The 72,089-nt window shown below is 42.0% G+C and overlaps 4 protein-coding genes across 5 annotated transcripts; 2 read left to right on the top strand and 2 right to left on the bottom strand.

The window, feature by feature from the left end:
- Positions 1-12,607: 12,607 nt before the first annotated feature.
- On the bottom strand, positions 12,608-16,894 carry LOC308336427 (putative N-acetyltransferase 16; the record flags this gene model as incomplete). The annotated part of the gene is made up of 4 exons (XM_080793790.1): positions 12,608-13,174; positions 13,568-13,670; positions 15,103-15,212; positions 16,703-16,894. 4 exons carry the CDS (start codon positions 16,892-16,894, stop codon positions 12,608-12,610), a joined length of 972 nt encoding a protein of 323 aa, XP_080649916.1.
- A 7,377-nt stretch (positions 16,895-24,271) lies between these two features.
- LOC308336151 (gamma-crystallin N-B) lies at positions 24,272-28,454 on the top strand (the record flags this gene model as incomplete). The annotated part of the gene is made up of 5 exons (XM_080793416.1): positions 24,272-24,292; positions 26,582-26,673; positions 27,123-27,279; positions 27,807-27,952; positions 28,319-28,454. The coding sequence occupies 5 exons, from the start codon at positions 24,272-24,274 to the stop codon at positions 28,452-28,454; spliced, it is 552 nt and encodes a 183-aa protein (XP_080649542.1).
- A 4,808-nt stretch (positions 28,455-33,262) lies between these two features.
- On the bottom strand, positions 33,263-49,070 carry nub1 (negative regulator of ubiquitin-like proteins 1). 2 transcript variants are annotated; one of them, XM_080793674.1, is made up of 15 exons: positions 48,993-49,070; positions 47,660-47,778; positions 47,360-47,527; positions 46,054-46,118; positions 45,272-45,336; positions 44,618-44,782; positions 44,095-44,183; positions 43,700-43,806; positions 42,913-43,099; positions 41,873-41,980; positions 41,314-41,466; positions 40,630-40,776; positions 39,674-39,763; positions 34,767-34,959; positions 33,263-34,211 (listed from the first exon to the last, which is right to left on the bottom strand). In XM_080793674.1, exons 2-15 carry the CDS (start codon positions 47,771-47,773, stop codon positions 34,087-34,089), a joined length of 1,776 nt encoding a protein of 591 aa, XP_080649800.1. In that variant the 5' UTR covers positions 47,774-47,778; positions 48,993-49,070; the 3' UTR covers positions 33,263-34,086. The 2 variants fall into 2 exon arrangements, with proteins under 2 accessions (XP_080649800.1, XP_080649799.1); XM_080793673.1 differs by having other exon boundaries at positions 47,660-47,775; positions 48,993-49,062.
- A 6,725-nt stretch (positions 49,071-55,795) lies between these two features.
- On the top strand, positions 55,796-70,966 carry spag6 (sperm associated antigen 6; the record flags this gene model as incomplete). The annotated part of the gene is made up of 11 exons (XM_080793791.1): positions 55,796-55,820; positions 55,946-56,041; positions 56,473-56,639; positions 57,252-57,435; positions 58,371-58,576; positions 59,515-59,688; positions 59,822-59,974; positions 60,490-60,681; positions 61,100-61,216; positions 69,470-69,615; positions 70,900-70,966. The coding sequence occupies 11 exons, from the start codon at positions 55,796-55,798 to the stop codon at positions 70,964-70,966; spliced, it is 1,527 nt and encodes a 508-aa protein (XP_080649917.1).
- Between the last annotated feature and the right edge of the window lie 1,123 nt (positions 70,967-72,089).

Here is a 72,089-nt window from a genome sequence, read left to right on the forward strand (position 1 = left end):
CTCATCATTTTGGACCATGGGCTATAGCCTATATCGTACGGCATACTATAGCGCGCCGTTTTTCATCATTTTTGATGATTTGACAAAAATGAAAAAATGACAAAAACGATGGGTTATAGCCCATGTTTTTTGAAATTTTGAAAAAAAAAGTTAGCCTCGTTTCTCATCATTTTGAACCGTGGGCTATAGCCCATATCGTACGGCATACTATAGCGCGCAGTTTTTCATCATTTTTGAAGATTTGAAAAAAATGACGAAATGACAAAAACGATGGGTTTAACATAACTAATTAGCAATCTTGTTGTTTTTTCCCCAGGCAAACCAGCTATGGAAACAGATTGCAAGCTGCTGTGCAGACTGTACATTGGATGGAGATGAATCACGATGGCATTTTCATTGATAGAAAATTACTCTGTTCTTAATGATATTAAAAACGATGACCAGTGACCACAGCCCCTTCTTTCTATACTGTAAATAGTTTTTCCTTTTTCTAACTCTATATCTGTACCCATGCTATACAAACCAATAATCAATGAATCAGGTACAACTGTTGAGCAGGTGTCAGAATGAGCTATATCTAGCTGAATTACATTCTGCATGGTGGGCTACCAACATGAGACAAAACTACAATATATTTATTTCATCATAACCACAGCAATGTTATATCTCTACAGCTTAAATCAAATGGAAAGTAGTTTCCAAAGTGGGTTATGGGCTAAATGATAGTTTGTACACTCAGAGTTAATTAACATTCATATAACAATATAAATTGGGGGTCCTAGAGACAGAAATGCCATCAAAGTTTGGGGACCACTGGCCTGCAGTGAGCTTGCAGATCAGCTATTTTCTGAGAACAGGTTGTATATCAATATCTACAAGGGACGTTCAATATTTAGGGACGTTCCAATTCCTAGGGGGATGATTTATCTCCCTACCCCTTGACACTCATTATGTAGGGACAAGGGGCAAGGGCTGAGGGGTAGGGTTAAAAAACGAATTGGGATTGGGCCTAAATGTTCAAATCCCACTCTTCCTAAAGTTTAATGCTAGTTATTGAGCTTCATTTACTGCTATTCTAGCAGTGGCTCACAGCCTCAGCCTCAGCCTGACTACCTCAAAACTCTAATTGTCGTAGTGGTTAAGATGTTGGCTTTCCACGTGGGAGACCAGGGTTCGATTCCCGGCTGTTACACTGTCATACAAAAGAAGACCTCAACAGCGCTAAGAAACATCTGATTAATATAATGCTGTGTTATTTAAACTTTACTAACTGAAGGCTAACGAACAAAAGATCACTTCAAAATTACCAGGAAACTTTGCCTGAGAGTGTCTGACTGATGGTGCAGTGGTCTAATCATCAGGCTTTCAGTACAGACATTCCATGTTGGCCGGTTCAAGTCCCATGTCATGACATCAAGGTGCTGGAGGACCATCGGGAGTTCCTCCTACAACTCAATGCTGCAGTAATTTGAACTTTTCAAGGCTTGAATAAAAAATAAAAACTCAAAAGCACCAGGAGACATCTGCTGAATGCCCCAAGGTGCCTTGGCTCAATGGTGTAGAGCGCTTGACCCGTTGCCTCTGCTTCAGACGGTTGGCCGGTTCAAGTCCCATGTCATGACATCAAGGTGCTGGGAAGGACCATCGGGAGACGGTGCTCTCTCCCCCTGTTTCCTGAAAAGTAACGGTTGGGGGTTATGTCTGAAAGAACCCTGTCCACCTAAAATTTTACAGATAAGAATTAGGTCAAACGTTTAAAAATAAAATAGCAATGCATTTTGGCCCATCATCTGACAGAATAGTCTGTGTTTTTGCATACTGGGGCCCGATTATAATCGTGGACAATGGCAATGTCATTTTCTTGAATTTTGACAATGAAAAACTACCGCAATTTCCGCAATTTCGCAATTTCCGCAATTACCATTTCCGCAATTTCCGCAATTTAGCAATTTCCATTTCCACAATTCCGCAATTTCCGCAATTAACATTTCCGCAATTCCGCAATTTCCGCAATTACCATTTCCGCAATTTCCGCAATTTCGCAATTTCCATTTCCGCAATTTCCGCAATTATCATTTCCGCAATTTCCGCAATTTAGCAATTTCCATTTCCACAATTCCGCAATTTCCGCAATTAACATTTCCGCAATTTCCGCAATCTCCGCAATTTCCGCAATGAACTATAGTTCATGGTTTTCGCAACGATTTAAAAAACAAATGTGAAAATGATTAAAAAAACGACATACTATAGTTCAAAAGGTTAGCTGGACAGAGTTCTTTCAGACATAACCCCCAACCGTTACTTTTCAGGAAACAGGGGGAGAGAGCACCGTCTCCCGATGGTCCTTCCCAGCACCTTGATGTCATGACATGGGACTTGAACCGGCTAACTGTCTGAAGCAGAGGCAACGGGTCAAGCGCTCTACACCATTGAGCCAAGGCACCTTGGGGCATTCAGCAGATGTCTCCTGGTGCTTTTGAGTTTTTATTTTTTATTCAAGCCTTGAAAAGTTCAAATTACTGCAGCATTGAGTTGTAGGAGGAACTCCCGATGGTCCTCCAGCACCTTGATGTCATGACATGGGACTTGAACCGGCCAACATGGAATGTCTGTACTGAAAGCCTGATGATTAGACCACTGCACCATCAGTCAGACACTCTCAGGCAAAGTTTCCTGGTAATTTTGAAGTGATCTTTTGTTCGTTAGCCTTCAGTTAGTAAAGTTTAAATAACACAGCATTATATTAATCAGATGTTTCTTAGCGCTGTTGAGGTCTTCTTTTGTATGACAGTGTAACAGCCGGGAATCGAACCCTGGTCTCCCACGTGGAAAGCCAACATCTTAACCACTACGACAATTAGAGTTTTGAGGTAGTCAGGCTGAGGCTGAGGCTGTGAGCCACTGCTAGAATAGCAGTAAATGAAGCTCAACTAGCATTAAACTTTAGGAAGAGTGGGATTTGAACATTTAGGCCCAATCCCAATTCGTTTTTTAACCCTACCCCTCAGCCCTTGCCCCTTGTCCCTACATAATGAGTGTCAAGGGGTAGGGAGATAAATCATCCCCCTAGGAATTGGAACGTCCCTAAATATTGAACGTCCCTTGTAGATATTGATATACAACCTGTTCTCAGAAAATAGCTGATCTGCAAGCTCACTGCAGGCCAGTGGTCCCCAAACTTTGATGGCATTTCTGTCTCTAGGACCCCCAATTTATATTGTTATATGAATGTTAATTAACTCTGAGTGTACAAACTATCATTTAGCCCATAACCCACTTTGGAAACTACTTTCCATTTGATTTAAGCTGTAGAGATGCAACGTAAATATAACATTGCTGTGGTTATGATGAAATAAATATATTGTAGTTTTGTCTCATGTTGGTAGCCCACCATGCAGAATGTAATTCAGCTAGATATAGCTCATTCTGACACCTGCTCAACAGTTGTACCTGATTCATTGATTATTGGTTTGTATAGCATGGGTACAGATATAGGGTTAGAAAAAGGAAAAACTATTTACAGTATAGAAAGAAGGGGCTGTGGTCACTGGTCATCGTTTTTAATATCATTAAGAACAGAGTAATTTTCTATCAATGAAAATGCCATCGTGATTCATCTCCATCCAATGTACAGTCTGCACAGCAGCTTGCAATCTGTTTCCATAGCTGGTTTGCCTGGGGAAAAAACAACAAGATTGCTAATTAGTTATGTTAAACCCATCGTTTTTGTCATTTCGTCATTTTTTTCAAATCTTCAAAAATGATGAAAAACTGCGCGCTATAGTATGCCGTACGATATGGGCTATAGCCCACGGTCCAAAATGATGAGAAACGAGGCTAACTTTTTTTTTCAAAATTTCAAAAAACATGGGCTATAACCCATCGTTTTTGTCATTTTTTCATTTTTGTCAAATCATCAAAAATGATGAAAAACGGCGCGCTATAGTATGCCGTACGATATAGGCTATAGCCCATGGTCCAAAATGATGAGAAACGAGGATAACTTTTTTTTTCAAAATTTCAAAAAACATGGGCTATAACCCATCGTTTTTGTCATTTTGTCATTTTTTTCAAATCCTCAAAAATGATGAAAAACTGCGCGCTATAGTATGCCGTACGATATGGGCTATAGCCCACAGTCCAAAATGATGAGAAACGAGGCTAACTTTTTTTTTTCAAAATTTCAAAAAACATGGGCTATAACCCATCGTTTTTGTCATTTTTTCATTTTTGTCAAATCATCAAAAATGATGAAAAACGGCGCGCTATAGTATGCCGTACGATATAGGCTATAGCCCATGGTCCAAAATGATGAGAAACGAGGATAACTTTTTTTTTCAAAATTTCAAAAAACATGGGCTATAACCCATCGTTTTTGTCATTTCGTCATTTTTTTCAAATCTTCAAAAATGATGAAAAACTGCGCGCTATAGTATGCCGTACGATATGGGCTATAGCCCACGGTCCAAAATGATGAGAAACGAGGCTAACTTTTTTTTTCAACATTTCAAAAAACATGGGCTATAACCCATCGTTTTTGTCATTTCGTCATTTTTGTCAAATCATCAAAAATGATGAAAAACGGCGCGCTATAGTATGCCGTACGATATAGGCTATAGCCCACGGTCCAAAATGATGAGAAACGAGGATAACTTTTTTTTTCAAAATTTCAAAAAACATGGGCTATAACCCATCGTTTTTGTCATTTCGTCATTTTTTTCAAATCTTCAAAAATGATGAAAAACTGCGCGCTATAGTATGCCGTACGATCAGTGTTGTGACTAACGCCCTTACATGCGTTACGTTACATAACGTAACTACTATTTGCAGTAACTTGTAACCTAACGCTTTACATTTCCCCATTCCATAACGGCGCTATAGTTATTGTGCGAGCGCTACCCGCGTTATGGCGTTATGTCAACTTATGTGATCAGAGAAAAAAGTCTGGCCATGCAGCTCCGTGAGTCTATCATCATACAGGCGTCTCTGTGCTGCTGAAGTGAAGGGGGGAAATAAAGTTGTGAATCGATATAATTCAACTAAACTGCGGGAGACACACAGAAGTACAAGCCCAACGTGCTGTGCATTGCGACGGGTAGATACCTTGTAGATCTGCTACTTCCAGCGCAGGAAGGGCGCATGCTTATGATGACGCTCTTTACTATGCATTCAGCCAGTCAACACAAAAGTTGACAGAACACACACGCACTGCAGCAGACGGAATGCACAGGCATTTCCGACAAAACTTTGCACACATCTGTGCTTTGCCTTTCATCCACGCTTCCATAGCCTTTTAAATCTTATTTCCCATCCACGGGCACAAGCAACGTGATATCAGCAGCTTCCACCCGATCTGTGGTGGTGTTCTGTTGACGAGGGAAGCCATTAGCTAGCATGGGAGCTAACGTTAGTTTCACTATATACAACCCCGTTCCCCAACCCCTCACACTCGCTGCTGCGAGCACACGGGCAGACACAAAGACGAATGGGAATATCATTTGGAGCTTTAACAATGAATGATAATATTATCACTATAATTATTACTACTTGTTTTATTGCCTATGCTTATGTAGAAAAAAAGCTCACTGCTCAGGTCAAATATGCCTATTGATATGCGATTAAAATGTGATTAATTGAGATGAATTCATCACAAAGCCTCCAATTAATTAGATGTTTTTTAATGAAGTCCCAAGTCTCCCAACCCTATTCTTTATAGATCTAGCTTAAAAAAAAAAGTTCCTATATTCGGTTTCGGCCGTTTTTTATATTATTATTTTCTAAAGTAAAGTAAAGTAAAGTAAAGTAAAGTAGTTACTTTCATAATTTCATGTAAAGTAAAGTAACAAATTACTTTTTTAGATAAGTAACGATAACTATAACGCCTTACTTTTTAAAAGTAACTTCCCCAACACTGCGTACGATATGGGCTATAGACCACGGTCTAAAATGATGAGAAACGAGGCTAACTTTTTTTTTCAACATTTCAAAAAACATGGGCTATAACCCATCGTTTTTGTCATTTCGTCATTTTTTTCAAATCCTCAAAAATGATGAAAAACTGCGCGCTATAGTATGCCGTACGATATGGGCTATAGCCCACGGTCCAAAATGATGAGAAACGAGGCTAACTTTTTTTTTCAAATAACATGGGCTATAACCCATCGTTTTTGTCATTTTTTCATTTTTGTCAAATCATCAAAAATGATGAAAAACGGCGCGCTATAGTATGCCGTACGATATAGGCTATAGCCCATGGTCCAAAATGATGAGAAACGAGGCTAACTTTTTTTTTCAAAATTTCAAAAAACATGGGCTATAACCCATCGTTTTTTTAATTTTTTAATTTTTGTCAAATCATCAAAAATGATGAAAAACAGCGCGCTATAGTATGCCGTACGATATAGGCTATAGCCCATGGTCCAAAATAAAGAGAAACGAGGCTAACTTTTTTTCCCAAAATTTCAAAAAACATGGGCTATAACCCATCGTTTTTTTCATTTTTGTCAAATCATCAAAAATGATGAAAAACGGCACGCTATAGTATGCCGTACGATATAGGCTATAGCCCATGGTCCAAAATGATGAGAAACGAGGCTAACTTTTTTTTCCAAAATTTCAAAAAACATGGGCTATAACCCATCGTTTTTTTCATTTTTTCATTTTTGTCAAATCATCAAAAATGATGAAAAACGGCGCGCTATAGTATGCCGTACGATATAGGCTATAGCCCATGGTCCAAAATGATGAGAAACGAGGCTAACTTTTTTTTTCAAAATTTCAAAAAACATGGGATATAACCCATCGTTTTTTTTATTTTTTCATTTTTGTCAAATCATCAAAAATGATGAAAAACGGCGCGCTATAGTATGCCGTACGATATAGGCTATAGCCCATGGTCCAAAATGATGAGAAACGAGGCTAACTTTTTTTTTCAAAATTTCAAAAAACATGGGCTATAACCCATCGTTTTTTTCATTTTTTCATTTTTGTCAAATCATCAAAAATGATGAAAAACGGCGCGCTATAGTATGCCGTACGATATAGGCTATAGCCCATGGTCCAAAATGATGAGAAACGAGGCTAACTTTTTTTTTCAAAATTTCAAAAAACATGGGCTATAACCCATCGTTTTTTTCATTTTTTCATTTTTGTCAAATCATCAAAAATGATGAAAAACGGCGCGCTATAGTATGCCGTACGATATAGGCTATAGCCCATGGTCCAAAATGATGAGAAACGAGGCTAACTTTTTTTCCCAAAATTTCAAAAAACATGGGCTATAACCCATCGTTTTTTTCATTTTTGTCAAATCATCAAAAATGATGAAAAACGGCACGCTATAGTATGCCGTACGATATAGGCTATAGCCCATGGTCCAAAATGATGAGAAACGAGGCTAACTTTTTTTTCCAAAATTTCAAAAAACATGGGCTATAACCCATCGTTTTTTTCATTTTTTCATTTTTGTCAAATCATCAAAAATGATGAAAAACGGCGCGCTATAGTATGCCGTACGATATAGGCTATAGCCCATGGTCCAAAATGATGAGAAACGAGGCTAACTTTTTTTTTCAAAATTTCAAAAAACATGGGCTATAACCCATCGTTTTTTTCATTTTTTCATTTTTGTCAAATCATCAAAAATGATGAAAAACGGCGCGCTATAGTATGCCGTACGATATAGGCTATAGCCCATGGTCCAAAATGATGAGAAACGAGGCTAACTTTTTTTTTCAAAATTTCAAAAAACATGGGCTATAACCCATCGTTTTTTTCATTTTTTCATTTTTGTCAAATCATCAAAAATGATGAAAAACGGCGCGCTATAGTATGCCGTACGATATAGGCTATAGCCCATGGTCCAAAATGATGAGAAACGAGGCTAACTTTTTTTAACCAAAATTTCAAAAAACATGGGCTATAACCCATCGTTTTTTTCATTTTTTCATTTTTGTCAAATCATCAAAAATGATGAAAAACGGCGCGCTATAGTATGCCGTACGATATAGGCTATAGCCCATGGTCCAAAATGATGAGAAACGAGGCTAACTTTTTTTTTCAAAATTTCAAAAAACATGGGCTATAACCCATCGTTTTTTTTCATTTTTTCATTTTTGTCAAATCATCAAAAATGATGAAAAACGGCGCGCTATAGTATGCCGTGCGATATAGGCTATAGCCCATGGTCCAAAATGATGAGAAACGAGGCTAACTTTTTTTTTCAAAATTTCAAAAAACATGGGCTATAACCCATCGTTTTTTTAATTTTTTAATTTTTGTCAAATCATCAAAAATGATGAAAAACGGCGCGCTATAGTATGCCGTACGATATGGGCTATAGCCCATGGTCCAAAATGATGAGAAACGAGGCTAACTTTTTTACCCAAAATTTCAAAAAACATGGGCTATAACTCATCGTTTTTTTCATTTTTGTCAAATCATCAAAAATGATGAAAAACGGCACGCTATAGTATGCCGTACGATATAGGCTATAGCCCATGGTCCAAAATGATGAGAAACGAGGCTAACTTTTTTTTCCAAAATTTCAAAAAACATGGGCTATAACCCATCGTTTTTTTTATTTTTTCATTTTTGTCAAATCATCAAAAATGATGAAAAACGGCGCGCTATAGTATGCCGTACGATATAGGCTATAGCCCATGGTCCAAAATGATGAGAAACGAGGCTAACTTTTTTTTTCAAAATTTCAAAAAACATGGGCTATAACCCATCGTTTTTTTCATTTTTTTCAAATCCTCAAAAATGATGAAAAACGGCGTGCCATAGTATGCCGTACGATATGGGCTATAGCCCACGGTCCAAAATGATGAGAAACGAGGCTAACTTTTTTTTTCAAAATTTCAAAAAACATGGGCTATAACCCACTGTTTTTTTAATTTTTAATTTTTTTCAAATCCTCAAAAATGATGAAAAACGGCGTGCCATAGTATGCCGTACGATATGGGCTATAGCCCACGGTCCAAAATGATGAGAAACGAGGCTAACTTTTTTTTCCAAAATTTCAAAAAACATGGGCTATAACCCACTGTTTTTTTCATTTTTAATTTTTTTCAAATCCTCAAAAATGATGAAAAACGGCGTGCCATAGTATGCCGTACGATATGGGCTATAGCCCACGGTCCAAAATGATGAGAAACGAGGCTAACTTTTTTTTTCAAAATTTCAAAAAACATGGGCTATAACCCACTGTTTTTTTCATTTGTCATTTTTTTCAAATCCTCAAAAATGATGAAAAACGGCGTGCCATAGTATGCCGTACGATATGGGCTATAGCCCACGGTCCAAAATGATGAGAAACGAGGCTAACTTTTTTTTTCAAAATTTCAAAAAACATGGGCTATAACCCACCGTTTTTTTCATTTTTCATTTTTTTCAAATCCTCAAAAATGATGAAAAACGGCGTGCCATAGTATGCCGTACGATATGGGCTATAGCCCACGGTCCAAAATGATGAGAAACGAGGCTAATTTTTTTTTTCAAAATTTCAATAAACATGGGCTATAACCCACTGTTTTTTTCATTTTTCATTTTTTTTAAATCCTCAAAAATGATGAAAAACGGCATGCCATAGTATGCCGTACGATATGGGCTATAGCCCACGGTCCAAAATTATGAGAAACGAGGCTAACCTTTTTTTTCAAAATTTAAAAAAACATGGGCTATAACCCACCGTTTTTTTAATTTTTTCATTTTTGTCAAATCATCAAAAATGATGAAAAACGGCGCGCTATAGTATGCCGTACGATATAGGCTATAGCCCATGGTCCAAAATGATGAGAAACGAGGCTAACTTTTTTTTTCAAAATTTCAAAAAACATGGGCTATAACCCATCGTTTTTTTCATTTTTTCATTTTTGTCAAATCATCAAAAATGATGAAAAACGGCGCGCTATAGTATGCCGTACGATATGGGCTATAGCCCATGGTCCAAAATGATGAGAAACGAGGCTAACTTTTTTTTTCAAAATTTCAAAAAACATGGGCTATAACCCATCGTTTTTTTCATTTTTTCATTTTTGTCAAATCATCAAAAATGATGAAAAACGGCGCGCTATAGTATGCCGTACGATATAGGCTATAGCCCATGGTCCAAAATGATGAGAAACGAGGCTAACTTTCTTTTTCAAAATTTCAAAAAACATGGGCTATAACCCATCGTTTTTTTCATTTTTTTCAAATCCTCAAAAATGATGAAAAACGGCGTGCCATAGTATGCCGTACAATATGGGCTATAGCCCACGGTCCAAAATGATGAGAAACGAGGCTAACTTTTTTTTTCAAAATTTCAAAAAACATGGGCTATAACCCACTGTTTTTTTAATTTTTAATTTTTTTCAAATCCTCAAAAATGATGAAAAACGGCGTGCCATAGTATGCCGTACGATATGGGCTATAGCCCACGGTACAAAATGATGAGAAACGAGGCTAACTTTTTTTTTCAAAATTTCAAAAAACATGGGCTATAACCCACCGTTTTTTTCATTTTTCATTTTTTTCAAATCCTCAAAAATGATGAAAAACGGCGTGCCATAGTATGCCGTACGATATGGGCTATAGCCCACGGTCCAAAATGATGAGAAACGAGGCTAACTTTTTTTTTCAAAATTTCAAAAAACATGGGCTATAACCCACTGTTTTTTTCATTTTTATTTTTTTTCAAATCCTCAAAAATGATGAAAAACGGCGTGCCATAGTATGCCGTACGATATGGGCTATAGCCCACGGTCCAAAATGATGAGAAACGAGGCTAACTTTTTTTTTCAAAATTTCAAAAAACATGGGCTATAACCCACTGTTTTTTTCATTTTTCATTTTTTTCAAATCCTCAAAAATGATGAAAAACGCCGTGCCATAGTATGCCGTACGATATGGGCTATAGCCCACGGTCCAAAATGATGAGAAACGAGGCTAACTTTTTTTTCCAAAATTTCAAAAAACATGGGCTATTACCCACCGTTTTTTTCATTTTTCATTTTTTTCAAATCCTCAAAAATGATGAAAAACGGCGTGCCATAGTATGCCGTACGATATGGGCTATAGCCCACGGTCCAAAATGATGAGAAACGAGGCTAACTTTTTTTTTCAAAATTTCAAACATCCCACTGTTTTTTTCATTTTTCATTTTTTTCAAATCCTCAAAAATGATGAAAAACGGCGTGCCATAGTATGCCGTACGATATGGGCTATAGCCCACGGTCCAAAATGATGAGAAACGAGGCTAACTTTTTTTTTCAAAATTTCAAAAAACATGGGCTATAACCCACCGTTTTTTTCATTTTCATTTTTTTCAAATCCTCAAAAATGATGAAAAACGGCGTGCCATAGTATGCCGTACGATATGGGCTATAGCCCACGGTCCAAAATGATGAGAAACGAGGCTAACTTTTTTTTTCAAAATTTCAAAAAACATGGGCTATAACCCACCGTTTTTTTCATTTTTCATTTTTTTCAAATCCTCAAAAATGATGAAAAACGGCGTGCCATAGTATGCCGTACGATATGGGCTATAGCCCACGGTCCAAAATGATGAGAAACGAGGCTAACTTTTTTTTTCAAAATTTCAAAAAACATGGGCTATAACCCACCGTTTTTTTCATTTTTCATTTTTTTCAAATCCTCAAAAATGATGAAAAACGGCGTGCCATAGTATGCCGTACGATATGGGCTATAGCCCACGGTCCAAAATGATGAGAAACGAGGCTAACTTTTTTTTTCAAAATTTCAAAAAACATGGGCTATAACCCACCGTTTTTTTCATTTTTCATTTTTTTCAAATCCTCAAAAATGATGAAAAACGGCGTGCCATAGTATGCCGTACGATATGGGCTATAGCCCACGGTCCAAAATGATGAGAAACGAGGCTAACTTTTTTTTTCAAAATTTCAAAAAACATGGGCTATAACCCACTGTTTTTTTCATTTTTATTTTTTTTCAAATCCTCAAAAATGATGAAAAACGGCGTGCCATAGTATGCCGTACGATATGGGCTATAGCCCACGGTCCAAAATGATGAGAAACGAGGCTAACTTTTTTTTTCAAAATTTAAAAAAACATGGGCTATAACCCACTGTTTTTTTCATTTTTCATTTTTTTCAAATCCTCAAAAATGATGAAAAACGGCGTGCCATAGTATGCCGTACGATATGGGCTATAGCCCACGGTCCAAAATGATGAGAAACGAGGCTAACTTTTTTTTTCAAAATTTCAAAAAACATGGGCTATAACCCACCGTTTTTTTCATTTTTCATTTTTTTCAAATCCTCAAAAATGATGAAAAACGGCGTGCCATAGTATGCCGTACGATATGGACTATAGCCCACAGTCCAAAATGATGAGAAACGAGGCTAACTTTTTTTTTTCAAAATTTCAAAAAAAATGGGCTATAACCCATCGTTTTTGTCAAATTGCGGAATTGCGGAAATGGTAATTGCGGAAATTGCGGAAATGGAAATTCTGGAAATGGTAATTTGATGGTAAGGTGACACAGATGCGTTCCAACTAAGTCTTAATCCGTTAAAGATGATAAAAATAATCTGCATTGCCGATAATGGTCACTTTTGAAGGCACATTCAACACCTCCCTTCATTCATCCCTCAAATTCTTTCTCCATGAACAATTGTTCCCTATAGTCCCTGTTCCTCGTCACCCCTGTGTGGCCCTCGCAGAAACCCTGCAGCGTCTCCCACAGTGACAAGGCCATGTGAACATAAACTACCACTGTCCCCTTCAGCTCCCCCTTCTCAGACACCCTCTCGAGGAGGCCCACCAGTGCGCGCTGAGCCAGGACGTGGTCTGTCCCAAACATGTCAATGTTCAGCCGCATCGACCCTCCATTATACGGGACAGGGTGCGGAGGCGTGTAGAAACTGAGAAAAACAGGAGCTTCCTCGCTGTCAGCCAACCATGTGAGATTCCGCCTGGCCAGGATCTCCAGGTTGCCTTCGACTGGTCGCAGCGGCTGCCAGTTTTGAATGATGGCCGCGCCGGGTAGCTGGACCCTGGAGTGGAGTTTGGGGTCAAGGAGAACATCTCTCACCTGCTCTTTTTCCAGGGGAACCATTTCGAGGACGGACCCCGCAGAACATAACTTGTTCTTCAAGTGGGAGAGGAAGCTGTTGAAACATTCTGCTTCAACAACTAAAGAAAGGACAGCCTGTAAGACAGAAGGAAAGATGGGAATGAGCAGAAACGATCTGGAGAACAGGAGGATTGCCTTAATGAGCCCAAACCACACCAGTTGCAACTCCTTGCAACAAAACCGTTCTAAGGTCAACTACAGCAATGGAACTCCTTCAGTTGCAAGGAGTTGCATTGGTGTGGTTGACCTTAAAACGGTTTTGTTGCAATTAAGGAGTTGCAACTGGTGTGGTTTGGGCTTAAGTCTACCATTAGGGATAGCAATGTATGGTACACAAACTATATACAGTATAATAATTATTGTATATTATATGAAGGTATGTATGTATGTAATTATGTTTGTATGCATTATGCAATTGTGCATTCACTGTAGGCCTATGTGTATGCATGCACACACGCACACACTGACCCGTCGTGCCAGCAAGCTGTACTTGACCAGTTGGACATTTTCCTTGGTCAATCTCTTCATCTTTATGGTCGGATAGAGCTGTCGGATATAACTGTCAGCAAACCTACAGGTTAAGTACAAGGTGTTAACTCTTGTAGCCTACTATCAAGCATCAGTGTGGATAACAATTAAATTATCAAATAGGCAATTATTACACGTCAGGCATGACATGAGACCTTCAATAACATAACGTTATTGAGAGGTTGAGAGGAGCGTTTGTTACTACATAAAGAAACCAACCTGAAAAATATCACTACAATAATAATAATAATAATAAAACTTTATTTGTATAGCACCTTTCATGACATGAAATGCAGCTCAAAGTGCTTTACAGAGCAATGGAGAAAGAAAGAAAAGAAAAGCAAGGCGTGAAAAAAATGTAAAAGATCAACTAAAAGCAAGAGTGTAGAAGTGGATCTTGAGCTGTGCTTGTCTACAGAGACTATGTGATCATTTCTTGTTTAAAACTAAAAGAAAACCATCAAAATGACCAGCTCAACAAGATCTACTACCGAAAAACATATTATACCATTGCTGAAAATAGTTTTTTGTTTGTTTTTTGTTTTACTTTGTAATGCTACTGACATTTGTGGACAGCAACTCTTGACAACAACATATTTCATTGTGGGTTTGAGCTGATCAGGCCCTTTTTGATGTCAATCGAGTCACCTCAATTCAAGTGGTAGTTGCCAAAAATGTAATATTCTTTAGGGGCATGCCTTTGTGATTTACTGGTAGATCACAATCTACCATTTGGGCACCCCTGGTGTAGCCTATACAGGTATGTTTTTAAAGTCTCCCATATCAGTTAATCCCTATTTTATACTTTGTTGTATGGAGGCGTTGTACAAAAATAGTGCAAATAGCCAATCTACAGGCTCACAACATAGCTTGTAGATCAACTATTTTCACTGTTTCTGAACATTTTGGACAACAATGACGTGCCCAAAATACTAGCGACGCCAGGTTAAACGCCAGGCTTAGTTTAAACAGATGCTGCAGGGCTGCTATTGGTTTCCATTAATGAAAGAACATGGGGCCCTATCGTGGGCGCGCCTTACCCTTTATCCCTAAACTTATTTGCCATATTTTACTATCTTGAAAAGATTTGAACTATTTTAAAATGTTTTTCAAAATAGTAATACATGACAAATACGTTTTCGGGATAATGGGTAAAATATATCATGTCAGCATGCCGCTGGGGCAAGCTTTTCCGGGAATCTGGCCGAAGGGCTAATCTGCCGCGTGGGTGCAGCTTCATTTCCATCCACCAGCTGTCTAAAAACCCGGAAGAGACCCCGGCAGACAGCTTCTTTTGTCCGCGCATGGAATCCTAGGTCTGCTTACAGTCACCCTGTATGATGCCAGCCACACCGTGACCCCTGTATGTAGATGTGTACCTCTGTATGATGCCAGCCACACCGTGACCCCTGTATCTAGATGTGTACCTCTGTATGATGCCAGCCACACCGTGACCCCTGTATCTAGATGTGTACCTCTGTATGATGCCAGCCACACCGCGACCCCTGGCTGAGGCGCACACCCTCAGACCCTCCACCACCACTGTGGTCCCCTCATCGACCACCATGCTTGACTCTAGTGCCACCTAGTGGAGGAAGAGAAAACATGTGTGAGAGAGAAAAGAGTCCAGTTCAGATTTGAATTGACTTTTTGTTTTTGTTTTCTAATCTATCTACATTCAACCAGTGGTCTGGGGACCACCAGTGGTCCTTGAGGGGATTCCAGCTAAATGTAGAGTTGGTAACCAAATGGACCCTTAAAGATCTTCAAACTCTTAAGAGCATAAAATTAAACCAAATGGACCCTTAGGCCTACTGTCATGGTGGAAACTCATGTCTCAACTCTCATTGGTTAACTTGTGCGTATTTTACAGAGGTCATTGATTGTATTTCCTTGATACCAACATCATATCAAGGTGGTGTAGTCATACATTTTGAATCACTAAGAGTAAATTCCTTGCCCACCAGGTTACACATAGTCGAAGAACCTTTGTATGAGGGCTCCTGCGTCTTCAATGTGTTTTTGTCGACCAGTGAGGAGATCCTGTAAATAAAGGAATCTTGTTCTTTGGTTGATTTAGTTTTTTTTATTATAAGTTGGTGGCCATTTTATCACCGGAAAGATTTGCCAATACTGTCACCCACTCTAATCAAGAAGCCATCTGCCTTGCTGAGATTACTGCTTGATCCAAAAAGAATGGATTCAGTTTTTCCCAGGTGTAAAGGTAGTGCAGCCCTGGCTGCCTACCATCTTGAGTGACAGGCTGTCGGCCAGGGCTGTCAGCCTGTCACTCAATAGAGGGTATGCGTGTGACATCATCGTACCTGTTAGTTATGCGGGAACGCCCACTGAGTGGCAAAAAACTACTTTCTGGCTTGAATTATTCTCTTTCTAGCTGCAAAGTTTTTGTTTCATGAAAATCCACCATAGAAATGTTATGAGCTACTTTGGGAACCACTGCAACACTGCAGTCATACAGATCAGAAGACTGTGGCAACGAGCTCTCATCAGTCATGTTTCCACTTTCCAGACTCTGATATTGCAAAGAAAATGGCATCTGGTTGTACCAAGGCAGCATCCAGATGTGCTTGCAGAATTGTTTTTGAGAGTTAAAAACACCATGGTTGAAGAAAGTGGCAAAACAGCCCACACTCCATTCTTTTCAGTTGGCTTTGAAATCGCTACTATTGTGGAAGGGTTATAATATATTCATTTACTTATTGATCTGGGTCTGGCTGGTTCTGAACTGAACCGGTTCCCAACCTGTGGAAAAGGGGCCTTTGTGTCAATGTGTCCTCACCAATTTCCCCTGGTTGCTGCGTGCCAGTAGAACTGTCCTCCCTGGTTCTATGCGAGGCTTAGTATAGCTCTGGTCCATAGCTCCTAAAGGCTCATTCATAGTCTGGGTTTCTCTCTGTTTTTACTCACCACCGCTCAACATTATTTCAGCTCCGGTGGTCACCTCACCACCGAATATCCAGACTATGAATGAGCCGTAATGTGCATTAGAGCTATGGACCAGAGCTATGCGGGGCTAGGTCCAGTGAGTGACTTTGTGTCAGAATGTGTCCTCACCAGTTTCCCCTGGCTGCTGCGTCCCAGTAGAACCGTCCTCTCTGGCTCCTCCAGCCACTCATGGTAGCGGTGTGGCAGGTAATCGTCGCCTTCATAGATGCCTTCAGACATGGACATGACCTCCTGGTAGTCCTCAGGCTGGGCCAACCAGAACGTCAGACCCTCACAGTCGCCCACGCACTTCCTCTCCATGCCGAGCCTTGTGTGTGTGTGGATACCAGTGTTGATTTTGACAGCTAGTTTTAGTCATAGTGTAACCTGTGTCGTAAAGGCAGTGTAGAACAGTTACCAAATTACAATAAAGGGTTAGAAGTTGGGTTCGTTAACTACAGCCTCAAAGATAGCCAGAGTAATTTTAGTAGCCTGGATCATGTCTTTAAAACGCTTAAGAAATCCAAGTCCATTAGTACGGACAACTCTCACCCCCTCAGCTCTGAGTACAGACTGCTTCCGTCCTTTGCCTAAAGCTCCAGGGGCCAAAAGTAACGGGTATAAATTATCTTTTTTTTTTTACTGTATTTTATGTGATTCATGCGTCTGCCTGTTATGCTTTGCTGTACACCAAATCGCCCTTCGGGGACAAATAAATTAACCTGAACATGTGCACAAATGTGCACAAATAAGACGATAGACAATGAACATTAATTAGATAGGTTCCTTGGTATCAATACAAAAACCTCTTAAGATTTTCAATCTGAGGGTTTTAAAATTTTCAAATCTGTGGGTTTTTAAATCTGTGTGCACCCAACTACTCTGACTGATGAATACCTTATGCAATTTAGTTGCAGTATTTAAACCAGTTCAGTATTAGTTTTCAATGACAATTTACGGAACACAATTTTCAACAAACCCATTCACCACTAAGTGGCAATGAAAAAGTCCAAAAGACACAAAGTGCCTACACTTTAGTGTGAGTGTCTACTGTTACAGACTGCACTGCTCCTTGCAGGGCAGAGAGCTGTTGTGTGTCAATCTTAATAACAGGGCAGAGGCTGTGGTTATATGTATGCATGTGACAATGTCCAGTTCAAGTGTGTGTGTAGTCTGTGTGTATCACTGCACTGCTTCTTGCAGGGCAGTGTATGTGTGACAATTTCCTACCACACTGGGGGAAAACAAGAGCTACGGCTCTGGGTCTGTCCCAAGGAGAATTCAACACGGTCGGTCTGGGTTCTTCCAATCACGGGTAGCTTGCCATCCTCGACCAGAGTCAAGCTGAATCAGAACAGATGAATAAAAAATAAATAAAAAACCGCCATGCATAATGCAAGGCCAGATGCATCTCTGTATTATCTAAAACATAAACACAATGCTACAAGGTTTCATTTCAAATACGTATTGGAAATAAATACATTAAACCTTTCAAATTCACAATATATAACAATTACAATTCAACAGTAGTTCAAACAAAACAGGGTCCAGCAATTGTGAGTGAAACACTACAAATAAAAATGAGTGGCATTGATTGAGAGCACATTTTACCAAATGAAATTATAATACACTTGTGTATTATACTAGTTATTATACTATTACTAGTGCAAAAACGTTTTTTTGCTGAACACTAAAACTATAAATTACAGTTGCATTACCCAATTTTCCATTGAACAAACAGACTAGTCAGCAGCAGAGCACTGCTGTTACATGTCAGCTAGCCACCTAGCAGATAATACATCAAACTGTCACTCACCAAGGTTTGCAAATGAAATCAGCACATCAGTACTGCTTTAGATGACTCGATGTTGCTCCTCACAACAAGCTAAAGACATTAATGCTGTTTTGTTGTATATTCTATGCTTTTCTTAACCCATTGACGCCTAGTGCAACCTATACATTGTTCTACTTTTGATGCCGGCGCACTCTGTTTCTTATCAGCTATTGCTATACATGTAGCAACATAACAATAAAATAAAAAAGAATTAATCCGAATTTTAAGGTTTTCAGAAACCTATAGGCCAGGCCCTAGAAGGCGTACCCAGATTCGGCCTCGGGCATGAATGGGTACATGGGTGAATGGGTTTAGCTGGAGATGTTGTTTTTACTGCAGTTCTCACTCTGTTCTCTCTCGGATTGATTAAGACTAGTTTTACCTGCTGTCCCTGCACACAGGCAACGGGCTCAATTGACAGTTGATAGTTGTTCAGACAAGTTTGGGGGCAGTGTGTCTCATCTAATTAGTCTGAACTGATTTTCTATGTATAGTTTTATGTAGTGAATGAATATGACTGAAGTCATTCATTGTCACTTGAGGACTTTTTAACTATTTATTTTATTCATATCGATGGATGAGTTAGCCCATTTTAATCCATTGTATTTATATATTTATTGTAAAGGGTGATTTAGCCCATTTTATCTATTTTCTATACCTGGGTTACAGTCTCTTGAATAGTTTTAATTTAGTTCATCCAAAAGAGAAATGCTTTACAGGATGACAGTAGCTAGTAGTGTTGTGGCTAACTTGTTGTTAATATAAAGAGGCAGCTGAAGTTTACAGAATATGCTGTGCATTAGATCATTAAGTCAAGTGCTTTTGAAAGTCTATTAATAGTTGTGGAGACGGATGTAGATGGAAAGTCTAGAGATATAGGAGTCATTTTAATTAACATTATCCTATGGAATATGCAATGAAATGTTGGTATAGCGAAGAGGGATAAGGTAACTGATATACTTCCAGTAATAAAACAATCTAATGGCCCATAATAGCCTTATATGTAACCTGGCAAATAGGGCACAGGACACAGACATATATTGGGGTTCTTAATTTCCCAAGAAGTTGGTGTTGGTGTGGCAAATAAGCCATGCAAGCCTGTAACAAAAAATAAACCTAAACAAAATACGGTAGTGGCTCTATCACAAACAGTGTGAGGAACGGCCAACTCACACACTGAGCAAACACTGGTCCCCCAAGCTTCACCCCTTTCCAAGACAGTACAAAGACACAGAAACTCAACCAAGTTGAGTTACTAGTTACTAGTTCAGCTTTCACCTCTTGTTTACAATCATCAAGCTCTTCTCAAAGAAACCCCACAAACACAGGTTGCTTCTTATTATTAATCAAGACGTTTTTCAGTGTAACCCTTGACCCCCAGAACATGGCACTCCTAAAGTGACAGTGCCACCTGGTGGATTTACATAGAACTACATGTAGGCATATATGCCACTGGGCTACATATAGATCAATCTGTACCAGCTGGACAGGGCCGGCTGATCCAAGATACAATATGAGTATATGACAGACCATATTTACAGACTCAATAAAACAATCATACTGTATGTCCATATATCTAGTGATAGATGAAAATTGTGAAAATTGTGAAGATGTGTCGCAAATCTTGGAATATAATTATATTCTTTCAGAGCGAACGTTTTCAACTCAAATCTTTTCAGATGGGGGTCGGCGGCCAAATACAGACAACTCTGGGGCTCCATGAAATAGTTTGAGAACCACTTATTATAGAAACATGGGGTTTTTCAGAAAACTCTCATGATTTAGAAGACATTTGTAGAATCGTCCTCAGGTCTAAATGGCATAAACTACCTAGAACTATAGAGGAATGCTCTCAGAAATACTGTAAATACTTTATAGAAAATGCTTTCAGCCATTCGAAAAATTAAGCTCCGAACCAGTTAATTCACTCCCCAACATGTTCAATTGATTTTGCACATCAACTTCAAAGGGACAGAAATCAGCCTCGTTGGGGCATCGCAAGGAAGGCAGCGGCGTCTCTCGGCTGCATGGTTGACTCTGCAGACCTGATTAGATTCCAACCTCCTGTATAGTTACGGAATCCCTGGAACCAAAAATTGTATTCATTAAATATGGTGGCTACATCAGGCATGCAAAGTAAAAAAAATATTAAAATCATATTTTTACCCATTTTGGGTGGGAACCCCTTTTGGTGTTTTAAACATTGTTATAATTTACCTTTTGAAAAATAACAGATCTACAAGCTCATAGCGCGCCACCGAGTGGCACGCTATGAACTTGTAGGTCTCCTATTTTTGAAAAATCGTGAAAATGTGCCTGAAACATGTTCCTGGAACAACATTTTCAGATGGGGGTCGGTGGCCAAACACAGATCATTTTTGGGGTCCTTGACATGAAATATTGAGCACCACTGATACAGAAACATATACAGCTCAGCTCAGCTCACTGACATGACTCTGTCTTCATGCCCAGAGTACAGCTCAGCACTGGTACCATTACTTTATACAGTGTTCTGGTCTATTCTATGTAACACTGCTACTGGTACCATTACTTTATACAGTGTTCTGGTCTATAAAGGAAAGTGAATCAATACAGATACTGTGGTGCGTCAAACGTCTACAATATATGTGTCACAGTATGATTGGAAAAGCAGTAGGGTGACTTGAGACACGTGAGGTACCGCCAAGCAAGCTAAAGCGAGGGTGTCGCCGTGCAGAGCGTTGCGAAGCCTTTCAGACTCCAACTCTTCATTCTGAAATTGTCAGCTTCTGCATCCTGAATGTATTTATAGTAACTAATATAACCCATTGATATAATCCATCAAGATCAAGTACTTGAAAACTAACATGATCTACAGTAGTTACTAGTAGGCTAGACACAGTACTAGCAGGCCTACATTGTGCCATATTGGGCTGATCACCCTGACGCTAAACAGGGAGACTACAGTTTCAAGTGTTATTTATCCTCATTTGTTTTTCTTTGTTTGTTCTATAGTATGTTTTGATGGCATGCCTGTGTACTTTTACTCAAGTAAAAATGTACTTGTAAACAAGTCCTCTATACATTGTGGTGTTGCTATACGTAAAAGAATCCTAGTATTTCTTCCACGACTATGTACTACTTAAATAAAAAATCACACCCGTGTGAACTGAGTGGTGCAACTCCCCTCTCTCTTCCCCAACCCCCCCCCCCCCCCTCCTCTCTCATTAGCAGGCAACAGTACAGCACTATCTCTCTCTCTCTCTCTCTCTCTGTTTGGCACAACAGCGCCCCTACAGGTACTAATAGTCAAACTCGTGCTCATAGATACATAGGTGAACGTCACATACATAGGTGAACACGGACATTGCTGTTCCTTGGAGTGGTTGCACCACTCAAAAACACACATGAATGACTAGCTCTGGTCCATAGCTCTAATGCGCGCATTAGAGCTATGTTACTCTCAACTTCCGCCGCTCGCATGAATGCAGACCAAAAAGTACAGTTTATACGTGTGGTGGGGGGCTCAGAGTGCGTCCACTAAGGAAAGTAGGCTTTCTAATGACACAACCCGCCTGTTTTGGTGAGTAGCAAAAACGTTCTTTTTATTTACGCCAAAGAGGAGAGGCTGGTCTGATTTCGATTTGAGATTTAAAACGGAAAGTCCCATAGCCTTACTGCGCAGGGCAGAATCGTAGAAGCAGTAGAAGGCTATGGACCAGAGCTAATGAATGACTAACCTCAAATATAGGAGATCAGAGGCTTTGAAGGTGGTGGTGTTGGTGCTAAATAACACTGTACAGCAACCCTCCAAAATAATCATATTTGAACTGAGAACCCCCCAAAATAATCATTATGGTGACTTGAACTGGGGACTAACAAGCACATGGAATTGTAGGATTTGAGGTATTACATTTAGTTTGATTCGGTTCCACAGATAAATATTGTGAAAAATATCAGATCTACAAGCTCACAACAGCTTGCGTTTCGAGCTGTTATGACTTATGAGCTTTCAGATTGGCTGTTTTCACAATATTTTCCTCTTTCTTCTTATTATTTCACAATTTGGACGATTCTTGGCATGCTTTAATACATGGGTGGACAACGGCACTGACAGGCCTGCATGTGGTACAGTCATTCTGCCACGAGGAATGTAGCGGACCCAGCTGGCCAATAAGGTTGAAGATAAACATAAATCAGACAATAATCAAAACACATCCAACATATATAAGCACAAGCTGTTCACTTAAACCATATTTACATAACCAATCAAATCCATACAGTGCAGATATCAAATACAATATGAAAACAATAAACCTCAAAGAATGTAACACACCACCGGACCATAATAAACAATAAAAAGATTTCCCCTTTCCAGCTGGATGCTAATTGTTGAGTCAGTGTGTCCATGGTTTGTTCCAACTGTCTGAAATTATTATAATTATATTACACCTAATGCTTTGTAGATCTGCATTTCTACAACTATATCACACTCACTTCTCCTTTGTTTGTACTTTCCATCACCTTTCCTTTGGCCGTCCTTTGACTCCTTTCCCATCCTTATATTCAACAAATGTTTGTCCTTGTGTCTCTGATGCTTAACCGTGGAAGACTGTTTTAAACCAGTCCCCACCTCCACAGCGGAGCTACCTGGGTTCCAATCACCAATTATCCTTAAACTAGACCCATGTCAAATTAAAGGGCCAGCATGTCAACACTTCCTGAACATCACGATACAGGTAGACTGCGGGTCTGTTACAAGGAACGCTACGAGGACAGTCTGTAGTACCATAAACAATATAGCTATCAGGCCTAAGAGAGACATCTTGGCTCATGCATCATATAATGTATCATAGCCAGGGCACGAGGATGAATATGTTAAGATGAACAACATCATGTACTGGGAAATAAGATAGTCTACACTACAGTGTCATCTCATTCTCTGAGCTCGTCACTCAACTGAACCATCACTCACCACCTTTAGGAGGAACCACTAAAAACACTGTGTACATGATTCTATCTACAGCGTGTTGTCAACGTGGTGCGGGTCAAACTATACCTTCAGTGTTCAAGAGCCCTAGTTTGTCATGAATGAATGAGTGGATTGTTAATTTAAAAAATCACACTCGTGCGAAGTGAGGGGCGCATGCCCAGTATACAAATACTTAAGTAAATGTACTTAGTTACTTTCCACCACTGCCTGGAATGACCTCTGCTCTTGACCTTTTGACCCTTGACCTCAGAATCAGAATCAACTTTGACTATTATCACATCACACAGTTTTCAAGGTGCAAAGACACAGACAGGTATGTATGTATGTGTCGCTGGGCCGGCCGGCAGAGAAGTGTGTGGCGTGTTCAATACACACACAGGTATGTATGTATCGATCGCTGGGCGGCCGGCAGAGAAGCGCGTGGCATGTTCAATATCTGACCCTGCAAAGCTCAGGCCAAGCACATTCTATTGTCCCCCAGTTTGACTCACACAAACAAGCATGCACTCACACACACACACACACACACACACACACACACACACACACACACACACACACACACACACACACACAGACACACACTCTCGCCATTTCTCCCTTTCTCTCTCCCTCTCCCTCTCTCTCTCTCTCTCTCTCTCTGTCTCACACACACACACATACTGCAGCATCAGCGGTAGTTGGGCCGAGGGGAGACTGAAGGGAAAGTGCCCACACAGCAGAGCGCTGAAAGCCCCCTGCCCTTTGTTAGGTCTGGGAGGCCGCGCCCACTGGTGGGCCGCGCCCCTACCCCCCCTCGGTATAAATTGGGTGGTCCAACTTTTTGGCGGTTACACTGTTGTTACACTAGTCGTTATTGGTTCTTTGGAGGATTTGGACCACATCCAGAAACATGTCTCAGTATTCCGGAAAGGTGAGTGAGAGTGTTAACGGAAAGTTGTTGTTCCAACAATCTCCTAATATGCTATATAGAGTTTGGAACAACACCTCCCGAAAGCCGAGACACCAAATCTATCATCTGTTCGTCAATTCCGTTCACGAAAATATATTTAAAAATATCTTTAAAACATATATTTTTTTTTAATTTTCATGTCTGCTAAACTGCAAGCTATATTAATATGCCTCGACTAATTTGAACAGCTAGCAGAGGGCTGGGTCAGAATGTGATCGTTTGTCAGAAATGTTCCACAATATAATTAATAATAATCAAAAAGATTCCTTACATTTAAAAAAAGAATAATAATACAAATAAAATCAATCTAACAATCCTACAAAGTATTGCTTCCAAATGCATTGGTGTGATTTTGGGACAAGGAGAGACACCGCATTTATCTCTGGATAAGCTCCAGAGTGACAAGCATACTTTTATTATTATTATTATAAACAATATAAAATGTATGATTAATACATACTGTAAAATATAAACGTCTCAAATGAAAATCTCCTAATGGTGTGTGAGTGAGTGCCAGTGTTATTTTCGTCGATTTAAACTATACGGGAAAATGTTCATCGACTATCTTTTTTCACTGGCGAAAACGAAATAAAAACCAAGCTATTGCTAAAAGTATGATTAAATAATAAATATATTGACAAGACAATTTCGTTGAACAAATAAAAACTAGACTAAAATGTTAGGGAGGGACTACTGGAGAAGGGTGGAAAGTCTTCATTCAAAGGCAAAAGCACAAAAGATAAACGTTATTTTATATAATATTTAGCTGGTCTGTTCATGCTCAACTTTTAAATTCAACACAGGCTAAAGAAAACACCACTTAGTTCCTAAATTAAAAAGATGAATTGACACGCTGAAAGAGTGTAAAGTTCCACTGTCCAAACAAATTGAAACAGATATGTACGAAAAAACGAAACAATGCACATTTGACACTAAATCAACTGTACATTTTGTTACTAAAATGCGATAACTAAATAGATTTTTTTCCCCCCAAAAGTCTATGTAAACAAATAATCACACCTGTGTGAAGTGAGCGGTGCAGCTATTCTTGTATTGTGATAGTACTGTAATGAAGTCTGTCTGTACTGTACCATACAGTAATCTGTACTGTGTGTACTGTACTGTACTCAGAGTACTGTACACCTGTACTGTACTCTGTACTGTACTCACTGTACTGTTCTGTACACACAAACATGCATATACACACACGCACACAACCTCAAGCAGTGTTTGGTTTGCGATGTGTGTACACACAAGTAAACGCAGAAACAGCACACACACACACACACACACACACACAAACTCAAGCTGTTTTTTGGTTCATGTTTAAAAGTATTAATGACCGTATTTTAAAACACAGAAACACGAGTGCACTCCCTATCACACGCACTTCTACATCAATTCTGCAGCCAATTAAAACATGTTTCACCTGTCAGCAGAGGGTGGAAGAGTAGGCTCTAATGTCCTCCCGGTGGGGGCTCCTCACTGGCAGGTTAGCCAGTAGGATACGACAGCAGTGACAACACAGAAATGTACATCCATTATATATATATCCGCTATATAATGACTCCTTCTTTACCCAATACGTTGTGTAGAAACTCTGTACCGCAGTGTTAAATCTTCTAATATTACACTCGAAAATGGGTCAAATAGACCGTTCCGCCCGCCCTCCCATTTCTGTACGACGGTGCCTGCAGGTGTGATAGACTCCCGGAGCTACAGGTCGGTGCCATTGACCTCCTGCAGCTTCAGTCAATATGTGGTCACTTCTAGACCTAGTAGGCTACATATTTAATGCAGATAATCAGCAGCAGGTCTATGAAAACAAGCCCAAAAGAAGTGACTAAATGGCAAGTTTTACCACTTTACATCAGCCATTTGAAAAGAGCAGATCTATCTAACTCACAAATATTTAGAATATTTACTTTTAACAAAACAATTCTTGGACAATTACATATTAATCTGATGGTCCTTTGACATGACAAAATGTGGGAGCCACAGTTTGAGAACCACTGGTTTAAACAACATTAGGAAACGAGCCAAATATAAAGTAATAACAAAAAGCAACCCGCAACTACCAATAAGTGACAGAAAAATAAGCCTAAAGTGGATTATAATACACAGACATGGAAACACATGGAAATCCTTTCAGAGACAAGGTCCTTATCAGTTCAATAAGACTGTATTTCGAGGGACAGTTGGTGGCGCTACCTAAAATCTAATGTATGTCTGTCTGTCTGTCCTTCACAGATCTGCTTCTTTGAGGGCAAATGCTTCACAGGAAGGAAGCTGGAGGTCAGAGGTGACTGTGATAACTTCCAGGACCGTGGTTTCATGAACAGGTGACACATCTCACACACACACGCACGCACACACCGTAATACAGTGACATGTGACCAAACAACACCACATTTGAACAACACATACCTTTAACACATACCTTTACGCTAGTGGTGTTAAGATGTTGGCTTTCAACGCGGGAGACCCGGGTTCGGATCACAGGGTTCGGATCCCAGGGTATTGCGGAGGGATGCCGGGGAGCGCTCGTTTTCCTTAAGTTACAAGCCCTGCCCAACGTCCCTCAGTCACTCACCGCTCCACACGGGCGATGCTTAGAAGCCGCCGCACGGCTGGGGACTGTAAGGAAAAGAAGCGCTCCCTTTCCCTCGTCCAGGAGCACCACTGTAGAAACAATTGCACCTGTGATTGATAAACTGATATATATATATTTTAATATAGATAGATGTATGTATTTATATATTTATCTAAATATGTATATTTCTGTTTACAGGGTGAACTCTATCAGAGTTGAGAGTGGAGCATGGATCTGCTACGACCATCCCGACTTCAAGGGTCAGCAGTACATCCTGGAACACGGAGAGTACCCCGAGTTCCAGCGTTGGAACTCCCACAACGACCACATGGGCTCCTGTAAGCCCATCCGCATGGTGAGGAGATCTGTTTTCAACACTTTTCATATCAAGGCCCATTCATTATTCGGCCATTTGAAGCCACGGAACCACCATTTGATGAGATTTAGCCTCTCGGACAATATTGTTTTGTTGCCGTTGGTTAAGATTTTGTCCACAATTCAATTCATCGAGTGTTGATGTTGGTTGATGATGATGATAGGAGAGATAAACGTTGATCAACACAATTATTTTACATTTCTAATGCTGTAGACTTCTTGTAAATTAAGTAATGAATGCAGGTGTTTAAGAAAAATGTAACTCTTGAGAGCATGAAATGAAACCATTTGGTTTCATTTTACACTCTCTCTCTCTCTCACACACACACACACACACACACACACACACACACACACACAGCCCCTCTCCACAAGTTAAACTACGCGTAGTGCTCAACCCTTTTATCGACGCACATCGCAAGGCTTGGACTTCCCAACGACAGGCGCTTTGTCGGACGTCCCATCTGTATGGACTATTGCTCATGTGTTCTGTGTTCTGTCCCTCAGCACGGAGAGCACTACCGCATTGAGCTGTTCGAGGCCTGTAACTTCAGTGGTCAGTGTGTGGACATCTGCGACGACTGTCCCTTCCTGCAGAGCCGCGGATTCTCCAAGAACTGCATCAACTCCGTCAGAGTCTACGGAGACGGAGCGTAAGAACCACACACACACACACACTTAAAACGAGCATGAAGGAACGCCTAATCAAAACATTAAAAAAATGCAGCTGTGCAGAGTCTCGCTGCATGCTCTCCCAGAGTGGAGCTCTCTGGGTGGTCTATAGGCGAGATATTTTCGAGGGACATTTATTAGCCAGTCGTATTGGCTACATCTGTCATTATAAAAAGTAGTGATTTTTTTTATTGAATATCTTAGTTTTAATGAAATAGAATTGATGGTTTTTAATCATTATTTGTTTTTAAGGGAAAACTGTATAATGGCAGTTATTACACTTCTGGTGTGCCAATTAATGACAGCAAAGCATGAACACCTCTCTCTCTCTCTCTCTCTCCATGCAGCTGGGTGATGTACGAGGAGCCTAACTTCCGTGGTCGTATGTACATCGTCGAGAGGGGCAACTACTGCAGCCACAACGAGTGGCAGGCCCAGAACCCCAACATCCAGTCCATCCGTAGGGTCTGCAACTACTTCTAGACGCTGCCTCCTAACACCTAACACCTGACACCCCCCCAACCCCTCCCCCCCCCCCCCCACGACGACACCAGCATGCAGTCCATCCATCTGCAGGGTCGTCAACCACTTCTAACCCCCCTCCCCCCTTCAAACACCTGACTCCGCCCGCTATAACACCAGCATGAAGTCCATCGGTGGGGTCGTCGACTCTTTCTCCCCTCTACCCGAACTACTGAGCCCCCCCACCCCACCCCACTCCCACCATGAGTGAACTCTGAACTCCTCTGGAACACTCTGGAAATGTACAATAAATAAAAGAAAACAAAAGAAAAAAGAAGGAAAGGAACATGTTTTTAATCAAAAACCTCCTGTGTCTGTGTGTGTTCTTTTTTGAGACTGAGGGCCTGTTAATAATAATAATAATAATAGCCAATATCCTAAGTAAGAGGAGCAGCAGGCGCTCAAATCACTTTAGCTGAGGCCTGTAGTTAGACCTGGGAGTTTCAGCTTCCCAGGCAGGCTCTATAACCATTCTGTTATGGTCTACCTGCAAGGTCTACCTTGGGGTAATGTTGACCCTGCTACAGTATATCATGTGTGAGCTACTGTGTTGACGCTCCAAGCAACAATACACTAAACTAAAGCATCTATATATATATATATATACATTTGCGACAGGTCACAGGTGAAAGCACAATACATCCGTCTAAGAAGTCTTTCTCTACAGAAGTGTTAATATTGTAACCTCGACACAGCACATCATAAATTATCCCGCATTCTGCTTTAACACGGCACAGAAACAGGAACTGAATTAATCTTATTACTCCAGGACCTGGCTAAGACATGTATGCACTTCATTTAGCGGAGAATATCTCAACTGTTCTTGGCTAATATGATCCCCGCAAACAACTTAGGAAATGTAAACAATTCTCTATTCTCTAATGACCACGCCCTTTTTAGAATAACCGCCACTTAAAACATGCCTCTATCTTCTAAACCGTTGGAGCTACAGATTTTCTGAGATGCTCAAAATGTTCAGAATACTCATGTTTAAATATATGCACACTGCGGTCATCTTTCCATAAGTTAATGGCAGGGTGGAAACTAGCCTCAATTTGCCATTGACCGCCCATACATCCAAACAGACAAAGTCCTATCTAATTGTATTAAATTATGTCAAACTCACCAACATTGCAGCTGTACTAAAAGCTTTAATTATCCTCTTTCTATCTGCAATGCGTTTGTTTCACAAAAATCCACGGCCTTTTGAGCCCATATTATATGGAGCTGATTGATTTGTTTTCGGCTGACGCCATGACGACACACTGAGGTTAGACAACACACTCCATATTTGGGCGTAGCTGCAGTGCAGTGTTGTTTTCATCGACTAAAACTAAGACGAATTCAAACTGTTCGTTGACTATCTTTTTTTCACTGATGAAAACTAAATGGAAACTAAATGAACACTAAGCTATGATGACTAAAACTAGGACTAAATATATGGACAATTTCGTTGACAGATAAAAACTAGACTAAAATGTTAGGGAGGGACTAGTGGACAAGAGATCCAGTATAAGTCATTTTGCGCTGCGACGCGTTGTGAGCTTGTAGATCGGCTATTTTCAGCAAGTGTAAAATCAGTCATTATGACGGCATCAAGGCACTGCCAAAACACATTTTAGTCGACTAAATCACCTGTAGATTTAGTCAACTAAAATCTTATGACATTTAGTCGACTAAAACTAGACTAAACACTAAAACATTCCAGGTGACTAAAATGTGACTAAAACTAAGTGAAAACTATTCAAGAGGAATGTGCTGCCAAAAACAACACTGCTGCAGTGGGAAGTCTTTATGGCCACGGCTGAGTCAGAGGTTCTCCTGTCCTGGCCTCCCATTAGCCAATTTGAATAGGTTATGATAAGACTGTGACAGGCCTAGTTCAGACTGAGAGCAGAGCTGACAGACTCGAGCCAACTAGCAGATAATGATGATGATGCTTAGATGTAGTGGTGCCGGAATAGCGGATTATATTGTTGTACCCACCGCCGGATGACCACATCCATTATAAACTCGGCAACAAAAGATCGGTCCATTATTTCTCCACTTTAATAATACCAATGTAATCGTTGATTAGTCACCTGTACAACGAGGTATAGATTGTAAGGATAGTGGAATGAGTAACACAGCTAAACGTGTGCGTAGCGCCACCAAAGAATTTGCCTAAAATAGCAAATGTTTGGTATTCAACCCTTGCTTCGAGTTGCTTAGTGGATTGGATGATTGCACTCTCACACAGTATTAAGGAAAAAACAATCTCAAATGCAGTGAGATATCGGGATGAGATTCTGGAGCCAGTGGCGATCCCATATCTACAGACCCAGGATCATCACAGAGTAGAGCTACCTCCAGAATTTGGGAGTGGAGTGGATGGAATGGCTTTGACGTGAGTCCAGAGTCCTCAACCCATTTGAACACTTGTGGGATCAGCTTGGGCATGTGCCAGAGTGACCAACAGAACCACGTTGGATGTCTTGCAACAGAACCTGGTTGAGGAATGGGATGCCATCCCACAGCAAAATGTGTCTAGGTTTGGTGACCAGCGTGAGGAGGTGCCAAGCTGTTGCAGCTACTTTTGGATCTTCTACCCGCTATACTGAGTTCGCTAACACAGAGTGTACAATTAATAAAGTGTAAAAATGGCCTATCTGTGTTTTTTTGTTCCTTATTACTGTGTGAGAGTGCAATCATCCAATCCACTAAAGCAACTCAAAGCAAGGTTTGAATACCAACCACTTGCAATTTTGGCAATTACTTTACACACACGTTTAGCTGTGTTGCTCCTTCCACGAGCGATCCTTACAATCTAATACCTCGCTGTAAATGTGACTAATCAACGATTGAAATTATAAAATATAATACACCAATTGGTATTATTAAAGTGGAGGAATAATGAACCAAAGTGAACCACGCGCGTCCAACCAGGGAAACTCCCCCCTGTCAGGTGTAAAGGAGCAACTTGGACACTCAGGCATGAAGGAAGCATGAGTTCAAGTCCGTTGCTCTCCCCTTGTCCCCCATATATGGGGACTAGGTTGGCGGAGGGTGTGTAGAGCCCAGGATCACAAAATCACAAAATCGTGGGATAAAAAATATATTTAAAAAAAAGTGAAGTTTCCGAACTTTTGTTGCCGGGTTTAGTTATTAAAGTAACCACCTGGATGCGACCTGTTGTCTGTGTCCAATCAAAACCCAGCTGTATCATATAGGCTGTCCAATCAAAACCCAGCTGTATCATATAGGCTGTCCAATCAAAAACAACTTTATCATATGCTGTCCAATCAAAAACAACTTTATCAATATGCTGTCCAATCAAAAACAACTAAATCATATGCTGTCCAATCAAAAACAACTTTATCGATATGCTGCCCGCACAGAATACAAAACTCTGATGCTGGCATTCAAAGCAACCAAAGGCATGGCTCCTCCCCCATATCTCACAAGTACGATCGTACCCTACAAACTCTCCCGCGCACTCAGATCAGCCAACCCAGGGAAGCTGGAGGTACCTTCACTAAAAACGCCGGGACAACAACGCTCCACACGTCCCAAACTCTTCTCCCTTCTGGCTCCAAAACTATGGAATGCACTTCCCATCAGTCAGAACTGCAGCCTCACTCCCAATCTTCCGCCATAGTCTGAAAACCCACCTCTTCAGACTCCACCATGGCCCGTAGCACCTAGCCCCTTAGATAGCATTTTATGTCAACTTGGATAGTATTTTAGACAGACTTATAGCTCGTTATGTAGACAGCACTAGAATTACATTTTATGTAGTCATAGCACTTTAAAGTACACATGTATATTGTATAATATATAATATAGTATATTATGTATAGTTGACATAGATACTCCGCCATTACGTTCTTAGTTTATACACGATTCATGATAACTACTTTTTATATATGTGATGTATGACATGCTTTTGTTTTTGCTTAAATGTAAGTCGCTCTGGATCAAGGGCGTCTGCTAAATGCCTAAATTGCTGTAAATTGCTGTCAAATAGACTGTCACTGTCCATGTGTGTGAGCTTAATCTGCTATAATCAAATAGCCAACAAACATATAGTTATTATATAGTAGTCTATAGCCGAGGAGGTTAATGTATGTTTTGTAATAAATCTAAATATACAAAGTAACTAGTAGTAACTAATGTTTTCAAAGAATTGTAGTGGAGCAAAAAGTGCAATAAACTGTGGAGTAATACAATACATAATCAAATATCTCTGACACACCTTAGTTTCAATATACAGATTTCCTTCACACACACACACACACACACACACACACACACACACACACACACACACACACACACACACACACACACACACACACACACACACACACACACACACACACACACACACACACACACACACACACAGTCAGTCTCAGTCTCAGTCACACTCACAGTCACAGAACAGTTCATTATAAAAAAGTGTTTAACATTAATTACTTTATTGACATGAAAGTCAAAAATACACAAAACAAAACTAATTTCAAACCTCTATCTGCTGTGACAACTGCAGCACATTAGCATTATTACATGAAAAACATACATCATGTAATCAAAATAAAAAAATTAAAACAACAAATTAAACTGGATGCTGTGAACAACTTCAGCAGTTCCCAACCATTTTTCTCCCTCCAACCAGGGGGTTTCAACCTTTTTCCTGAATCAGGGCCAACTTAAAAAAAAGAATAGGCCTATATATATATATATATATATCCACACTTTTCCTGGGCTGTGTGTGCTCCAGTTCAACAGGAACTGGAGCACACACAGCCCAGGAAAAGTGTGGTTACACTTCCCGTAATCCATGGGTAGCGGAAGTGGCGTCAGGTGTTTGGTACTCTGTAATCGTTACCAATCGTTAGTGTTTTTTGCCAATTATTGGAGACCCACCAGTGGGCCCGTGCCACAGGTTGAGAACCACTGAACAGGTCCATCCGAACGTAACTCGGTGCATGTCAACGTAGAATATTTAATTTAAATAAATATAACATCAACTTAAAATGTTTTGACCTGCTTCTTCTATAAGTCTGGATTAAAGCCTTTCAAATTAAACACAATATCAGATTTTATCAAAACCTTTTTTATACTTAAAATAAAAAAAATCCTGATCCAACAGGTTGGTAAATAATACTTTTCCTTTTTCCTAATTAAACTAAAAATAAACCAATAAATCAAGACGTCATTTTTGACAGATAAGAGAGAGAATTTTTTTTAATAAGAATTATTTCAACCTTTAATTCACTTGCTGCCTAGATCGTCTTTTGATCCTTTGGCCCTCGGCTCCAGAGATCGTCTTTTCACGTCTTATTTTATAAATGATTGATTATTATTATTGGTGAGTGTAAGTTGAGAGAAAAAAAAAGTTAATATTATTGCTTATTGCATCCGCTACATGTTGTCAACTTGTAGGCTTGGCTGTTTTCAAAGTATGAAATGGATTGTTTCGAGACTGTGAGAAAGTGAAATCGCGATTTCGAAAAATTACATCCATAAAAATCACTGTCTTAAAGCATTGACGTCCTCACAAGTATAGTAATACAAAAACCTGTGTGTTGTGCCGTTGTGCGTGCGTCCATTAGGATCGCATGTTCAGGTAGCTGTTGAGGTCGGTGATCAGCACTCTCTCCTCCTCCAGATCCACGTTCAAGTAATCTTCTTCATGACGAGAGATGTCATCAAGCACCTCGTTCACCATGTCCTCTGCACACACACACACACACACACACACACACACACACACACACACACACACACACACACACACACACACACAGAGAGAACAGTTCATTATAAAAAGTGTTTAACATTCATTACTTTATTGACATGAAGTGAAGTGTCGCTACCAAGGAAGCACAGCCCATATGGACATACAGGACACTATACAAGTTAACTGCCACCTTGTGGCCATCCATAGGAGCTGCACCAGCCAGAATTGGTCACCTTCAGTCGTTTTCCCGGCTTGCAGACCGCCATTGTTAAGGAACGGCTTATTTTAGCGTTAGCTCACAATGTTGATCTTTCGCCAGAAATGTTAATATTTCAATCGCAATGCGATGAAAGAAAATCACAAATCAAATCCGAACACCGACAGTGCTCGTATAGTTTCAGAGAAAAGAGTCCCGTTTTAAATGGATGCTCCGAATGCTACATACTGTAGTCTAGAACTACAGATCCCCAAAACTGAGTAGGAAGGAAGCTGCCATATCAGTTCACGAAAATACATTTTAAAATATCTTTACATTTTGTGTGTCTGACCTGTGTTTTCCTTCTCAGGACTGGAGGAGGTGCTCGGCTCCTCAGGGGAGCAGGAGGGGGAGGAGTTAGGGGCGGGACTTCCGGTCAGGAAGCCGTGGCTGTCCAGCAGCAGCTGGGTGGCTGATTGGACGTCACCGTCTGTCAGTCTGAGAGCCGTCTGACAGCTGTCTCTGTCGAAGCCCATGTATAGCAACTACACGCACACACACAGAGGATGGCGGTTTTATGAATGACATTTTTACAGCGGTGGACGAACGGTTTGCGGAGCGGTCTTGATATCGGAAGGTCGCTAGTTCGTATCCCCGGACCGGCACGTTAAAATTACCACCGCTGAAGTGCCCTTGGACAAGGCATTGAACCCCTACCATGAAATGTTCTATGAGCAGGGCCTGGCTGTAAACAAGTTCTTGAGCTTAGTCCAGTTACCCTGGGTAAACATAGTACCTTTCCTTTCACCCTTTATTTTTTTCTATTTTGAGTCTAAAACCTAAAACAATAGCTGATCTACAAGCCCACAATGTAAGCCGTTTTTATTTTTTTCTTCTTAGGAATAAAACGAGCAAATCCGTTAGTACTGTTGTATAGCCTAAAAAAAACTAAAACGCAAGAGTGTAGGTAAGTATGTGCTTACCTACACTTAAAGCTGTGCTTTAAGTGCTTAAAGTTGTGCTTTAAAGATGTCTACAGAGGCTTTTTTTGTTGACATTTTCAGACACGTCGAGCAGGCCAGCAGCAGTGGCCCCAGCCAAACAGGTCTGAAAGTGAAATGTCCCTTTAACCCAGGTCCGCTAAAGGCTACATAGGAGTGTTAAACAAATTATCGCCACGTGGTTGTTGCCTGAGATTATCCCACTACGGTCAAAGTTTGCACGGTCAAACGACTGTACGGGTGATTAAATATACATTTCCATGGAATAAACATCCAAAGCAATATGAAAATGCTTGTGAGTGCAGGTGTGCAACAAGCAATACAAGTGGAAAGAGGAGGAGAGAAACAAATAGTTAGAGAAGGCAAAGCAGAGAGTTCATCATTCTTGTGTCTGCACAGCCCACACCACTTGGGAGTCGGGCAGCTCTTCTTGGATGTCCATCATTTAAGGATCTGCTCTCATCAGGAAGAAAGTGAAGAAGAGACTTCTCCAAAAAACACCCGACTCAGAGACTCTCACCTGGCATCCTAAAGGTGAGATCACTTTAACGTTGACGTGTTCGTTAAAATAGTTGTTTTCAGAAGAGCATTGAGAAGAGTTGTTTAAAATGTTTATTTTTGTACACTGTTCATTGTTATAGTCAAATCAACTGCACTCAAATCCCTCTTCTGTACCAGTTACAGGGCACACCCCCAGAGCCTTAATATGAACGACACACTGGCGAATGGCACCAACTCCTCCATCCCCTTCACATCCTCAGCAGACGACACCAGTCAGCCGGCAATACTGGTTACCATCCACTCCATCAACTTCATCCTGGGTCTCCCCGTCAACAGCTACGTTCTGTGGCTGATACTGAGTGGAGCCGGTGGGACGACGATCGCCTCCGAGTTCTTCTATCTCAACCTGATCGTATCCATGACCATCTCCTCCCTGGCCTCGGCCTTGATCTTCGCATGGCTCTTCACACACGACTCGATTTTGTACACGGTTCTGCACATTGCTTTCGTGTTGTTTTTCGTCTTCCCCGCCCCGTTGTTCCAGTGTTGCGTCTGTGTGGAGCGTTACGTAGCGGTGGTTCACCCCGTGGTGTTTCTCCGGTACAAAGCTCTCCGGTACCGGGTGGCCTGTTGCTGCGCTGCCTGGCTTACGGCGCTCACGTTCGGCTTGATTTACAACTGGTTAGAGAGAATAGCTCGTTACATCCACCTGGGCTACTGTGCGGCGTGCATTTCCGTGGTGTGTTTCTGCTGCCTCTCGGTCCTCAGGGCTCTCAAGCGGCCCGGGCCGGGAGAAGGACAGAGGGACGGTGCAAGGGAGGGAAACGACCTGAAGAGAAGAGCTTTTAGAACCATTCTGGTCAGCCTGGTGGTGATGTCGACGACCACAATGAGCTACATTCCCACTGTTCTGTTGTATCTACTGAATTATTTCTTCCCGGTTGCTGTCGCTGTCACAAATGCAATAGCCATTGTGGTAGGGTTTGCTCATCCTTTGCTCTACATGCACAAAGCTGGGAAGCTGCCGTGCTTCAAGGGGCTCTGAAAGGACAGAACAGATCTCTCTCTCCCCAGACCTGTGTGATGCTATGGTTTAACCCATTTTGACCTGAGATCAGATTCTAAAAATGACTTCTACATCCCGACAGTTTTCTGAAAAAGCTATGTTTCTATGTCAGTGGTTCTTCGATTTTTCAAAAAAGCAGACCTACAAGCTCTGAGCTTGTAGATCTGCTATTTTTAAATAGCTAAAGCATAACATAATGCTAACACCAAAAGGGGTTCCTGCCCAAAATGGGTTAAATCTAATCTAAATCTCCCACTGTGTCAGAGGAATATATTTCAATGATTCCGCCATTTGTTATGTTGTTGTTGTTTAATGGATTACTCGTGGTAGAGAAAACTGTATTTTGAAAATGGCATTGTAAATATTACATTATTGTTCATCGTAGGCCTATGCTTTAAAAAAATTGGGGGAAAAAAACATTGTTTCTTAGGTTGAATGCGTTATTAATTATTTGTAAAGTGCGCAATAGCTGAAATGATCACTCATCAAGTTGACTCTCACATTATTTATAATGTGGCAACATTTTATCATGAGCAATTGTGTCCCAATTATATGAAGATGGGTTGAAAAGTTGTCCTTTAAGTTTAGACATGGCTTTGGTGTGGTTTGGTTTCATAACTACATTTAAGTGTAATAGTGGAAGGATTAGGATAATCATGCTCTGACAACAGTTATTGACATTTCCTTTATTAATGCTGTATGACGGATTAATCTCCACTGTACTGTTCTGACCTTTAATTAATTATTATTATTATTATTATTATTTTAAACATTCATACATGATTGTGGTGGAACATGAAGCATTGTCTGACGGATTCGGATCCACTGTCTAAATAATATGACCCGTTTGTTTGTTCATGAACCTTTGAAGAATAAAGGCTTGTACCTCCATAATCCATTTCCTGAAAATCCTGCTGAAAATAGTCCCATCGTTTGTTACCGAGTGGAAAGATATTCCACCGGAGCTAAACAACAACACAGAGCAGATGAGCCAGATGGAGGATGCAGCCGTGAAACTCTTGCATTGGCCTCAGTTTCCCAGAAGCCCTTGCAAGCCAGTGATAGGTCGATTTCCGGTTATGTCATCAAAAAGCGTCGTCCTCGTCACGATGTCCGCGACGAAGCCGATATGTCTTAAAAGTTATCAAAAAACGGCGAATTAAACATAAAACAAATGGCGGGTTTAGCGGGTTCGGCAGGGAAACTGTAACCCCTCTGTATGCAAATCCATTATTTCCTTCTTTCTTTTGGTATGATCATGGCATTAAGTCAGTCAAAGATTTGTTCGAAGGTGGCACATTTGCTTCATTTGAACAGAGTGCTCGAAAGTACGATCTACCCAGAACCCACTTTTTCCGTTACTTGCAAGTCTGTGATTTTGTTCGTCAAAGATTTACTAGCTTCCCGACTATACCACCTAATTCACCGGTAGACATACTCATAGCATCAGCTCATCTTAGTCTTAAGGTAATGATATCATTACTCTATACCTAGGGATGGGTATCGTTAGGATTTGTGTATCCGGTACCGATTCCGGTTCTGCTTATCGATTCCGGTCCTTAACGGATCCCTATTTCGGTTCCAAAATTGTATGAAATAACTTAAATAGGAGGTCAAATGTTTATTTAACAAAAAAGCTCAATGTCAATTTAAGACATGTATAATGAATAGTGTAACATCCTCTCCTTTATTGAGCCATTTGTGGATTAATATAGTGATATTTTAAATATAATATATCTATTCTGTATTTACCCAGGGCAATAGTGTTGTAGGGCGGCTACTTCTCTTACTACTAACTACTGACAATAACAAATAAAAGCATGTCTGAGATCTGAGAGCAAGACACACACACGATAATGGGAGATCATTGAAAACAAAGGTGGCTTGCATGCTGTGGTTTGCTACTAACAGAAATTTGCATGCACACGGGCTGCCCAAAGTAGGCTATCTTTTGTTGTTTTTTAAAACTGACTGGGCCTCTGGACCCTATGCCATCATATCGTACACACACACACGCACGCACACACTTTCTCTCTCATCCTCTCATGTTGATGCTGTGCAGCCCGTATGCAGTGAGGCAACTCAGGAAAGGCGCAAGACTCCTGTCCTCTCTCTTAAAAGTTTCCTCCCATAAACTTCACTTGAAAATTACGTTTAAGAAACTTTAATAATTATGTTGCTTCGATGCTTCAGTGCCAGGCACAGCGCGTCTCTGTCTCTAGACTCCTCGACAACTAACCACAAGCCCACAACGCGTCACTGATGCAATGCGATGTAGGCTTGTAGATCAGCTCTGTTCCCTACGCGTCTTATTATTAAAAGGGAAGAAAATAAATAAATAGCGTGTGGCTGTGTGTCTGTAGGAACCGATAAGAGAACCGAAATTGAATTATTGTAATGGGTACCCGGTACCCAGGCACGTTCGGTTTGGTACATGCTATCTATACCTCATTATTTGATCTTCATTTACCCTCAACCACCGCAAAATCTTTGGGCCCCAAGACCTGGAGGAGGATATCTCTGACGCAAGCTGGGAAGCCATTATGGGTCGTGTTCATACTTCATCAATATGTGCAAAACATGGGGTGTTGCAATGGATTTTGGACGTGCAAGGTTTCCACCTGACAGCGACAACCAACCAACCAACCAACCAACCAATCAGGTCATAAATGTGAGTTCATATCAACCAACCTGAGACAGCTTCTCTTCGCTGACCGCTTCTCCCGTGTTGTTATTGGTCTGGGCGGAGTTAGACTCAGCCTGGGCGGAGTCTAACAGGATCTGTCAACATAATCAAAACAAAAATACTTTAAGAGCTTCATAGAAGAAAGACGTTTAGAACAATGGACTCAATGGGCTAAAGTGTACTCTGTACTCTACACCTCTTTTTTGTCAGCAGTCTAGTCCCATTATGATATGGCATGTAGCCAACTAGCCATAAGACCAGAGAGCTCCGTCTACTGTAATTTACTGAGTTATAATTACACCCAGTGCTCTGAAAACCAATCCCGATACCATCCCAATATGTAGAAGCACCTTAAAGTCTTTGCAGTGTTTGCATGGGCTTTGTGAAGCCGGTGTTTCTTTATAAATGTATCTGAATCGTTTCACCAGACAGATCTCTGATCATCTAGGAGAGAACCGGAGTATATCGCTACTTGAGATAAAAGCATGAAACGCTTTATTTAAGCTCTCTCACTCGAGAAGCGTAAACACCACAAGATGGCGACAACCTCTAGGCGATAATCTCGCCTAGGCGATTCTGATTAGCTAAATAAGCTGAGGTTAGTGAAGTAACCCAGAGTTTAACATCTTGCAGAGTTATGAAATAACGATATTTCCGCCTTTTTAAAAATAAATAAAAAATAAAATAACTAATGTTAATAATTTCTCTGTATAATTTCAGTTGATTTATTTGTCATATCTGCCCTGTGTGTTTTTTTGATTACCAGGCAAACAGAATTGTATTCTTTATTCATAATTATGTTCCAATGTTCAATGCCAAAAACCCAATTAAATCGTTAATCACAAATATTTGTGTAACAATGTATCGTCAAATGGAATTAGTAATCGTGACAACCCTACAGACAGACAGGCATACAGACAGTCAGTCAGTCAGTCAGTCAGACAGACAGACACATACGTACATTGTAAGCAGTGTTGATGTCTCCGTCGGCCTGCTGCAGAGCCCTGGCTGAGTCCCTCCGGCTGAACCCCATGGCGGTGAGAGAAGCTATGGCGTCATTCCTGGACCTCCTCTTCTGCCTCTCCCTCTGCTTCAGGTCCTCACGCTCCTAAACAGTGGTGGGAAACCATTTTTGTGGGAGCGCTAACTAAGCCCCTCCTATGCACAGCTTTGTGTGTAGGTGTTTGTAGCACGGAATGTGATGATTTGATTGACTGATGTATGATGATAAGAAGAGCGCCCCTCACTTCACAAAGGTGTGATTTTTACTTAACCCATTTAGACCTGAGAAAAGATTCGACACATCCTGACAGTTTTCTGAAAAACCCATGTTTCTATGTCACTCGACATTTTCATGTCAAGGACCCCCAAAATTATTATGTAATTGGCCGCCGACCCCCATCTGAAAATATGTTGTTCCAGGGACCTCCCCAGAAGTGAATATTTGAGTTCAAAACGTTTGTTCTGAAATAATTTATATTCAAAGATTTGCACCGCATTTTCACGATTTTTCAAAAATAGCAGACCTACGAGCTCGTAGTGCGGCACTCGGTGCCGCGCTATGAGCTTGTAGATCTGCTATTTTTTCAATAGCTAAAGAATGACACAATGCTTAATTACTACTCTGTGAGTGCGTGTGTATTACCTGTCTCCTGGTCGTGATGTACAGGACAGATGATTGAATGTCTCCCTCGCACGCCCTCAGAGCCAGCCTGCTCTCTCTCTCACTGAAGCCGATCGACATCAACTGACTCATCTTCTCCGAGTCGTCACTAAGCCTGCTGTAGAGCGCCTCCACCTGGAACACAATGGAATGACCACAATAGGGAAGCTGTCACTCTGAACCCCCCATAAAAACACCCTGGACAACGCTCCACACGTCCTAGACTCTTCTCCCTTCCCTAAGACACCCTGGACAACGCTCCACACGTCCTAGACTCTTCTCCCTTCCCTAAGACACCCTGGACAACGCTCCACACGTCATAGACTCTTCTCCCTTCCCTAAGACACCCTGGACAACGCTCCACACGTCCTAGACTCTTCTCCCTTCCCTAAAACAGAGGTTCTCAACATTTTGGGCTGGGGATCCCCAAAGACACTTTGACCATGTCTTTAAAAGTGTGCCCCCCCCACCCATGTTGTCCCCCCCCACCCATCTCTCTACCCATTTCCTGTCAGCCTACTGCCTAAAGAAAAAGGTTTACCTGCTGTAGTTTGTCTCTGGCCAGAGCGTCATTTCCATCGATGTAGGACAACAGACTTTGCAGGAGGTAGAGGCGTAGAAACAACACCTCCTCTTTACCTGTACTCCCCTGAAACACACAAGAGGAAATTGTAGCGTGAACTCAACTGTCTATTGTGGTGAATCGTATCCAATAGGGAGTCGAGTGAAGTGATGTGCTTTTTTGAACGAGCGACAACTTCTCCGTATATAGAGTGTCGCAGTCCCGCCCCCCCCCCCCCCCCCCCCCTACCAGGGCCCAGGAAATTATTCTCTGTTAATTTTATTTAAAGACCTTTTAAGCGTCGTACAAAGCCAACTCTTGTCGTGACAAATCATGACAACAAACAAAATTCCTTGGGCCGAAAAAATAATTAGAAAGAAACGGCAGGTTTTTCTTCTTTGTACGGTAATTATTTGTTTGGTCCAAAATATTGTGTTTATTGTCATGAGTTGTCACAACTCGAGTTGGCTTTGTCCGCGGCGTAACCGTCTTTAAATAAATACTTTTTGAAATGTCTATGGGAAAAATGCATTGGGAATCATTTCCTGGGCCTGGCGTCTTCATGACAGGGGGCGGGACTGCGACGCTCTATTGCCTATACGTGAGCATGTCGCTCATAGAATAATTATGGTATTCTGTCTGACGGCCAAGCTACACCAGGCAATTTTGCGCACGTGCGTATGCGTTTACTGCGCGAGTACAGTGCGTTTGGATAGGACCAATATATGTCAATGATACCAGCTACACCAGACGCACAGATACCGCGGGCCTTCCTACGCGTGCTCTAGAAATAGGATCGGTTCTAAAAAAATTACATGCGTATGCCCCCATGCGCGCGTATCTATCCTCCCGGAAGGTCCCGCACAAATCTGCCGCGCGCCACAGATCTGGTGTAGCCGGGGCATTTCGCACGCATACTTTGTGCGTACAGTGCGCTTACGTCAAACGCACACATGCCCGGTGTAGCTTGGCCGTGAGAAGAACTGGACTCCGGCTTTTCAAAAACATGTGTGTTTCACCTTGATGTTAATGAGGCGCGAGTACTGCGTCCCGTAGCACTGTGTGAAACACTCCTCGGCCCTGTGGAGGCGGAGCTTCCCGTCGTCCAGACAGGACAGCGCTTCCAGAGCGCGATAGCACCACACGATGTCCAACTGCAGTACTGCATAGTTGTCTACTGTGTTCAATAGAGAAGAGTCACACCTCCTAGACCACACACACACACACACACACACCAGTGAGTGACTACCTTTTTTCAGTTTCACGGATGAAAATGTTATAAAAACTCAGCTCTGATGACTAAAACTATGACTAAACAAATATATGGACAATTTCTTATTCAAAAACAATGTTAGGGAGGGACGAGTGGAGAAGAGATCCAGTAGAACCAGGACTTGCTCGGGGACAACATGACTTGACGACACATAGGTTGGTTGGTGCGGGATTGATAGCGTTATCGAGGCCATTTCACATGAATATGAATAAAGGTGAGACTTGACATTTGGGGGTTGCATACTTAGTTTAGACTAGTCATTGGTTAGACATGGGTTACGGTTAGGTTTAGGTGTGCTGCCCCGTGGCAGGTTAGGGTTAGGGTGGGGGTTTGAGATTGGTTGTAGTTGTAGGACTAATGACTGGTCTAACCAATGACTAGTCTAAACCAAGTACTGTCTAAACTAAGTACTGCACCGACATTTGTCCTTTGATGTGACTCTCAGACACATTTTTACAAATACTGTTCTAATATCTGATTGAACGTGTGCGTGTGTGTGTGTGTGTGTGTGTGTGTGTGCGTGTGTGTCATACCCAAAGTGCTGGTCAGCCTGAACCAGATGACACAGAGCATCATCGTAGAGCTTCCTCTTCATCAGAGCGCGACCTTTCTCATGTAGACCCATCGCTACGATCAAGGCCTGGAGACCGACACACACACAGGTTTGTATACTATACACTTATACGCTATACACTTGGGGACATACACATTTAAGTTCACAACGTGTCGGCCATCGAATCCAGCACGTTGTGAGCTTGTAGATCTGCATATTATTTTTAAGATTATATTTAAAACTACAACCTGAATCTTTTTCTAATTGTAAATCTAACTCTTCAACCATCACCATCTACACACGCGCGCCACACAAACACACACACACACACACACACACACACACACACACACACACACACACACACACACACACCTTCTTCTCCTCATGGGGGATCTTCAAAGGGTTTCCTTTCTGGTCAGCGATCTCCAGGAAGGGGGTGGTGCCAGGATCATCAGTACCGTCTGCAACAACACACATATTACATTTTGTCCTTGGCATGAAAATGTTTGAGAACTACTGATTTAGAACCATTTGTAGAATCGGCCTCGGGATTTAACTTTGGATGCCAAGTATTAAACATCCTGTCGGTCATTATTTTTCAACAACTACCGCCGCGTCATACATAATCCCTTGCATAATCGTATACCTTAGATGACAGACCTCTATCAGACGGTGAATCATTCAGATAGCAGATCTTACAGACCTCAGACAGGACGGTGAATCGTTCAGATTAGCAGATCTTACAGACCTCTCTCAGACAGGACGGTGAATCGTTCAGATTAGCAGATCTTACAGACCTCTCTCAGACAGGACGGTGAATCGTTCAGATTAGCAGATCTTACAGACCTCTCTCAGACAGGACGGTGAATCGTTCAGATTAGCAGATCTTACAGACCTCTCTCAGACAGGATGGTGAAGGCGTTGCTGGTTCTCTGCATGTCGTTCTTCTGCTTCTTCTTCTTCTGGTCCTCAGAGATCTGACGCTTCCTGTCCTCCTCGCTGACCTTCAGGACCATCACCTTGCTGTTGTTCTTCACCGTCTGCTCTTCCAAACGCAGATCTACAAAACATGCGCACCACAACTCTCACTCTGAGCTCCAAGACTAGGGATGTCAGGGGGTAACCGGCTAGCCGACCGTTAAGAAATATCCGAGTATGCGTTTTTAGTAATAGTACAACATAAACATTACAGAGACTGTAGTTGTCAGTTTGTCACTGTACAATACTTTAAAACAGTTGTCATGTTGCACACAATAATAATCAACAACCGTTAATTAACCGGATAATGCCATCGGCTACCCGGCTGGAAAATTAACCGTTACCGACATCCCTATCCAAGACCATGGTTGTCTACCAGAAGGTGCCAGGATGAAGTGATCGTTCAATGATTATTTGTCCAAATCATAGGAAGCTCTGTGGCGCGCGGCCGCACTCATAACCTGGTACACACAACTGGTACACGCCGACTCCAGGACTGAGCGCTTTCTTTTTCTCCCACATGAAGACAGTGTGTGTGTGTGTGTGTGTGTGTGTGTGTGTGCTCTCTCACCAGCTGACAGAGTTCTTCCGTTCAGAATCAGTTTGATGTATTTCAGTCCGTATTCCTCTGCGATCCTAAACAACAACCAGAGAACAAGAGATTTCCTTTTGAATTGCAATTCATGACAATCCATTGACAATCTTTAACATTATTAACACATTGGATCCGTATGACCAGTATATACCTGTCCCATAAATTAATGACGGGTACAGATGACGGGCAGGCTCGTCTTGAGGCGTTTGATATCGCTATGACATTCAGTGATGTAAATAGGTTTTCAATGTAATGAGACCCGGGATGTAGGGATGGTATTTTAGATGAGTCCCAGGGAGATTTTATGAGTCCCACTTCAACGACGTGAGTCATATTTTGCCATTTTTTACAAATTACAGCATTTAACTCCCATTTCATTTTATATGGTTATAATGTGGTTACATTCATGTAGAAAACAGAAGAAGAAAGGATTATTATAACTAAAGCTAGCAAAATAAACTAGAATAAAAAAAACAGTACAGTAGTGCATCCCGTGCATGCAGAGGTCATTGCATGTTTTATTGCATCCCCTAACTATAAACTGCGTTTTGGGATGCAAAATGCACCCTATTTTAATCTCTGGACGTTGCCTCGCCGTTTCATTTTTGGAACTGCTCCGGTTGCTATGCACGTTTGCCAGGGCCGCGCCAGCACTGCAAAAGTTTCTCAATATTCTCGGAAACTAATGCACTGTCCGTGGTGCTCAGCGTGTATGTGTGCGTGTGTGTGTGTGCGTGCGTGCGTGCGTGTGTGTTTACCTGTCCATGACTTCCTGAGCCAGAACGTCCAGTTTAGTTTCCAGGTAATGCTTATTTTTTGCTTCCTAGAAACAAAAACAATCTTTTAAATTTGTACTCCCCCCCCAGAGATCAAATAAAAACAAATCTATCACGACTGAAAACATTTGTTGGGTCAAGATCAAATCTATGGGTACTACTATTGATTAGTGAAACATTGTGTTTCCTATCCTGGTAGTTCTCAGACAATTTCATACCCCCATCTGACCAGGTGTGTTAGGCAGGCCTGGAATCTCATCGTTTTAGGGGCAGAGCCACACAACTGCAGTTATTATTACAAACTGTAGTAAGGGTTTAGCTTGCCACAAGCTGGAAAAATAAAATCTCATGAGTCACGACTGACAATCAGTCTTGCTGGTCTACATACAGCCAACCAGGTGAAGAAGTCACAGACTGAAGCTTTAAGCTTTGCTTTCATACAAAAGTATGAAATATCCCAGGACTATTTAGATTGTATAAAATGCTTCTGAACATAGTGCTAGTTTGACCACTACAAATGCTTTAAATTAATAACCAAAAACAGCTCATCTACAAGCTTTCAATACGCATTGATAGAGTTTGTAGATTCTGTAGTTTTTGCTGCGCAACTCACTTCCATAGAAGGCATGATGGCTTCTATGGAATCTAAATGACTGGAATCAGTCGTGGTAACTGAGAACTTGAATCCATGCATTTTCTTCTTTTGGTGTCCACCGTCTAGAGTCTAGACCAGTGGTTCCCAAACCTTTTAGCTCAACACCCAAAAGAGAAATTAAGACGTTTGCCCGGGATCCGAACTAGTGAAAATAGCAGATCTACCAGTTCACAAAGCATGAAGTCCACATGCCAGCTCTGACAGTGTGATGAAACCGGTGTCCGGAAACGGTCCCAAATGTTATGGAACCGATTCCTGGTTCCTCAATGTTGGATCTGAATGTTTTATTTATATTTTTGTTCTATTTTTAGCCTATTCCCAGCCAAATTTCCCAGGTAGGCATGCTTTGGCTAAGCAAAAATGGCACAGTCCCCATTCAATCAATCTTAAATGGGCCAATAGGCTTTCATGTAGAAAAAAACAAAAACAAAAAAACAGTCAGTCGGGTGGTCAAAAGTGGGGGGGGATTAAATCACAATCAATATGTGAGAGTGGGTGTGTCGCGACGTACTGAGTGAATGGTGTTGTCGATGTATAGTATAGTAGTAAAATTACTCAGTACCTTCTTGTAGTATAGTATAGTAGTAAAAGTACTCAGTACCTTCTTGTAGTAATAGGATAGTAGTAACTTACCTTTCTGTACTCTCTAGGTAGTAGTAACTCCAGCGTGGCGACATTGGTCTCTCTGTAGGTCTGGTTTCCTCTTCCTCTGTGAACAGCTTGAGCTCTGATGCGCTCCAGAGCGCCCCCTACCTGCCCCGCAGATACACACAGCAGAGAGGCATAGCGCTCTGCTAGCTCCTATAACACACACACACACACACACACACACACACACACACACACAGTTTTACAAATTTACACACCTGCATGTGAAGGAGTCCAGTTTTTTTACACAGCTGCATGTGATGGAGTCCAGTTCTTTTTACACACCTGCATATGTTGCAGTCCAGGTTGTGTGTCTTCAGTGAAGGGAGGATTCCATAACTCAACCTTCTCCTGTTTGAGATGCTGTTTCAGCTTAGCTTCAAGATTCTCCTCCGACATCACTACTGTCACAGAGAGAGAGAGAGAGACAGAGACAGAGAGAGAGAGAGAGAAACAGAGAGCCTGATTCATTATCTAACGCAGAAGTTCCCAATGTGTCAAACAGCAATTTCCGGCGAAGGTTTCTCCCACACTACGGATGGGTTGATCTAGGCTACACTCCCATCAAATTGATGACAGAGTAGAGCTGCAACAATTAATCAAACTAATTGGTTTAAAAATAATCAAAAAAGAATAATACATGTCCAACTTGAACCTGTTCTCTAATTGATTGCATAGAATTGGTATATCAATATTTGAAAAGATTATTTTCTGTTTACTAAAAGACGAAGAGCGGGAGACGACTCAGACGAGACAAGGAATGTAGTGCTGCACGATTCTTACGCAAATTTTCCTTCACAAGAATTGAGAGATCACGATTCTCATTGTTTCCCTGAAAATATGCATTACAAAAACATAAGCAAAAACATAAGAGTAACTAAAATGAATTGGACAGCCATCTATAGTGCTGCAGCATTCTTCACAAAATGAGATTGCATACAGTACGTGTCTAAATCTAGATATTCTTTTCGATTAATTGTGCAGCACTACAAGGAGACCCCTATTACTGAAGTGAACATACATTTCACTTCAAATTGGATGAATGGGGAGTCAATGGAGGGTATTGCAACTAATCACATTATTAAAAAATATCAAGTTGCAAATTGCAGCTAGGGAACACGTACATAGCCCTATACAAGCAGAACCCAATGGTACTGAAGTTTCTGACATTTTGATATCCAAATTTCAGAAAAGCTTTATGGAGGGTTCCGAGAGGGGCTAGGGAACACGTACAGTACCCCCTCAAGGACCACTGGTGGTCCCTGGACCACATGGTTGTAACCACTGAGAGCCATTAAACACTGTTACTGAACAAACACTATCTATACTAGTGTATACTACTATCTGTACTATACTATCACAATGTAGAGAAAACCAATTAAATATCTCGAGATATTAATTGTGTAATGTGTTTAAATTGGAGGCGAACTTTAATACATACAGAGAGACGAAGGTGACAGACAGACAGACAGACAGACAGACAGACAGACAGACAAACAGAGGGAGACAAAGAGACACAAACACAGAATGTAGCGACGATAGCGACACAAACACACGCACATGTCAAACACAGTCTTCTGGACTCCCCATAGACTGACCCACGGCCACACGCACATACCGTGTACTTGGTCGGGTGGTTGTTGTTGTTGTTGTTTTCCTTCACGTCGCTCACACAGTCAGTCAGTCACTCTTCGGCTTGTTGTTAATGTTTTGGTCACGTGACCGTCGTGACGTTACGTACTTGACGCATATTCTACGGCGGCCGAACGGGGACAAACCTAACTGAGTAAAGTTGTGACTGGATCTTGTTCCTGTTCGCAGATGACTCAGCACTGTCTGCTCTAGGCCTACTCGATTTTACGAGTTATTCATTAAAACAAATGGCTTGTTACACTATAGCAGCGTGGTGGGGTGTTGGCGTGGGTGTCGTTATTGATTTTACCGTGGCGTGAGCGACCGGAGGAATTAAATACATGAGCATGCGCTGCTGCGCATCCCGTGCAGTGCACCGCAGCTCAAGGAACCCCCCTCCCGCACACACGCACTCACAAAAGCACGCGCCCACGCGCGCGCTCACACAAACATACACACACACACACACAAACACACACGCACAATGTATTTATGTATTTATTCATTCATTAATTTCATGACAGTAAAACTGAATTGCCTGCATTGAAGTGTATGATTCAACTTTTCATGGTTTATATTAAATTGTTTAAAAATGTTAATCATATAGTATAGGCCTATAGTAAAAAGGCATGACGAAATATTAAAGAAGAGTAAAGCTCCAGTTGCCACGTATTGCTATGCAATTAAAACAAGCTCCAGACTTCCCAAAACAAACTGGTCACGGTCAGGCTCCTACTTGGCTTCACCCCCGAACCCACCCACTTTGACAGGCTGGAATGGCTTAGGGTCAGTACAGTATCTCGCAATGGGTCTGGTCCGCCTGCAATTCTAAACTGGCCCGAATCACCCCCCCCCCCCCCCATATGCTTATGAAACGTTACAGTATGGTAGAGGGTCATGTCAAATAGCACTTCAAGCGAGACGGAGACGAGTGTAGGCTAGTACCGAAAACGGAAGCATGTCGCACAAACACAAAAGTCCTGGGGAGGCACTGTGGGGAGACTGGGGAGGCACTGGGCAAACACTGGGGAGGCACTGGGAAGGCACTGGGGGGACACTGAGGGGACTGCCAGCAATAAAACTTACACATATGCGTCTCCTCATGCTGAACATCTTTTGTGCTCTGACTTGACCTGAGAGAGAGAGAGAGAGAGACTAGAGAGAGAGAGACACACACAGAGAGAGACAGAGAGAGAGAGAGAGAGAGACAGAGAATTGTGTAACCAGCTGTTTGCAACTCGGTGCCTGTCTCCTGTCTTAACAAAGGGAGCTCTGATGTATCCATCAATAATATCCTTGAGCTCTGAAAGAATTTTGTCAATTCACCCATGGAAGTAGTCCTATATTCTTACACGCACGCACGCACGCACACACTGTCACAAACATAGCTTCTTTTGTTCACAGTTTACAAAGGGCCTTATAGGTCCTCACCTTATTAATAGCTGACCACAGGGTTCAATTCAGCCACTTTTATTACAAACTGAGAATGGACAGTAATGTTCCCCAAACTTTCAAGGAGGAATTGATGTCAGCTTTGACCTGAGTGACTACTTAGTACTTAGTAAGTTAAACTGTTGAGTCATTGAAGAATGACTCGGAGGGATGGAGGGAGAGAGGGGGGGGGGGGTGTAGACAGAGAGACATAGAAAGAGAAAGAAAGAGAGAGACAGAGAGACATTCAGTTTTTAAAAGTCATTGCCCGAAACTCAGGTCAAATTAAAATTTGCATCTTGCAGAATTGCACCTGCACTGTATCCCCGGCCTATAGCATAATTAATTATAAAACAGTGAACACACTCAAAGCAAAGTAATAAACATGTGCATAACAGAATAATGATTAGTATACTAGGGACCGGGTCTTTGCAGTTGTCATGGTTCCCATTGACGTCATATTTATCATAGGACAGTGTGGAAGGCTGTGTGGTCACAGGGTGGGAGGGAGAGAGAGGTCATCCCACATCTCCTTTCTTGTCCCCTTCTTCTCTTCGTTTATTTCCTTTCGTTCTACTATCACTCACTCCTCTGAACCCTTCCATCCTCGCCAGCACGTGCCAGTCGTGTAACGCAGCACCAGGCTAGGATCTTTTATAGTGCAGTGGGGAGTGAAATTTAATTCAGTATGCGTGCGTGTGCGCATGCACTTCAGGGAGGGGCCTGAAATGGGCAGTAGTCTAGTGGGGGCTGCACATTTTAGGAGATATATAAGGTTTGGGTCAGCTCAGCTGTCCTTATACCTGCTCTTGTCCTGATACACATCACAGACAGACAGACAGACAGACAGACACCAAGCTGCAGCCATGAAGACCACACCGCTGCTGATGCTCTCAGCTCTGCTGTGCACGCTGGCTACTTGCATCAATGTCACGCCTCCTGCTGACTTCGACCTGGAGAAGGTGAGAGAGAGAGAGAGAGAGAGAGAGAGAGAAGAGAGATATATCCCCAAGCTAACCTCTCATACATCTACTATTTCTGACAGCAAATGCGCAATTCGTATGGCTTTGTAAGCTTTTTTCTAAGTAGCAATGGAATGTAACACAGCTCTGTTTACACATTTATTTATTTTAATTGTAGGCCTATAGTGGCCTACATACGGTACATTATTTTATTTTGTTCCAACATTTGCTTTGGCAATGTAAATGCATGTTTTCTCATACAAATAAAGCCACTTTGAATTGAAATGGAATGTTGAGAGAGAGGGGGGGGGGGGTGGAACAATTTGAATAATTAATTAGTTGACTGACAGAATATTAACTGTATTTTAATTTGGTTCAGACATGTGCCATGTAACCATTTCATACAGCTTTACCAACATGTTAATGCCTGTGTCCATATTAACAAATCAAAAGCGAGCATACTTCACTACTGATTAATGGGAAAAAAAACATATTCATTGATTATCCAGTCCCACGTCAACCAGATGACCAAAACAGCTTTCTTCCACTATTATATTATGAGTATGTTAAAATTAAAAGGAACGAATGGACGTTAATGGCCTGGCAGAGGCAGGGCTGCAGCGCAGCTTCAGAGCATGCAGACTGCCGAGTTCAACCCGAAAATATATCGTCGGAACACCGGCCCTTCGGAACACGGGTCGTCGGAATTATAGGGTGTACCCCAACCGACCCACCATCATCATTTGTTTTTGGCGTTTTGCCTTTATTGACAGTAGACAGACAGGAAAGGGGAGAGAGATGCGGGGAGTGACACGCGGCACACCGTTCGGCTGGCTCGGCAGCCTAGGTGCCCAGACGGTTGAGCTAACCGTAAGGGCCCCCTGAGGGAAATTCTAAGATAGATATACATCAAAATACTGTTAACAATAACATTTTAACAAAATGCCTTTCTCTCTCTCTCTATCAGATGGCTGGTAAGTGGTACATGGTCGGAATGGCCACCAATGCTCAGTGGTTTGTGATCCATAAGGCAACAATGAAGATGGGCGCTATTATGTTGGAGCCAACTCTTGAAGGAGGCGTCAATGGCACTTCTGCCAACCTCAAGTGAGCTTTGAAACCCACATGCCCATACGCTGAATGGAAATGGAAATTAGCTGTGAGTGAAAGCATGATCTATCTCTCTCTCATAGTTCTGATGGTACCTGCAACAGAATGGCTCGCCTCGTTGAAAAGACAGAAACACCCGGACGTTTCAGCTTCCGTGCCCACCGTGAGTAGATCGCCTATACTGTACACACATTAGAAGCTGCAACTTCCATGTCCCATTTCTTGAGGAACATTGTTGAGGGTCAACAGGTCAGGAGGGTAGACTGTAGGGCAAAAAGCATCCCCTGACTCCACGTCTATAGGTATATACGAGAGAACATGACACAGATAACTTGCTCAAACTGTACAGTAAGTGTGGAAGCTGGGTGACACTAAATTGTGCTTCCATACCGACGCTTGATCGCTACAACACACACACACACACACACACACACACACACACACACACACACACACACACACACACACACACACACACACACACACACACACACACACACACACACACACACACACACACACACACACACACACGCATATATACAGACTTGTTAATGTATTGCCCTCACTGTTCCCCAGCTTGGAACATCGACTACGACTTGCGAGTGGTAGATGTGGTTTATGACAGCTATGCTATTATCCACATCAACAAGATCACAGACACAGCTGACGTGTCTGAGGTTATCAACAAGCTCTTCAGTGAGTATACGGTTCTCTCATCCACACATGAGCCATACCATATACGTTAAAGAGGCATGTTGCTCCAGGCCTGTGTGTAAAGGAGGCGTTGTCATGCTTACAGGTCGATCCCCTGAGGTGAGCGCTGCCCTGCAGGACAAGTTTGTGCAGTTCGCTCTCGACACCAGGGTTCTCCGTGAAAACATCCTGATCCTGCCTAAGAACGGTAGATATTTTTGATAGACCTAGTTATGCACACACACACACACACACACACACACACACACACACACACACACACACACACACACAAACACGCACGCACACAGTATATTTCGGCCGAACACAAAGGCACAATGGATGTTATTTCCATCATGAAGAAAACTGCGTCAGTCTCTTCACCGTCCTGTTTATACGAAAACTGAGAATGGTTCAGCAATTCGTGGTTCCCAGGTCGATGACGATCGAGGTATTTAGTGTCATGTCTCAGAGAGAGATTATAGAATCTTTCAATTATTAATAATCATCGCCCTCAACGTCAACGCATCATCCATATTGATCTTGATCTACTGGACATTTGCATGTTTTATACTCGGGGGGGGGGGGGGCAGGGCTCGATGCAGTTTTGAATTAAGCCTATTATGTCCATTTGTCCGTTCTTGCATTTCTGATCTCCTTCCCCGATGGCCCCTCTTCTTTTTGTTGTTCCAGGTGAGTGTCCTCACATGTAAGTGTCCTTACGCATCATCAGTCCACCTCCTGACTCTGTCGGCAACCGCTGATCTGAAATCTGCACCATGAGGACACACAACAGCCCTCAGCTTAACCCATTCTGACCTGAGATCAGATTCTACAAATGTCTTCTGAATCCTGACAGTTTTCTGAAAAAGCTATGTTTCCATGTCAGTCGTTCTTCGATTATTCAAAAATAGCAGACCTACAAGCTCGTAGCGCGCCACTCGGTGGCGCGCTATGAGCTTGTAGATCTGATATTTTTCAATAGCTAAAGCAAAACATAATGCTAACACCGAAAGGGGTTCCCGCCCCAAGTGCACAATGCCACACCGAACACTGATCCAATAAGGCAGCCCTTATCTGCTCCTCCAGAAGCACACCCTAAAAGCATGCATCAAACTGAAGTCAGCCCTTAACCTTTCTGAGCTTGGGGCAAAAGAATGGGAATGAATGAAGGAGAGTGTCCTCCCCATACCTAATGCCCCGCAACACACTCACTCACACACAAACGTATGCACCCATGTGTAGTGCCCCAGAAGACACATCCCCAACTGCAACTTTGTCAACTCTGCCAATCGGGCTCAGCAGCCTCTATTGGCACTGTAGATATATTGTTGGTTTGGCAAGTGGGAGACTGAATCCCAGCTCAGCACGAAAAACAAATGCAGACGTGTGATGTGCGCATAGTGCATACACACAAACGGTTGTCATGCCAATCTCTATATATTTTGTACATTAAACGTCTTTTTTAGACTTCTGATTTATTGTCATGTGATTATCTCGGTTGAAATAAAAATGTAGCAAAATGACACATTTTGACTTTTTGAGTAATGTTTCCTCATACCTAAAGATGGCCATAGCCGTTATCACAAATGTGATGAGGTCATCACAAATGTGATGAGGTCATCACATGCATTTGGAAAAGTGGCTACTGTATATGTCCGTTTTTAGCCCAAGGAGTGTTTTTCGCACAAAACAAATGCTTGGAATGGGTTCAGAAACATGAAAACCCTAAACCCCTACTTTGACGTCACAAATATTGAAATTGAAATAAAGGTACCCCAACTTTCAGCAGCTGTCACAGATTCCTCGCCTAGGGAAACTGAATTTCAATATTTGTGAAATGTGTCACTAGACACCTTTACAAACACAATGGTGAAGACATTAAGTAGTAAGGTATAAATTAAATTTAGATTAATAAATTTAGATAAATAAAAGAATAAATCAGATTGTACATTCTTCTGATGATATTCTCTTACTATGTATGCACTTTGTAAATGGCTGTGGATTGGAAGACCTTAGACCTATTATAACTTAAGGGGGTTTGATTGATTGATTGATTGATTACAAAAACTAAAGCACTAGACTTGTTTACAACATACAGGGTCCAACATGTTGGAGAAGTGTGGTTGGATCCGGAAAGAAAGAAAGAAAGAAAGAAATTAAGAATTTTCACTCAGATCAATAATACCTACCTCTCTTGGCCGCTTTGCAGGACTTTCAAGAAGTCACTTAAAAAACACAAAAACAATAAGTGACCAAAGTCACTTCGTAACTTCTTGGTCCCTTAAAAAAAGACAGACAGACAGACAGACGACAAATAATGTCAGGACTAATTGTTGAGAGAGATGCAAGCATATAAAAGAATAGGCTACAAGGCAAAAAACTACCCCCAACACCAGTGCTTCCGGTTTGTTGCCAGGGCAACAGTAATGCCAACTAAAACTTGAAAGGAGAGGAGCTGCGATAGTCTAGAAGTCTGTTATAAATGCCCTTTTGTGGCTAAATTGGTGGCAAACAAATCCAGTTACATGTAGTTTACTTTAAACATTTAACGCATTAAGATAGGTGTCTGTTTGAACGTCCCGCAATAATGACTCAAAGACAGATTTTACAAGGTGAGATGAGATTAATTTATAGCATTATTCTTTGAACAGAGGATATACGTTCTATTTCTATATGATCTCTTTTGAGATTATAGCTGACTTGTTCGATGCCACTGATTTCCATATCTGTTCTGCAGCTTTTGAGCAGTATCAGCAGTCCAGGATGCAGTTTGTGCAGACTGTTGCTGAACTGGCAAATAGACCGCAGAACATACAGACGCTACAAAACGCAGGTAAGAAAAGTATACATCCACGGCCCAGCTGTTGAGGGTTATTTTTGCTGCACTCGCACTGTAATCTTTTGTTTTGCTTATTCTTATTTTCCAAACTCTTTAATTGTTATCTATTTAAACTGTAGCCTATATATTGTTATTTTGTCTTTAAACCACTTACATCATCATAATCTACATTAAGCATTGAATTTGAAATACATTCACGGTTCACTGCAGTGTAGACGTGATCAGGCAACGTTTGAACATCGAACTTAAAATGTTTTTGAAAAGCTTGTTGGCTATTTTATTTAGTAATAATGACATGCCCAAAATAGGGACGCCGGGTTGAAAGTAGTCATAATATGCTCACAATGTTTACATAGCATAGCTTTACACTGTAAAGCTATGCTATACAAATATAAATATACCTCTCATCTCCTCTCGTGCTCCAGGTGTGATGTCCCTGCTGCGCCCCCTGCTGTTAGACGTGGTGCCCAGCATCCAGCAGACAGCAGCACTAGCCCTGGGTCGGCTGGCCAACTACAGTGATGATCTGGCCGAGGCCGTGGTGGAAGGAGACGTCCTTCCTCAGCTGGTCTCCTCACTCGCCTCACAGAACGTCAGTGTTTGTTTGTACAGTTGTTTTCCCCCCTGTTTTTCATAAAAATCATAATGTATAGGCCTAATTAAAAAGAACAAATTAAGAAGTAATCCCATATTTATTTATTTATTTTTTACAGTGAAAATAGCAGAACTATAGCAGAGCTGCTATATTGATGGGAGACATCAAGGCAGTTGATTGATTGATTTACATTTTGTATTAACGGTTTCATGGGTACAATATTCCAGGAAAGTATACGCCTATGATCAATGCAAAATCTGCTAAGAGGCTAAAGCACCAAGACAATGTTTATATAATAACATAAAGGGTCCTCCATTTACATTTCAAGACAAAAAAAAGAAACAAAAATCATCTGTGTGTGTGTGTGTAACTGTTTATATATATATATATATATATATATATATATATATATATATATATATATATATATATATATAATTAATTCATTTGGTATCTGGATCCTGAAATGTCTTCCATGCACAGAGAGAGCAATTTTGTGCTTTGCTGGCAGTAAGAGTGAAGATAGATACGTTTTTGATTTGAGATTTCCTCTGTGCACTGACGTGTGTGTGTGTATGTGTGCGTGTGTGCGTGCGTGCGTGCGTGCAGAGGTTTTACAAGAAGGCTGCAGCGTTCGTCCTCCGTGCGGTCGCCAAGCACTCCCCGGAGCTGGCCGGCGCGGTGGTGACCAGCGGCGGGGTAGACGCTCTGGTGCTCTGCCTGGAGGAGTTCGACCCCGGGGTGAAGGAGGCAGCGGTCTGGGCACTGGGATACATCGCACGACACAACGCACGTAAGACCGAGCCCTGCACAGACATATGCTTATGTTATTAATTATATATAGTCCACCTCTACTGCCTTTATTATAAATAGTATAAATTGTATAGTATAAATCGGAAAACAAGAGATCACATCAAAGCTATAGCCTAGATTAAGATATCACATCGTTGCTGACGGGAAGAAACATCTTATATCCATCTTTATAATTTGTGTGTGTTCTTATTTTTTTATCATACTACAGCGTCACACAAAAGTATTCAAAAGTAGCAGATCCACAAGCTCGGAAGCTTGTAGTTCTCTTATTTTTGCAATTAAAAAAGAGAGTTTCCTCACCCGACAGACTGAGATGACATCATCACATCACAAGCCTACGTATTTTAGGCTGGTCCGGTGCATCTCAGGAGCAGGACAGGTATGAGGTATAGAAGGAAGGCACTGGAGAAAACTCGGACAGTTAAAGCCTTTATTCAGCAGGGAGGGTGAAAGTTAAAAAAAAAGGACGCTTCGATCTCCGTCAGGTCCTGACGGTGTCCAAGTCTGCTCCAGTGCCTTCCTTCTATACCCCATGACATCATGCAGGTTTGTTTCTCCCATCCAGCTCACAAGGCCACCAGCTCAGTGACCTTGTGGTTAGAGTGTCCGCCCTGAAACTGGGAGGTCGGGGTTCGATCCCGGGCCGGGTCATACCAAAGACTGTAAAAATGGGACCCAATGCCTCCCTGCTTGGCACTCAGCATCAAAGGGTTGGATTGGGGGGTCAAATCTACTAATCAAATGATTCCCGAGCACGGCGCACGCTGCAGCTCCTTGGCTGCAGCTCCTTGGCTGCAGCTCCTTGGCTGCAGCTCACCGCTCCAAGAGATGGGTCAAATGTGGAGAACACATTTCACTGCGGTAACGTGTGTGACAAATCGTACGACTTTGACTTTGACTTTGATCCCTGTGTAGAGCTGGCTCAGGCGGTGGTGGATGCGGGCGCCGTCCCCCTGCTGGTGCTGTCTGTACAGGAGCCGGAGATGGCCCTCAAACGCATCGCGGCCTCCACCCTCAGCGACATCGCCAAACACACCCCGGAGCTGGCACACACCGTAGTGGATGCCGGCGCCATCGCCCACCTGGCACAGATGATCCTCAACCCCGACGCCAAGCTCAAGGCAAGGCCGCCGCGCTAACATGCCTAACAGGACACGTGACTTTCATTTATTTGTGTTGCAACTATCTTGAGCTGTAGCTCACGGCAGACATTTGTGAGCCTTTGACGATGGAGACAAATATAGCGAGCAACACATTTTTTAGTTCCTTTAGTCTACTTCCTTGTAAAATATTGATACATTAGAGTAGTTCCCTGCAAATGCATCTACAATTTATAATTTAGGCATTTAGCGGACACTCCTAATCCAGAGCGATTTACAGTAAGCAGGGCAATACATCAAATGCAAAGAGACAGTGTAGTGCCTCAATAATCTATAGGATCATTCGTTAATCAAGAATCATCAGTCTAAACATTATAATATCAAAATAAAATATATGAACATACTAGACCTGTACGTGCCTGTCGGCCACCGGCCTACTTGAGAACGATGCAATTTGGGAACCTAATAAGCACCGTTTTAACTGTCTGTCTGTGTCCCACATGGAGATCTCCGTATCTGCCTGTGTGTGAAGAGGCCAGGGCAAACCGACTGACTGTGACTGTGGTTAAGCAGGCTAATCAATTGTCAGGTGTGGGGTTGCCATGGTGGCAATCAATTGGCTGAGGCAGAGGCTGGAAATTGCACAGGTGAGGGGATTTAGGCTGATTAGGCCCACTGGCAGAGCCTGACCAGAGCCTTTTGTGGTGGTTCTGGAGAACCGTGGGTCTGACCGACTCGAGTCCGGGCACTGCACTCTCTGTTGGGGTGTGGAACGCGTGTGTCGAATATGAAGTCGGTGGGGCAAACGGTTCTCGAGTTACGTGCATTACAACCGTACATACACGCATGCACGCACGCATAGGCGTGGCACATTCATAGTAGGATACAATACAAACTATAAGTCTTCAGTAATAGTTCATAATTATTATCATGGTCCTTCTTTCTCCACCTCCGTGCAGAGGCAGGTGCTGTCAGCTCTGAGTCAGATCAGCAAGCACTCCATCAGTCTGGCAGAGATGGTGGTGGAGGCGGAGATCTTTCCCGCGGCGCTGGCCTGTCTCCGGGACCCCGACGAGTACGTCAGGAAGAACGCCACCACCCTGATGAGGGAGGTGGTGAAGCACACGCCCGAGGTACACATCCAACACCCAACCCCCCCACAGCTTCGGGCAGGGAGAACGAAAGTAAAAGCCTGGGTACCGAGGCTAGGCGTAGGGCTGTCACAATTCCAAATGTATGTGTGTGTGTGTGTGTGTGTCCATCCAGCTGTCCCAGCTGATTGTGAATTGTGGCGGTGTAGCGGCGGTGGTCGACTACCTGAGCGATAGCCATGGAAATGTGCGTTTGCCAGGGATCATGATGCTAGGATACGTAGCAGCTCACACTGAGACCCTCGCGATGGCTGTGATTGTCTCCAAGGTTTGTGTATTGTCTCTGACTGTTACTGTGTGTGTCTTCCACGTGTGAGATGCGCTGTGAACTTGTAGCTCAGTATCACGGTCGGCATGGTCAGTATCATGGTCAGAAAAGTCCAGAAAGTGTGGGGTTTGCATGTTCTCCCCGTGTCCCCTAGGGTAGGTACCCTCACAAAAAACATGCAGTAATCCTGGTCACTAAACTGCCTCCCCCTGGCCAGCCGGGGCGCCTGATGGAGGGGAACGGAACTGGTTTGAATAACGTGTTCCTTCCACGGACACTCAGGCATGAAGGAAGCATGAGTTCAAGTCCGTTGCTCTCCCCTTGTCCCCCATATATGGGGACTAGGTTGGTGGAGGGTGTGTAGAGCCCAGGATCACATTAGATGATTGACACAGGGGTGAAAAATGAGTTACAAAATCGTGGGATAAAAAATATATATATATTAAAATAAAATATAAAGTCCCGAAAGGGGCTAATCAACATGCCTGCTGTGTGTGTACCCTCCCATCCCCCAGGGCGTGCCCCAGCTTGCCCTGTGTCTCTCCGAGGAGCCCGAAGATCACATCAAGGCAGCGACGGCCTGGGCCGTGGGCCAGGTCGGGCGCCACAGCCCCGAACACGCCAGGGCGGTCGCCACGGCCAACCTGCTGCCCAGGCTACTGGCACTCTACATGGACGCCAACAGGTCAGAAGACCTGCAGGTCAAGGTGAGACAAGAGAAGAACACAACTTTAATTAAGTGTCTGTTTTGAGGAGGTAGTGTAAAATGTAAAATATGTCCACAAACTTGCTTTCATCCATTACTGAAAACATTTGAAAACACTGAAAGAAAGGTTTTGTGTGATCACCCGGCCACGAGTATCTCTTTAGTCTCAGAGTCTGACTACTGCATGCCACTATAAAAAATACAAAGAAAAAGCTCATAGTATAATATAGGGCTTACTGTAAGGCAGTGACAAAAACATGCATGTGTGTCAGATGTGCCAATGGTGCATTTGTTCCATAGAATAAGCATATATGTTTTGTTATGTTGTCAGTGTATGTGTGTTGTTATGTTGTCAGTGTAAGTGTGTTGCGTTGTTGTCAGTGTATGAAATGTGTTGTGTTGTGTTGTTGTTGTCATAGTGTAAGAAGGCTCTGAAGGCCGTGCTACAGAAGTGCACATACCTGCCAGCCCTGGAGCCTCTGCTGTATGACGCTCCGAGCAACATCCTCAAACACGTGGTCTGCCAGTTCAGCAAGGTGAGTGTGTTCCACTGCATGCAAGGTGAGTGGGTTCCACTGCATGCAAGGTGAGTGGGTTCCACTGCATGCAAGGTGAGTGGGTTCCACTGCCTGCAAGGTGAGTGGGTTCCACTGCATGCAAGGTGAGTGGGTTCCACTGCATGCAAGGTATGCAGTACAAAATAGGGTCTTAAGTGGTTGGTTAATTATTATATATTTTTATAATAGTAAACTAAATCTGCAAAGTAACTACTAACTAAAGCTGTTGAATAATTGTTTTGGATAATTTGGAAAGCTGAGAAGGAAGGCGTAGATGGAGCAATTTGTAACCCTGTAACCCTGGAAGGTACTTTGACAGTCTAATGCTTTGAAAAGTTCAAAGCCAAGGTACAGAGACAGACAGACGCTTTAAAAACGTCTATGAAATACAGTACATAGCTCTATGATGACTCCTTTCTAGGTTAAACTGTATGTTGTGTGTGGAGAGTATATAGTGAGTACTGTCTGGGTCAAATAAACAATTTATAAAAGGGAGGTTAGACATAGGAAGACAGTCATAGACCAGTGTTTCGCAAACATTTTAATGTGGAAAAAAAGGACCCTCAAACTGAACAACCAACAAGTGGCAAAGCCGAATAGAAATGCCTCATTGTTTTAAAGTTGTGTAGTGTGTTTGATGAGTGTTTCTGATGAGAGAATATTTTCATTATTTCTTATCTAAAGTCCAACCTTAGCGAAAGAACTAACTGGTGCAGCCTAAACACATCATACCTATAAAAGTGTTCACAATGATATAGCATGCTGTATTATCTGTCTACCCACTACAATAATAAACATTATTTACGGTATAGTGTTACACTGTTACACACAAAGAAAAGTTACAAGGCACTTTAAAATGACAGCAAAACAAGCAAACATGGCATAGAGATGAAAGAATAAAAATAGATAATAAAATAAACGCATAGGATTACATTTCATTGAACTCCTACTATAGACATGACCCCTCACAATACTTGATTAATAAATGCAACTACAGAAATAATTATTGGGAGTTCATCCATGTGATTACAGTATCTACAGTACATAGCTTGTATAGGTTTAACAATTAAAACAGGGAAGTTTGCCAGTCTTTTGGCAGAGGTACAGCAGAGGCTGAACAAAGCCAGTGACCACAGCAATGAGCAGACCTACAGCCCCAGGCAAAGGATGGTAACTTAGCCCTTGAATGTAAACAATAACTACAATGCACCGAAATAAGTAACTTCCTAAAAATGACCCCATGATCAGGCAGATGATAGTGAAGGCTCTCCTCTTCATGCTGTTGTCCCTCTCCCCCCCCACCCCCGTCTCCCCTGGCCTGGGCTGTTTCAGACCCCTGAGAACGGCCAGGCTGCACAACAGCATGACTGATATGAAAAACAGGCATTCACTCAAATAAGCATAATAAAATATCTGGATAGCCAGCATGTGTATCAGAACATGTAACAGCGAAGCTCCAATAATGACCACCCAGGCCACCACGGAGCAAGCCACCCTGTACCTGAGGGGTTTGGACTTGAGGAAGAGCACTGGGTGAACGACGGCCATGAACCTCTCTACGCACATACAGCACTGGAAGACGGGGCGACCGGTGAACAGGAAACCACTAACGAATACTAGAAGCGGGCTAATGTTGATCTTGATGAGAGCCGGAATAGATAACAAGCTGAAGACGATCTCACATACGCTCAGGTTGAGTGTGAAGAACTCCGAGGCCATTGTTCCAGCTGGCCCGGTTAACACCAGCCACAGAACCCAGCTGTTGATGGGGGCTCCCAGGACCAGGTTGATTGTGGCGCTGGTGATGAGTACAATGCCAGCGTTGCTAGTGTAGATGGAGGACTCATTTGACGTGTTGTTCATCTTCCTGGCAGCTTTGATTGGAGTGCGCTCTGTCTCTGTCACAATTCGGTAAAGTCTTTTAGACAAACTAACAAAGGACAGTAAAAGACAAAGACACAGAGACAAAGACAGAGAGAGACATAAAGAGACATATTGATTTGCTAAACACCTCAAATAATAGGCTACACATCAAAATACATAACAATAATACTAATCAAATCACCTTTACAACATAATACTAATCAAAATGACTATAATACTGATAAAATGGTGGGTATAATACCTGCAATCAGACCTTGACCTGCTGTGTCCAATTGTCTGTGCACTTTGCTGTTCACACATGCAATGTACCACCTGTTGAAGTGGCTGAAATATGCAAAATATAGTTATCATATTCTGACAGGGCATCATCAACAAAAAATTGGAGGCAGCTGAAATATTAGACAGAAGAGTGACTTGACATTTGGATAACAAATTTAATTTTGTGAATAATGTAGATGAATTGCAAAATAATTAGAGATGGAAAGTGCTACCTCTTGACTTTATATAAATATACAGTATTCTATTCTATTATAAGACATCTTCAAATTATATGCTTTTGTGAGATATTTTGTGAGAGTCAATGTGTATTTTTGCCATCATTGTGTAGCGAGATTGGTCTGTGAAAATAGGACATCATTTGTCGCTCACGCACGCAGAACTCTAAGCTCACAACAGTCGCATCCCCGAGCTTGTATATATCAGCTGTTCTCTGTGCGCAATACTGTTGCGCTTTTGAAGTATATAAATGTATCCTAGTGGCTATAGTGAGGTGGTCGACACACAGTATAAATGTATCCTAGTGGCTATAGTGAGGTGGTCAACACACAAGAGGAGGTTGAATGAACTGAAACCAGCGCCCCCCAAAACAACAGGTTTGGAGATCTGTTGGGAATTGATTACATGAAACAGTCACATGCGTGCGCGGCCCAGTCCCAATGTTTGTAAACAAATAATTGGTCTATAAATCTCACACTATTAAAAGGTATATTCAGTGATTTCACTTAATTCAAATATCACTTCTTTTTTTGTTTTGTTGTGATAATCCTCCCTACTATAGAGTGTGCTGACCATATAAGGAGATCCTCCCTGTCCCCAGTTAAGCCCTGGGGGGTCAAAAAACCTTAGGTTTAGTTTTTGGCTATAGGTGGCAAAGCCTTCATCCAATCAGGATAGAGACGGGCCTTCCGCCAATCATGATCGAGTGGGGGCGGGCCTCGGTGTGTGTGCTGTTGGCCTGTCGTGTGTCCTCCCCCCACTGTAGTGCGCGCATGTCTTGTTACCGGGGTGGACCGGGTTTTTTTTCCAAATCACCCAAATCACTGAATGCTCCTTTAAGGCAACCGGCCGGTTCCACACGCTGCACAAAGTGCCCTTATGAGCACCTGCCCCTCTAAATGTCTGTGCACGCCACTGATGCCTGTACTGTATATTTAGCCTACTGTAGATCTCCCTCCCGGCACTGGACGGTCAGCCAAGACAATTGTGCCACTATAATGTATAAAGTTGGTGGTTTGTTTGCATGCATATTTATTGTGGTACAGGTGATGGGTGCGGGCTGTAGATACTTTTAGGCGATGTCATCGCTAATTGGAATTTATTTTACCCTCAAGGTTGGCACTAAATCAACATATACATACTATTAAACTCCTAAGGAGATAGAAGATTCACACAGCAAATGCCATGGCAATAGTGTTCAACATATCTTGTTGTGGAGAGACAGACAGAAATCCAGACTTACAGCCATGCAGGTATTTAAACAGAACCCGTATTACGTATTGTAATGACACTAGCTGCGATGATGATGAGGTAAGAGGAGGGAGGGGGAGAGAGAGAGAGATATAACTAATAAAGAACTACAAGTTTGTATAGCACCCATGAGCATTTTCCTGCAGTTCATATAGCAGCAAACGTATAGCGCCTTTTAAACGAGAGGATTAGAGAGTTACATGATAATGATGAAGAAGACAATAATAGTAAGAGACTATATAGCCAGTAGCGACTTTACTTGTGATTGTGAAGGTTAGAAATGCACTGGAACAGAAACAACACAACCAAATGGTGCAGTCAAAAAAGTGTTCAATAAATGTGCATATATGTTTACTACCCACTACAACAACATTATGTATAGGTTTAAGTGCTTTACCAAAAGAAAAAAATAGATAAACAATAGCAGAATAAGACAAAAAATAGCATGATGAGATGAAAAGAAAATAGCATGAAATGGCATTATATAGTTATTCATATAGTCGGTCGGTAACTTTAAATAGGGATCAATTAATAAATCTAAGTTGTCACTTTGTAGCCTACTTGATTAATTAATATCTTGCCCCTTTTCCACCGGTTGGTTGCCAATGGGAACCGGTTCAGTTCTTTTTGGTTTTTAGGCCATGAGCCAGGGCTCCAAAATTGAAACGTTAATTTTGAATTGAGTGTGCAAAACCATACCTATATTAGATTATTATCACCATGACATTTCCCCAATGATTACCGGTATTCATGTATCTTCTATAGGTTTAACACAGGGCAGCTTGCCAGTCTTTCGGCAGAGGTAGAGCAGAGGCTGAATAAAGCCAGTGACCACAGTAATGAACATACACACTGCAGTCCCAAGTACATGGAGGTGATCGAGCCCTTGAATGCAGAAAATAAAAAAAATGCACCAAAATAAGTAACTTCCTAAAAACGACCCCATGATCAGGCAGATGATAGTGAAGGCTCTCCTCTTCATGCTGTCGTCCCTCTCCCCCCCCCCTCCCCCCGTCTCCCCTGGCCTGGGCTGTTTCAGACCCCTGAGAACGGCCAGGCTGCACAACAGCATGACCGATATGAAAAACAGGCATTCACTCAAATAAGCGTAATACAATATCTGGATGTTATCCAGCGTGTATAACAGCATATAGAACAGCGAAGCTCCAATAATGACCGACCAGGCCACCACGGAGCAGGCCACCCTGTACCTGAGGGGTTTGGACTTGAGGAAGAGCACTGGGTGAACGACGGCCATGAACCTCTCTAGGCACATACAGCACTGGAAGACGGGGCGACCGGTGAACAGGAAACCGCTGGTGAATATCGCGAACGGGGTGATTGTCGTGACGACCGCCGGAAGATTTAACAAGCTGAAGATGATCTCACATACGCTCAGGTTGAGTGTGAAGAACTCTGAGGCCATTGTTCCAGCTGGCCCGGTGAACACCACCAGCCACAGAACCCAGCTGTTGATGGGGGCTCCCAGGACCAGGTTGATTGTGGCGCTGGTGAGGAGTACAATGCCAGCGTTGCTAGTGTAGATGGAGGACTCATTTGACGTGTTGTTCATCTTTCCTGGCAGCTTTGATTGGAGTGCGCTCTGTCTCTGTCACAAAACTAACAAAGGACAGTGAAAGACAGAGAGACAGAGACAAAGACAGAGAGACACAAGAGACACTTTGATTAACCCATTTAGACCTGACCTCAAAATTGAAAAGGATATTTTGCTTGTAGATCTGCTATTTTCCAATAGCTAAATTACAACATAATGTTTAATACACCAAAAGGGGTTCCCACCCAAAATGGGTTAACTAAACTCCTATGTAACATACTGTAATAGCCAGGATACATATCAAAACACATAACATGATACTATAATCAAAACACCTTTACAACATAATACTAATCAAAAATAACTATAATACTGATACAATGGTAGGTATAATAATTTCAACCAGACCTTGACCTGTTGTGTCCTTTTTTCTGTGCGCTTTGCTGTCCACACATGCACTTTTGAAGAGGCTGATATGCAAAATAGTTATCATATTCAGACAGGGCATCAGTGTTCATTTGAGTAATGACTAATGTAGATGAAATGCAAAATAATTAGAAATGGAAAGTGGTACCTCTTGACTTTATATACTGTATACATATACAGTATTATATTCTATTCCAATATCTTAAAATTTGTGCTTATATTTTGTAACAGTCTATGTGGTTTTTGCTATCATTGTGCAGCGAGATTGGTCTGTGACAATAGGACATCATTTTAAATATAATTTAAACTTTGACGAAAGATAGCTCATAATACAGTATAGATCAGGGGTGCCCAAAAGGGGCTGTGCAGGTGTAGACCACATGACGTGCCCCTAGAGAATATTTAATTCAATAAAGTTGACTTGATTGATTGACTGACATAAAAAAGGGCCTGTCAGCTCAAACCAATAATGCAATACTTTGTTTTCAAGAGTGTTGCTGCACACAAACGTCGGTAGATTACAAATTAAATACAACAAAAACTCTATACCTATACATTTCTCCCATTTCCCATTCCAAGTGCATTTGTCTTAATTGTAATGCCAGGTCGCTGTCGTGTCGACAGCAAATTGGCTACTCAATAGTCAATACTAGCCTACGTAGGCCTATACTAAATGCTATCCTCGCATGGAGGGCACCATTCATGCTAAGTATCCGGGGTGTTTTTCTTTTAAACAGTGGGTGCTGATCCCACAGTTTTTTCTTACTGAGACATGTAGCCCAGACACTGCTGAAATCTAAAATATCTAAAACCACATATTACACACATAAAGACCCCCAGGAAAGTATTCTAAATCTTCTAAACGTCATATTTCTTTTTGGTGAAGTGTCCCTTTAACTGTCTACTAGTCGTCACTTTGTAGCCACTTGATGAATTAATATATTAGGAGTTCACTGTGTGATTATTTATGTATCTTCTAACAGGGCAGTTTGCCAGTCTTTCGGCAGAGGTACAGCAGATGCTCAACCAAAGCAAGTGCTTTAATAGCTGGTGTCAGGTGAAAAGAGTTTTTGACCGGCCAAAATGAGAATAATGCACCAAATAAAGAAGGTTTCCCACAAATGACACCATGATCAGGCAGATGATAGTGAAGGTGATTTCCTCTTCATGCTGTTGTCCCTCTCCCTGCCCGATTCCCCTGGCATATGGGCTGTTTCAGAGCCCCTAGAACAACAAAATGATGTGTACACAGGTGTGCAGCATCCACTTTAAATGAGCACGATGACTGCTGCCCACATGTTTTGGTTTTGCTGCTCGTGCCGTCCATCTCCTCCAGCTAAGTGTATCCTGCAGGGAACATGTGACAGACCTGCCCTCTCATGTTTCATCTGCTCTGGCAGAGATGGATTTGTGTATTGATCCGACTCCGGTGAACTTAACTTACCCTTCCCTCAGCAATGTGTGTGGCGACACGACAAGGCAACAATTGGTGGAGGTGAGGCCGTCTTTGCCCCGCCCTGGCTGTGTGTGTTGTGTGCCGTACGTGGCCTGTGACGCAGGTCTAGGGGTGCCGCAGAATACTTTGATAATGTTTGGAAATTATCGTTTCAGTTTAACCACTTAAACAACAATTTAGTCAAATAAATGGACCTGATTTGCTCTGTACCTTTGCTGCGTTCTTTTTCGATCCACACCGAATCTCTTCGCCCCTAAACAGCTGATCAAGCAAGCCCATGACAACACTCAGAATATAGGGATGCTGGGGTACATGTAGTTATTCATTTTCAAACTGTCATAATGAAAAGGGATATCGACACACGCGTTCCACACCCTCACAGGGAGTGCAGTGCCCGGCATCGAGTCGGTCGGACCCACAATTATTTTTGGGTCATTTTGGTTCATGGTCAGTTTGGTCACATAATTGACCATATTTTGATACCAATACTACAACACCAGTGTGAACGAGCAGGGTTCTGGTTTGTGTCTCGTCTCCTGTCCTCTACAACACTAGTGTGAACGAGCAGGGTTCTGGTTTGTGTCTCGTCTCCTGTCCTCTACAACACTAGTGTGAACGAGCAGGGTTCTGGTTTGTGTCTCGTCTCCTGTCCTCTACAACACCAGTGTGAACGAGCAGGGTTCTGGTTTGTGTCTCGTCTCCTGTCCTCTACAACACTGGTGTGAACGAGCAGGGTTCTGTAGCTGTCTGCCTGCCTGCCAGCCAGCAAGTTGGTTAACAGAAAATAAATTGTTATGGCTGAGTAAAATAAAATACAATAAACACAATTTGCCTGAAAATAGATTACCCAGCTATGACCTTTTTCATGAAAAAAAATGAGTAGTGATATGGCTGACTGAGTAAAATAAAACAATCTACCTGAAAATAGATAGCTATAAGTGAAGAGCAATTTCCGCAATTACGATTTCCGCAATTTCCGCAATTTCCATTTCCGCAATTTCCTCAATTTCCATTTCCGCAATTTCCACCATTTCCGCAATTTCCGCAATTACCATTTCCGCAATTTCCATTTCCGCAATTTCCGCAATTACAATTTCCGAAATTTCCAGGTTCTGGTGCTGGTTCTGTCCTCTACAACAGGTTCTGGTTCTGTCCTCTACAACAGGTTCTGCCTCACGACAGCAAGGCACGCCGTCTGTTTGTGACCAGCGGGGGTTTGAAGAAGGTCCTGGAGGTCAAGGTAGAACCCGGCTCCGCCCTGCAGGAGCACATCAACGCCATCACCGGATGTTACCCCGAGGAGATCATCAGGTTGGAGGACACACACACACACACACACACATCACCGGATGTTACCCGAGGAGATCATCAGGTTGGAGGACACACACACACACACACACACACACATCACCGGATGTTACCCGAGGAGATCATCAGGTTGGAGGACACACACACACACACACACACACACACATCACCGGATGTTACCCCGAGGAGATCATCAGGTTGGAGGACACACACACACACACACACACACACACACACACACACACACATCACCGGATGTTACCCCGAGGAGATCATCAGGTTGGAGGACACACACACACACACACACACACATCACCGGATGTTACCCCGAGGAGATCATCAGGTTGGAGGACACACACACACACACACACAGACATCACCGGATGTTACCCCGAGGAGATCATCAGGTTGGAGGACACACACACACACACACACACACATCACCGGATGTTACCCCGAGGAGATCATCAGGTTGGATGACACACGTGCACGCCACACCACGCCGCCCACACGCCTTTTGGTTCATAGTGTTCCCACTCTGCCATCTTTCCTTTCACTGTCACTCACTGCACACACAGGCACACACACACACACACACACAGGCACACACACACACACACACACACACACACACACACACACACACACACACACACACACACACACACACACACACACACACACACACACACACACACACACACACGCACTCTCAACAATAATAATCAAAAGCAATAAGAAGCATAAAAGCATAAAGAAGCAGAATAAGGTTTATCTATACTGTAGCAGAGATTAAAATAGGGTGCATTTTGCATCCCAAAACGCAGTTTATAGTTAAGGGACGCAATAAAACAACGACCTCTGCATCCACAGGATGCACTACTGTACTGTTTTTTAGCTTTAGTAATAATAATCATTTCATTTTCGTTTTCTACATAAATATACAGTAACCACATTATAACCATATAAATTTAAATGAGAGTTAAATGCTGCAATTTGTCAAAATGGCAAAATATGACTCCTAACGTTGTTAAAGTGGGACTCATTTCTAAAAGACCATCCTTGCATCCCGGGACTCATTACATTGAAAACCTATCACTGCTGTAGTATAGCTTTGCAACGTCTTGTGTCTGAGTTTGAGTTTAGACTGACCTCTGGTGGCCATCTGTCTTCTCCATTACTGTATCATCTTTTCCTTTTAGACTGTACACCACTGACTAATAATGTATTGAGTCAATCAATATCTATGGTATACAGTACATTGAGCGTTGTGTTGTGTTGTTGCAGGTACTACTCCCCCGGCTACTCAGAGGTATTACTGGCCAGAGTGGAGAGCTACCAGCCGGGAGCCTGATCCTTTCAAAGGACCCCCAGAACCCTCAGAGTTACAGAACCATGAGGGTTCAGCCGGGAGCCTGATCCTTTCAAAGGACCCCCAGAACCCTCAGAGTTACAGAACCATGAGGGTTCAGCTGGAGCCTGATGCTTTCAAAGGACCCCCAGAACCCTCAGAGTTACAGAACCATGAGGGTTCGGCCCGGAGCCCACTGTGATAAACCAACCACACCCCCAACTAGGGGTGTCCCCATTACGTTGATTTTTTGCTCCCGGTCCAATTCCGATCATTCGATTTTTGCCCGATCTGAAATTTATATTTTTATAGAGCAGTTATGCCATATCAAATATATTCAAAATAAATCACAGACAATATCCAGTCTAATATCAGAGGACATGAATACATAACACGGGACATCCTTGTATCAGGATGTCCAGATCACGTTTTATTTGCTCTCAATCCGATTCCGATCATTTAAAAATGACGTGATCAGCCCCGATTTCTGATTGCGTGATGATCAGATCGGGACAACCCTATGCCCTATATCTTGTGCCACCCCTTACCCCTCATCCCTAAACTTATTTGCCATTTTTTACTATTTTAAAACATTTTAAAATAGTACAAATAGCCGATCTACAAGCTAACAATGTGTCGATGTAGAGTGGCTATAGTTGAACTATTTTTAAATGTTTTAAAATAGTAAAAAATGGCAAATTAGTTTAGGGATAAGGGGTAAGGGGTGGCGCATGATGGAGCCCTATAGGGTAAACTAACACTAAACCCCTTATCCCTAAACTTCTTTGCCTTTTTTTTACTATTTTGAAAAACATTTTTGAATACCGGTAGTTCAACTAGACAATCTACATTGACACATTGTGAGCTTGTAGACTGGCCATTTTAACCATTTAAAAATGTTTTTCATACAGTAGTAGTAAAAAAGGCAAAGAAGTTTAAGTATAAGGGGTTTAGCGGTGACGAAAATTGAGCCCTTTGATCCCCAACGTCTCATTACTATGAAGATTGATGTATGTCTCAGCCTTATACTATTAAAGCAGATTTGTTTTAGTCTCAGCCTTGTATATTAAAGCCGACTTTTTGGGTCTTTGAGCTTTTGTGAGCCATTTGTTGTGTTATGCTTGTA

This window comes from Protomyctophum bolini (genome assembly GCF_963924005.1).
Source record: "Protomyctophum bolini genome assembly, chromosome: 21".
NCBI lineage: Eukaryota > Metazoa > Chordata > Actinopteri > Myctophiformes > Myctophidae > Protomyctophum > Protomyctophum bolini.

What these genes read in the sequence shown, in the direction of transcription:
- nub1 (XM_080793674.1), bottom strand. Translation starts at nt 47,773, where the DNA reads ATGTCGGAGGAGAATCTTGAAGCTAAGCTGAAACAGCATCTCAAACAG. An exon ending in TCCCCCATGAGGAGAAGAAG is followed by an intron (nt 43,807 to 44,094) that starts GTGTGTGTGTGT and finishes GTCGGTCTCCAG; the next exon opens with GCCTTGATCGTAGCGATGGG. An exon ending in GCGAAGAGAAGCTGTCTCAG is followed by an intron (nt 34,960 to 39,673) that starts GTTGGTTGATAT and finishes GTGTGCGTGTAG; the next exon opens with TTGCTATACATGGGCTTCGA.